The following is a 72,089-nucleotide window of genomic DNA, read 5'->3' as shown; positions in this document are numbered from 1 at the left end:
ATCAATTTCAATATTGGAGTCAGGAATTTATACATACCATGATCTATGTGGCCATGAATCACCACATATTTAAATAAAGTTCAAACGTTTTCCCCTTTAGATTAACAATGCTTCATAAGTATCATTTTTTTTTTTCTGCATTCACGATTGGCTCATCTTCTCTCACTGCAGCCGCCAGTTTCCAAAGTAGAATAACGTTTTTGCAAGTTATTCATGAGCACTAAAGACTATTGTTCTTGGGTAGACATTAAGTGACCCAGGAAGACAGACAAATGTTACAACATAAGAACATAACTTTTCCACAGTGAGCAAGTCACACAGGATGCTCAGAAAAATATATTTTGCAGTGTCAGCATTTGTAAACATTGCCTCTGGAAAATTACTAAAATGTGAGGCCATTTAAAAACAATGCTAAAACATGAAGAATACACATTTTCATAATATTAAAACTATCAATCCTTTTAGTACTATTCATTATCATTTTTCAGTACATTTAATTATGAATAAACAAAATACATTTTCATGAGGCACTTATTTTCATAATAATACACGCTGTTTATGGTGTCCACCATATCAGTTAGACGTTTTTATTTGCTAATACATGATTTTCAAATAACCTTTTATTCTATGTTCTTTCACAATATATTTTAATATCCCAATTTTATTAGTAATGTTTGCACTCCAACAATCCCTTGTCTGAAAACTATATGTGTCATCGCAAAATATAGTTATTAATACTTGTATTAACACTTATGAGTCAGTTCAAAGATTAGTTTGTCTAGAATATCTATTGTTTCATGGCTTTCTCCAATTTTCAGTTTTTCTCAAATCATGAAAGTATCTGCTTCTCATTTTTTTAGTTTAGTTAGTTTAATTTCTTCCCTTCTCTGTCATTTTTCAAGATTGGTCTTTTTATTAGTATGTATAGCTTGTAAAATCCAATTATACAGATGACACATACAACCACAATTAATAATGGTTTCAATATCTTTCCAACAATATACTGACCAAGATTACCCAGCCAATTTTTCACTTTAGTAACACCTTTGCCAATATATTCCATACCCCTGGTTCTTTCAGATCTTTTAAGTCTGAATTTGAATCTATCAGGTTCCTAATAAAAGTTCTCATCCCTTTACTATTGTAGGTATGTATGTACAACAATGTTTTGTTTTGAGCATCCATCAGACTCCGCTTTCCTTTGTTAAAAGTATCTCTAACGCAAGTCTGTTCTGGAGAACCATAGAACGGACCGCAGCCATTTCAGTCTCCATGTATTCTTAAAAAGAAATACATGTCTGCACTCACCCATTCCCACAACCTTAGTATCAGTTCTGGATTGAGGTCTATATATACAAAACGTATCTACATGTTGAAAATCTAAAGCACGCTTCCCCTGTGTTTTAGTTTCACTAAATGGATAGTAATTTCTAAATGTTCTCTTCACTAACACCTTCTCTATTTTCTCCTTTAATGCTTTTCTCTTGTCATCAGTTTTATCTAGAAAATATTTTTCTACTGGCAAAAGCACACATGTTATATTGTCTCTGTGGGTGTAAGTTGTGCCAAATGTTAGTGTAGGCTCAAAAACACCTCCCACAATATCAAAATTTCTCTCTTTAGCTATGTTACTCAAGTGTTAGATAATCGGAACAAAAGAAAACACTAAATCAAAATTTGAGTAGAAATACTGTATGTACTCTTGGTTATAGAGCCTTGTTAGTAAAAGACTGCAACTAATCACATATGTCAATGGCAAGCTATGATAAATAATTCCTTTGTGCACTGGTGAAGGCATTTATGTGCTCACATAACACTCTCTCACATTCATCATCTCAACTAATTCATTCAGTAGGAGAAACATTAGAAGAAAGATCTCCTTCAGAGTTGTCTAAGTGCAAATATTTCTCATCTGTGTTAAACTTTTCTAACTTTGAAAGTGTAGTAGTCGCTAAAGAATGTGTATTATTAGTTCAAGCTTTGCTAGAAATACTCATACTCACAATCAATAAATGACTTACTAGCATGCATTAAATTTTTAAACCAGTACACAAACACTTGCAACATCTATTGTTTTTTATGCGACTGTGATTGTTATCCATGGCCTGCAAAGAATTAGTAAGTGAAAGAAAAGAAAAATATGTGACTATGCAGCCCAAAATGGAGAACAAAAAAATCTTCAGTCTTTTTTGCAGTTATTTACAGCAGCTTTCAGACTTTTCTACAGAACTTTGTAAAAAATCGGTTTAGCAGCTTGTCAAAAATCAATTTTCAAAGCCTCTTTCAGTTGATCATATTCTATTGGACAGTGGTAATCACTTGTAGCATGCAATGTCTCTCTTACTCAGTTGGTAATGTAGGTTCAGATTTAAGTTCAAATGTAATTTCAAATTCCAAAAAATGTAACTGGAAATTCACGATCAAAACAAAATGACAAGAGTTCACGTGGGCACTCATCTGTTGTAAAATATGCCATTCAGGACCTGAATATCTTTGACTTGCGACTCTTTTCCTCTTTGATCTACTATTTGCATTTATTTCTCCTTCACTCAGATCTTCATCTGCATCTGCTCTTGTTGTTGTGTCTGGCTCTTCATTTATAGTTGACAGTACATCTGGAACCCTTTCATTTGTCTGCAGTTTGAGCCACTTTTCTTCTTTCAGAGCTTCCTTTGACAGTGCTGTTTGCAAAACTGGACTTACAACTCTTCTTGATTCTGCAAGGTTTTGACTTTGACTTGTACATGTAACATTAGCTAATTCAAGAGGAGTCAAATCTGCATGACTTTGATTCAACTCAGCTCCCTCCTCACCTGCTTCAGGAAACGTGATTTCTTTCTACTGATTTTCCCAATTGTCTGCTTCTGGGAGAGTCCTCCTTTAACTTGACTCTCCTGCTATGTTTGTTGATGTTTGAGCAATATCAGAAACCTATATTTCATCTCTCAGAGGTGTACCTGGATCTTCACCAGTTTGCACTGTCTCTGTTTCCATCTCCACAGTCTCTCCTCTTGCTCCTTGAGACTGTATAGTAGTTCTTCATCTTCCAAAGGATAAGGCACTTTTCAAATGTGCCCGCCATGGATCCAGTTTGGAATCCCAGCACACTTCACAGCAGTTGTCGTAACAAGTACAACTTGGAAAGGCCTGTTCCACCTGATCTCCAGACAGGTTTTCCGTGCATACATCTTGATGACCACCCAATGACTAGCTCGCAGACTGTGATATTGGTCTTGGGATGGCAGCACGGCTGTAGCTTCCACCTGGTGAGAGAAAGAGCAACCACATCAGCCAGACGTGCAGTAATCCAGCACCATATCATCCGTTATATTCACAAGAGTAATTGCAGGAACAGCTGGCAGTCTCATTGCCCTGCCCATGAGGCTTTCATGGGGAGAAAGTCCAGTCTGTATGTCAGATGTATTTCTCATGTTCAATTAAACCAAAGGTAAAGCATCTGGTAATTTGTGATTTGTGGATGCACACATTATTGCAAGTCGTGCCTTCAGAGTACAATCCATTTACTCTTCTAATCCAGAAGCTTCAGGGCGATAGCTACAGTGCAACTTCTGCTCAATGTTTAAGGCTGAACATATTCATTTTATCACCTCATTATCGAAGTGACTTCCTCTGTCTGATTCTAAAGAGGCCGGGAACTCGAAGTGAGGAATTAACTTCCTAAGTAAAAGCTTTGCCACTGTGTGACTATCATTTCTACGTGTGGGATAAGCTTCAATCCAGTGACTAAAAATATAGACAATCACCAACACATATCTCAGACCACCACACACAGGATTCTCAAAAAAATCAATTTGCATTCTGTTGAATGGACCTCCTGCTCTTCCATTGTGCCTCAAATTGACAATGAAGCTTTTCCCCACATTCATTTTTTGACATGTAACACACATGTGACAAATTGCTTCAGCAACCTGTCTAAACTTTGGATTGAACCAGGACTGTTTAATTGTGTGAATAATTGCATCTCTGCCAATGTGTGCTTGCCATTTGCGTTGTAAAGAGTTTGACAAAACCACCTGCCCTTCATTTGAAACCCATATTTTATCGTTGTCTCTTTGTGAACATTTCAATTTTATCCAACCTTTCTTTTCGTCTTCAGGAACTTTTGATTTCCTCCTACGTATCAATCACAGTCAACGTATAGCTTTGTTTTACTTCATCATCATTTAGTTCTTTCCATTTTTCATGAAAAGAAATGCAATTCAATGCACAAAACCTTGCGACTTGATCAGCATAAGCATTTCCCGTTGAAACAAAATCATTTGACCTCTGATGTGCACTGCATTTAACCACAGCAATCCTCTCACAGAATTGTAGGGCTTGTAACAAATCATGAATTTGGTCACCATTTCTAATTGGTGAGCCAGAAGAGGCCATGAAACCTCTCTGCACCCACAACTGCCCGAAGTCATGGACTACATCAAATCCATATTGACTGTCAGTGAAAATTGTAACTTTAAGCTGTGCAGAAATATAACATGTTCTATTGAGAGCCACCAATTAAGCCACTTGTGCAGAAAATACTCTTTGGAGCCATGAAGCTTTGAGTATACTAGAAACTGTGCACACAACATATCCAGATTTTAATGTTCCCACATTATCTTTTAGACAGAAACCACCAACAAAAATAATTTGATCATTTTTCTTTAACAGGGTATCCTGAAAACCAGGTCTGGGTTTCGTGCACAATTCAGTAACCCCCAGACAGTCATGTTCAACTTCTTTCAGTTTTTTTTATTTCAACATTGTCAACTGGGAGCAAGGTTGCTGGGTTAAGCACTGTGCACCTCTTCAAAGTAACATTTGGAGAGCCTAAAATCAACAGTGCATACCTAGTGAGCCTTGCATTTGTAAAATAATGGGTCTTAGTTCTGGTGAGCAAAATTTCTACAGAGTGAGGGACCAGGACATTTAAAGAATGTCCCATCACAATATTATCCCATTCAGTGAGTGACAAACCAACCTCTGCCACAGTCCGCAAACAGCCAGATAAAGCCGCTGCAGCTGGGTCCAAAGTTGAAGAACAATATGCTACAGGGAGATTCACACCACAATGTACCTGGGGAAGGACTGAAAAAGCACAAAAATCATGCTCATGATAAAACAACACAAATGGGTAGGCATTCTCAAAGCTAGTGTTCTGCACAAACTCTGTCTCAGCTCAGCAAAAGCTTTCATACAAGCTTCATCAAAGGGCACAGGGTCAGAAATATCTTTGTGGGTCAGTCTCTGCAATGGCTTCGAAATACCAGAAAAATTGGGAATCTATTGGCCGCAGTAGCTCCCCCATTCCCAAAAAACATTATGACATCTCTTTGTGTAACTGGAGGATTCCTTTGCAAAATGGCTGTAACTCTTTCTCTGGAAACTTATCTTGCACCTTTTTCTATTTGGTTTCCCAAATATTTCACTTTTTTCTGGCAGTACTGTAATTTCGCTGGAGACACTTTGGGGGTCATTATGTCCCTGGCGGTCTTGCCCTGCCACACAAGCGGTGGCAGACAGACCGCTGACAACGTGGCAGTGCAAGACCACCAAATTATGACAACGGTAGTGAACTGGCTGCATTGTAGCCAGTTCACCAGCTGTACTGCCAGAGGGGTAGGACCGCCTGGCCGAAGGTTGACCACCTTCGACCCGGCGGTTCACCTACCACCGCCCCCAGTATTTTGAGTATCCTTACTGCCAGGGATTCCGTGGCGGCAGGCCCGCCATAAAATCCCTGGCGGTAAGGATACTAGCAATAGGAAAACTCATTCCTGTCACCACTACAGAACTCCCCAACCCTCCCTCCATGTAGGAGCCCCCTGACCCCATCAGAAGCCTCCACATCCCCAAACGATGGCCCCCTCCCCATCCCCGTTCTGTACCCCCACCCCCTCATCCACGCACGCACACACCACACTTGCATACATGCACGCACACACCACACATACATACATACGCGCACACATCCACGCTCACTCATTCACACACACATGCACACATGGCCACGACACTCCCCCCGCATACATGCACACACACTTCCCCCACCCCCACATACACGCATGCACACAGGCACACATACACTTGCACACACATGCACACAAACACATACAATACCCCAAACCACCCCCTCCATTCAAACAACACTCTCCCATTCATGCACACAACACTCAACACCCCCCCTCCCCTGTCAGTCGAGCACCTTACCTGGTGGTCGCGGTGGTTGTCCAGAAGGGAACGGGGGCCATGGAGCTTGTTCCACCGCCAGCGCCCTGCCAATACAGCACCGCTACGCCATCTACAATTTAGTAATATGGCAGGCGGTGTTGTGGTGACATGGTGGTGGCGATGGAGCAAGCTCCACTAAACCGCCGTCCTCCAGTATGGCTGCTGGCGGCTTCCCCGCCAAATAGTGGCAGAGAGCAGCCATAATATGGCGGTCTGAAGAATGCCAACACTGGCAGTCATGTGGGGGCGTGATTTCGGCTGTCGGAGAAAAAGACCGCCGAAGTCATAATGAGGGCGTTTATGTCCATACTTACCCAAATGATTCAATAAGGCAATAGTATCCTGCCTACATGCTTCCTTCGTTTTTGAAGCAACCAGCGGATCATCAATGTACTGAATTAATGCTGATTGGAAAGGCATTCCAATGATTCCAAATTCTTTTTCAACACCTGATTAAATATGGACGGAGACTCTGAAAAGCCCTGTGAGATTCTACACCAGGATTATACACAACTGCAGAAATTGAAACAGAAAAGAAACTGACTATCCTCTAGAAGAGTCACTGAGACAAATGCTTGTGATTGGTCCATCACCGTGAACCATTCTGTGTCACATGACATTGAAATAAAATCACTGTTGGATTTGGTACCACTGGACAACACTTGACCACTGTGCCATTATTTTCCTCAAATCTTGAACAATTCTAAATTTCCCACTTGGTTTTCGCAAACCCATAATAGGAGAATTACACGGGCTACTCAGCACTTCTTTAAGAACTCCCTGTTTCACAAAATCTGCAATTACAGGAATTACTCCTTCAATTATATCTGGTGCTATATGATACTGCAGAGTTTTCAGAAAAACTGCATTAGACTTAGCTATGACTTTAACTGATTCAGCTCCTCTAATCAGACCAATGTCTTTTCCAGAAAGATCCAAAACTTTTAATGTAACTATACCTTGTAAATCAGTTGGCAGAACTTGCACTGTAAATGCAGGATAGAAACTAATCAGTGGAAATTCTTCATTAGCTGAATCACATTCAGATTGCGTAGATGAATTATCATCATCACTATTCGTCTGAATAGCAACTCCATCATTTGTACAGGTAATCACATCATTTCACTTACAGAGTAAAAGAACAACTGAACTGACAACCCTTAATTTTGTTATATTAAAGTCCTAGAAAGCAACTAGCTAAGTTTCTATTGATCAGACTATGGGGTGGCTTAGGTCAGAACCAATTAACGTTACTCCATGTTTCATAAGTATCTTTTCTTCATTTTCTGCCTTCATGATTGGTTCATCTTCTCTCACTGCATTCACCAGTTTCTGTAGTAGAATACAATTGTTGCAGATTATTCATTAGCACTGAAGACTGTTATTGTTGGGTACACATATGTCATCCCAGGAAGACAGACAAATGTTACAACATAAGAACATAACTTTTCCACAGTGAGCAAGTCACACAGGATGCTTGGAGAAACATATTTTGCAGCATTAACATTTTTAAACATTGCCTCTGGAAAATTACTAAAACATGAGGCCTTTTAAAACCAATGCTAATTCATGAAGAATAAAACGTTTCATAATATTTAAACTATTAACCCTTTTAGTACATATTAATATTCATTTTTCAGTACATTTAATTATGAATAAACAAAATATATTTTCATTAGGCAATTATTTTCATAATAATACATGTTGTTTATGGTGTTCACAATATCAGTTACACATTTTTATTTAATACATGAATTTCAAATAACCTTTTATTCTATGTTATTTCACACTAAATTTTAATGTCAAAATGTTATTATAATGTTTCCACTCCAACACCAGTCTCTTTAAGACCACCGCCATCCACACTTGCATTCTAGCATTCCTTGCAAGGTCAGGCTCGTGCCACCACAAGACCAACGTCTCTTTTCCCTGACACAGTGAAGACTTGAAATTAGCAGTCCCATGTGCCAAACTCAGTATTGTCCTCAGAACCATAATCAACTCCTGGTCTGACCCAGTGCCCAGCCTAAATCTGTGGTCACATGACATCAAGTATGAGATGACACTGTTGCCAGTTCGAAGCAGCCTCTCCTTTTAATATCACAAACAACAGAGGTTCACTGTGGGCTTACTTAAATGTGTAATAATGAGTAAAGCAAAATATCGCCACCCGCAGTGGGGGGAGCCTGTGGCTGAAGTGGCTAACAAATTGTCCATGCTGTATCCTATGGAAGTCGTAAACAAAACGTGAATGAGAATAGAGCTGGCCAATGGATGAAGACCACTTTTTGGAAGCCCCTCATGTTATACTGTATATATAATATATAATATTTAACAATAGTCTGGTAAGACAGCTAAAGCTGCCTGAAATACCACATGTAAAAATTGAAAAGGATGGCATACCTGTACAACACCATAATTATTATTATCATTTGACAACAACCATTAAATATCCACCATATCATGAGTTGTGTGGTAAGGCACAAACTGACCCATGTTCGCGAATAAATAGCATCCTATGAAGACGACTTTTTGCACAAGATCGTCGTCCCAGATTGTACATCGTTTTTGGAGAACATCTTGATTATCGTAATGCACCATTTGCTTGGCAATTCAAATGTTCTTTGTATCAAACTCAAGTGGTTAAAAAAGGGATGAGTGAACGGAAAGACTACGATCCTGAGTATCCGTCCCCTTAACTGGCTGCCGATATTACTGTGCAAGGTACTAGAGCACGTCTCGACAGCGTATCTCTCTGTAATAAACTTCACTGACCAGTTGATCCTGGAACAAGGGCCTTAATTGTGCTTAGACTGAAACATGCTCAGAAAGGTGAAAGATTTTTCATCTACCAGACAGGAAGGTCGTGGTACTGTCTGACAGAAAATGTCTGAAAAATGCCAACCTCCTGTCCATCTAGATACAATCCAAAACCTTTTTGTTTTTTTCCTTGTCCATTCTACTTCTATTTACTATGGGCCACCGGCATACCTTTTAATGGTGCAGCAGGTGCAGTGGTACCGGGTCCAGTGGCCGGTGGGGCCCAGTGAAATCTGATTACTGATCCATTTTTCAGGACACCCATTCCCCTTGCTTGCACTAGGGCACATAGCATATTTGCTAAGCCACTGGTGTGCACAGCTTCTGAATGCCATTTTATGGCCATTGGTGCTTAACATATGTTAAAAGTTACTGGCCTTGCTGATAGTCATACTTAAGACGTCCGGAGCGCCACATATTTCAGCTGCAAGCTTCAGGTCACTGCGTCATCATTCTGTCTCAATACCATAAACAGGGCAAGATTTGTACTTTCTTAGGCAAAGTGATATTGTGCTGCCTCCTACCTCAGCTTGAACGCAACTTTTACCTACTAATTACTGGGACCCTATCTACATTTCCTCAAGTGATTTGTGTCCTAAGGCTGCAATAAATTAACTAACAGCAATTACAGCGCACAGCGCCACCGACACAAAATCTGGGGTCATAATACAGAGAAGGGCACCCTGCAAATGTTAATGCCATGTAGTCGAAGCGTGAGTGGGAACCCCTCCTCAAGAGGTGGCAGTTCTTTCACACTGCAGTGGTAGAGCGGTCCCTCTCTGTCGGATCTTTGAACTCGTCGTCACCACCATTTATGTCCAATAACTTGCCGTGCTGCAGTATAGCAGAGAATTTAAAATATTCACAACTTGCTGTCATTAAAAGGTCGGAAACAATGACAATCAGCAACAGAGTTTGGATGGACTGACTACCCCTCATAGCTTACCGTGCATCACAGATATGAACTTATGGGGGCTTCAGAGACAGTCCTGTGGTTCCTTGAGCACATGGACCGGTCTCACAGAGTTTCCGAATTAATTAGGGGCGCCAGCAATTTCAACGTGTCATTTCTGTTCAGCTGAACTTATCTTTGCTGGAAGATGCCAAGTAACAATGATAAAATAGTAGGTAAGGAAATTGCACTGAGTTGATATGGGGTGGGCAAGTACATAAAATGAGTAGACAATTGTATGTAGTCCAATCACAAGGCGGAGCAAGTCACTAGAACACCAAGGCCCTGATTTAAGAAGGCCTAGCGCCTACTTGCGTCACATTCGTGTAGTTTTCTATGACACTAATGTTGTTCATCAAGACTAAATTTGCCGCACCAGACTTACAAACTGGTGCAATGCTTGCATTGCACCACTTTTAACCCCTTGCGCCACATTATGCCTGTGCCAGACATAATGTATACAAAGGGAGCGTTCTCCCATTAGGGGAACCGCAAAAATGGTGCAGTGGAATCTATGACATTCCACTGTGCCATTTTTAGCGGCTATTTTTAACACAGGCATAGCGCAGGTGTGAAAAGGGGGCACACCATTATTCTTAATGAACCCCTATGTACCTTGCAGGATTAGCACCAACATTTTTGGCGCTAATCCTGCAATGTACTACAATAGCATCAAGAATTATGATGCTATTGTCCCTAACCTGCGCCATGGTGCACTGTATGTTTCATACGGCGCACACATTGTGGAGTTAGGTGAGCACTAAGGGGCGCAGGAAAAGTGGCTCTGTATATAATGCAGTGCCACTTTTCTTACATATGGGTCCAAGTCTTTGTGGTGAATTTGAGCAAAGAGAAGGCGCCACGAGAGCAACGTATTTTTTCATGATCGGTAAAAAAACGATAGTCTTGAAAGACTTTCAGCAAAAGGTACCATGATTGGTACCCGTCACTATACGTTATCTTTTGGCTTAATAAACTATACAGTTTTCAATCTCACTTTCACGTTCATTTGTTGCAGAGGCTTCTAGACTTTAGTTCCAGTCTTATTAACAATTGTGAATCGGGAGCAGACCCCTCCCTAATTACGACCCCGGGAGACGGATATAAAACTTGAGACATCACCATATAAACACTAATCTAGTGTATTTTACGATTTGTCACGTCTTTAGTTGCTGACGCAACAGTATTCATTTCGTCAACCTCGGAAAAATGAATTGGTGACTGGACCCAAAAAGATTTAAACAGTGCTGCACAAGTTACCTTACTATGGGTGTATTAGTCAACTGACTGAAAAACCTGTAAATGATACTGCTCGGTGGAGGGGATGAGGCACACGTGGCAATGATTAATACACATACTATTAGCCAAGCAGTCACCATGCTGTCCACCCTGGCAGTCGTAGGAGTCGTATTGTGATGCTTTTAAGTGACCCTCTTATTTAGTGAGTTACTCTTAGCATTCCACAGTAGAATAACGTTCAGCAAGGTCACAATTATCACGGTGGATATATGAGAGGTGTGTGGGACGTGGGTACTTTTTCATGGCCCTGCCTTGCTTTTTATTCATTCTTGCCCCTGCCACTCTATATCCATGGTAACCCCAGGAAGAGGTCTTTATGACAGGAGCATGGTGCCACCCCATTACATCAGATCCGATGCTGATGATAGCAAGTGTCTTGAAAGGAAGAAAGAAATTGAGAATGCCCCTGACAGGAACAAGATATCACTCTACACTCCATCCAAGTCAATCTGACACCCCTCTCAAGCTGGCTGTAACAAGAGCTCCAGCCAACAAAGCCTCCCCTCAACCCCTGCAGGTGCCAGCTATGAAGCTGCAATAAAGGATCACATGGGCAAGCGACACTGGGGCCCATATTTATGAGCTTTTGGCGCAGGGCAGCACAGCAAGTCACCTTGCTGCGCAGCCCTGCATCAAAGGGAAAGGCCAGGAATGCACTGTATCTATGCAATACAGCGCATTCCTGTTCTTTTCCACTATGCTGGCACAGTTTTGGCAGCCTAACTCCAATGCAGGCACCCTTGCACAAAGGTGCAAAAGAGGAACACATGAGGCGAAAGAAAGATATTCCTCCTTGTTGCGCCTCCCTTGGGGAGGCGTAAGGTTTTGGCACATCCCCAAGTTTACGAGGTCATGTAAATCTGGGGATGCATCAAAATTCATGAGTGTTGCATGGGAACACCCAATGCAACACCCAATGAACACCTCCCTAACGCAGAGTAAGGGAACACAGAGATATGAGCTGTCTTGCCTTACTACATATGTATAAGGCCATTCAAATCCATGCAACATGGCTTTGTGTGGACTCATAGATATGATGTCAAGGTTTGTGCCGCCTTTGCGTCACAAGAAGTGAGGCAAAGGTGGTGCAATGGGCTCATAAATATGCTGCTAAGAGAATAATAAATGAACAGATGACTGCCTATGCACCGGCTGCTCCTTATGCACCTGCTGTAGCCAATAAACTAATAAATAGTATAGCCACCTCAAGATGACACAGAGGTAGAAGTATAACTCTCAGATAATGGGGAAGCCTACCTCTAAGATTTAATGTAAATTCACGAGGATTACGGATGTCAATAACCACTGCAATCCTTTCCCCGGATGTGCTACTAACCCAGTACTGCTGGTGTGGTGGCAGTGGTAAGGCACACCTGTATCAGCCAAGGCATTCCTGTCTCTGTAGGTTTAGTGGCTCAGTCATATAATAAGCATTTCATATTCAAATGACTACATCAGTTCAAAGTGATTGTTAGCCTGTAGGACATACATCACACCTTGTTGATCCCTTTCAAAAATAGGTGCATACCACAAAAGGAGACAAAAAATGTCTGATTTTATATATATGCAAATGCTTGCTAAAATTGAAGCAGCAGGATCAGAATTTAGCAAAAATTAAATTAAATTTCTTAACCGGACGAATGACTTAATATGCCAGAATAAGATCGTGTGAGTATTTTCTCTAGGGGTATTTTGCCCTGTGGCATCATGTTACGTATACCAATGAATTGATAATTAAAAAGTAATGTTGTAGTGTGTGCCTATTTAGAAAGTAATCAACAAGTTGTAATGTGTGTTTTCTAGGCTAACAATTCATTTGAATTGATTTAGTCATTTAAATGAGAAACCTTTAGAATATGACTATCATCTTATTCCACTTCTTGCAAAGTTGAGTTTTGGAGGATGGAAGCCTGCATTGTGCATTTCACCTTCATCTATTTAACTTGTGCCATTGTGAATCAGAGCCAGTAGCTGGCATACTACCAGTGCAGTTGGAAAAGATATTCATTAGAAGCAACACAGGAAACTCCTGGAGCCCCGGGTCCTCAATTTTGTCCCCCGTGAAATGCTCTGGTGCTACTCAGTCAGGATCCAGAACAGGAAACTGGTATAAACCTACACTGCTTTGCCTCCTACTTCTACAGCTGGCTGTCACATACAATCATACAACCATACAGCCAAAACCTTATGGTACGATTAACAGACAGTATTTTCTGGTACGTAATGTATTACTGCTTAATTACTACAAAATGCAAATCACTAACCTGCACGTGTAAATCTCCACCTCTGTCTCTCCTATTTTTCTAACAGTAGATGACCAGTCATGTAATTTTACTATGTAGACGTGAATGTGGGAGAGACCAGGGGAGGTGGTGGGAAAATTAGAAATATCAGCTACAAAATGAAAGGGGTTCAGGGAGGAGTAAGGAGGTGTTTAGGGAGGGGTAAGGAGCCATTTAGGAACGGTCCTGATAATACATACGCCAGCCTACAAAAGACTAAGCCCATTGTGATTGGTGAACTGCACTTCTAAAGTTACTACAGCTCAAAAGACCACAAAACAGTTGTAACCATTCTTAAGCCCAGACTTAGCGTAAGTCCAGGACCACTAATGGCCATTCATAGGTACTGCAAAACACTCCCATGAACAATATTGGAGGCAGAGAATTGAAATTGAACTCCCCTTAGAAAATAATGTTTAAACAAAATAATTTATTTTGCCATTATAAAAATATATATTTATTTATTTTAATGTTAAACAATGAATTTAGAAATAAAACTAAATATAATTTGTTATAAAAAATATTGATAGCCTTTATAAATTAAAAATACATGTAACTAATTGTTTAACAACATAATTAAATTATTTTAAATTCATTCTATGTAAATTATTTTAGTAATTTTTTACATAATAAATAAATATACATATTTTACTTTAGATAGAATTTTAAAAATAAAACTTAAAAATATATATTATAATATAATTTCATTAAATATTAACTTTACATTAAATGTTAAAATTTATATATACACATTATATTTAACATAAGCTATGTTTACTGTTTTGTTTTTAAGTTTAATAACCTTTTCAAATGTTCCCTCTACTTTACCATAGGGAGACCTCCACCCAGTGGCGGAGACCCCACCTTTTTGTGAAAAACTAGTAGTAGTAACTTTACAATCTAAAATTTGGCTCCTCTCCTCCAGTTTCAGGGGGTGGAGACATGTAAGTCTACATTTTGGAGTGAATTTACATTTGGAAATGGTGAACAGCCAAAAGTAGTAAAGTTACTCTAGATATTTAATCATGTGTAAATTTATCTTTGTGATTAGGGACAAACTGTTTTGGATGCAAGGAAGACACTAATGGAGCTATTCACAAAGGTAAATTTACACAAGTAAATCTACAGGTATAAATTTACACACATGTAAACTTACTATTGTACTTAGTAGTAAATTTACACTTTATTTGCTACTCACCATTTTCAAGTGTAAAATGTATTACTAGGTGCCAGCCTATATGTCTCCACTGCCTCAGAACAGGTCTCAGAGCCTGCTAGAAGACGATTTATGAATGTAAAGTTCATACATGTAATTTTTCACATCTAGACAGGGGTCTCCACTAGCAGGGCAAAAATTGCCTAATGGTAAAGTATAGGAAAAAATTATCAAGTTTGATACTTATACTTATTGAAAAATTGAAAACATATTTTAAATAATTTAATTTAAAAAAAATGTAAATTAACCTAAAATATTCTAAAAAGTAAATTAACCTAAAATAATTATTATTGACCTAACATAAACACATTAAGTGTAACATCATAATAACTCATCAAATTCAATATTTATTAAATAATTAAAACATTTTAATTGTATTTATAAATATTGCTATTTAAAATACTTTAATAAGAAACCCATCCCCACTCCCAACCCCACAGTGTGCATGGCTAAAGGCTGTGCACAGTGGGTGCTTGGCATCTCAAAGGCATTAGACACAGTACCTCGCCGCAGGGGGATTGTCTGTCTGGGAGGGTTCTGCCCACCCATGCAAGGTTGTGTGCAGCAAGTGCTTAATCCCATGCAGCACTCAACCGAAGGTCATGCACTTCGTGGGTTGGCTGCTCACAAGAGATTGAGTGCAGGCCACGCCATATGACCAACCCCACATTGCCCACGGCTGAAGTAAGTGTGCAACAGGGGGTTGCCCACCAACAGGGGTTGGGCACAGGGCCTGGCTATGCTGTTCATGGCTGAAGGCCATGCACAGTGGGGTGTTTGCAGTACGTGGGAGCTTAAGCACAAAATCTGGGTGTAGGCCAGGCCCTGCGCTCAACACCATGTTGTGCACAGTTGAAAGCTCGCTGAGTGGGGTGGCCATCCATAGGGGTTTGGCTACTCATGGGGGGCTTGGCCGCACAGACCCTGCTGGCAACCTTATGCTGGGTTTGACTGCCCATAGTGGATTAGTCACCTTTGGTTGGTTGGATGCAGGAGGCTGTTTTTTTTCTTTCAATTAGGACATTCTACTCTCATGGGCCTGGATATTCAAATAGTCTTATAGTCTGCCAAAGAAGGTTATACCAGCCATTAAAGGTCGATTTCCTTGTTATAGGCCGTCACCTTTGGCTTGGGCGTTTAGGGCTGGAGCTGGCTTTTAAAGAGCTGGTATACCCTTGTACAACAGGCTATACGGCTAAATAAGGACTTTCTGTCATCACAGAGGAGAATATACTTATAGCTTTATTGTAGCCATTAGAGTTCTTGACACTTCTTATAGACATTCGCCTTTAACATGGGCCTATAACGTTAAAGTGGGCCATTAAAATCTGATAAGATACTAAAATGATAGAGTAACCTTAATAGACTGACATGACAAACAACATAAACTCTTCTTATATCTTTTAAGCAGGAAAGGTGGTTCTAACAAGACCCCTTTTTGAGCATTTTTAGGCAGTTTTTAACTTTTTATGTATTTTTTTGTTTCAATTTGGAGGTAATGAACTAGAGCAAGAAAAAAGAAACATCGAATCTTGGATGGGGCTATTTTTAAAAGGCCAGTTCTTGCAAACCTGCTAGTGTGCATTCAAGAGCTGGTCCTTGGCTTGGCTATTTGTCTCCTCCAGCAGTGACCAATGTACCGTAACTCATACAATACAATATGATACGGTTGTGATGGTGGCTCTGATCATGGTTTAGGGTGGCTGCAGCATCAGGAGGAGCAGTGTCATCAGACTGCATACTGCAGTGGAGCCCTAGATGTTGAAGGTTTTCCATCCTATTGGCGCTTTCTCTTTACAGCATTAAACTGCCTGATGTGCCACTGCATGAGATGTTTTAACATCCCAAATGTACCAAATGCATTTTTTTCCTGTTCCTCTGTAAAAAATCTTTGTCTGACAGAGTTCAGATCACCAGCTTTGCCCAGTCTTTCTTTTCGCCAGGTGGTAGCTTGAAAATGTCTCGGTAATGGACTGAGATGTGGTCCAGGGCTCCTCCGGCGGCTCCTATTCTTCATCGGACTGTTGTTCTGGGTCTTGTTGTCCAGATCCCATTTTTTGTTTTTGCTCGAATCCCCAAATAATTTTGAAAACTGTAAAACAAAACAGGAAGAAACTTCCTGAATTCCATGTGCCATTAATATTCGAGAAAATGAAGTAGAAACAATTGTAACCACATCCATCATGGCTTCTTTCAAAACTAGGGAGAAACACTGTGTGTTATTAAACACCAAGCATAACTTTGAAGATGCTGTTTTCTGCAATGACCTTCTTCCCCCTTCGCCCCCTTCGCCCCCTCCTCCCCCCGACTTGGCCCTTGAGGAATCTTTTGTGTGGCAATTTTTTTTATATTTCCTCCAGATAAAAAATGGCCAAAATGTCACATGCACATTGTGGAATCAAGAATTGAATTGTGGCTTTCCTGGGCATTATCCTATGAGCACTTCCGTAATGTGGAAGCCACAGATCGATGAACCCAAACAAGATTGCCTGGGCTGAGAGACAGATGGAACATGCAGCATGGAAAGAATTTCAAAGAGCACCTGTTCATGTACTAAAATGGCAACAGGAGGAGCAGGACTGCAGTATGTAGTATTTCATTTCATTTTATGTCATTAGGTGGTCATTTCAGTCGAGACTAACAAGAAATGTTTTTGCTGAAGTGATGGACACACATTTATAAAACAGAGCAAAAAATTGTACAAAATCCTAACAAGTGAATCGAAAACAAAAAGTTACATTATGAAGTTAAAAAAGAATGTTTAAATTTTTTTAAAAACTGGCAAAAATGAACAAGGTAGTAGCTTCTGCCTCTCTTCCCACTCCGATCAATGCATCTGCGTTCACCTGCCCTCTCTTGCCTTCCCATTGTGGTCCTTTGTGTTGCCCAGGCCCCACCTTCCTGCCCTATGATGTTAGCTTGTTTTACCTCATTCTCCTATCTGCCTTCCGAGGTGAGCTTGCTGCCTAGTCCCCCTGGCCTGCCCTTTGTGGTGTGTTTGCTGTTCCTGCATCTCCCATCTTACTTTGGTGGTCCATTGTGCTCCCCTACCCCTCTGGCCTACCCTCCAAGGTCAGCTTGCTGCCCATGCCCTTCGATCTGCCTTCCGTGGTCCCTAGTAAGGCTTCTGCCTCTCCTGCCTGCTTTCTATCCATGCAATCCAGCCTGCCCTCTGTGGTTGCTTTTGCTGCCCCAGTGCTTCCTACCTGTCCCCCATAATCTGTATGCTGTCCTTATACCTCCCATTTTGTGGGGTAGGCCTTGGCCAAACCTCCGCTAAACATGGCCAAAGGCCATTTGCAGTGTGGTCAGTTAAATGAATCTCATCAACAAAACCTGGAAATTCCCTAAAAAGAACAAAGGGCCTCATTACAAGTTTGGCGGAGGAGATTACTCCATTACAAACATGACGGTAATCCTGTCTGCTGTATTACAAATTCCATTATATCCCATGGAACTTGTAATACAGCGGACGGGATATCTGTCACATTTGTGATGGAGTTTTCCCCTCCACCAAACTAGCCTTAATAGTGAGGCCTGCCTTCTGCAGAGCCTTCAACACTTTGTAGAGGTGCTTCAGGTGTTTCTCCCAGCTGGAGCTGAAAACTGCGATGTCATCCAGGTAGGCTGCACTGATATCGTCCAACCCAGCCAAAACCTGGTTAACCAACCTCTGGAAGGTGGCAGGGGAATTTTCATCCCAAAGGCCAAAACCTTGAACTTGTAGTGCCCATCTGGAGTTGAAAATGCTGACCTCTCCTTTGCCCACTCATTTAAGGCAATCTGCCAGTACCCAGCCGTTAAATCAAATGTGCTCATAAACTTGGCAGCTCCCAACAGATCAATAAGCTCATAAGCTTTGGGGATGGGTGCACATTAGTCTTCGTGACGGCATTGAGTCCACAGTAGGCCACACAGAATCTCAGTTCTGGGGTGGCACCAGGAGCAGCAACCTTTGGAACCAAGACCACTGGGGTGACCCAAGGACTACTGGAAAATTCAATAACCCCTGATGCTAACATCTTGGACACCTCATCCTTGATGCTAGCCCTGACCTTGTCAGTCACTACAAATCTTGTGTTTTACAGGTGGACTGTCCCCAGTGTCCACATCATGTGTGCACAGATGAGTTACCCCTGAGGTCAAGGAGACCAAAAAAGCAAACTGTCCCAACACCTGGTGACAGTCCCTCTGTTGCTCTGGGGTCAGTGAGGGGAGATGTTCACACCCTCCACAGACCAATCTTTCTCCTGGGCAGACAGGAGGTCAGGAAGAGGCTCACTCTCCTCCACCCCATCATCTGTTGCCAAGAGGATTGTTAAATCAGACCTCTAAAAGTGAGGTTTGAGGTGGTTCACATGCAGGACTCTTAAAGGGTTCCTAGGAGTCCGCAAGCTCACCAAATAGGTGACATCACTCTTGCGCTCCACCATCTCAAACGACCAAGTCCACTTGTCCTGGAGAGCACAAGGCTTCACTGGAGCCATGACCCACACTTTCTAGCCAGGCTGAAACTCAACCAGGGTGGCACTCTGGTCTTACCAGCGTTTCATGTCTTCCTAGCTTGCTTCCAGGTTCTCCTAAGTGAGGTTCCTGAAGCGTGCTATCTGGTTTCAGGAAGCCAGCATGTAGCTAAACACATCCTGGGGGGCTTACTGGAGGCCTTCTCCAAGTCCTCCTTCACCAGACTTTGAGGTCCCCTCACAGGGTGGCCATACTACAACTCAAAGGGGCTAAACCCAAGTCCCTTCTGTGGCATCTCCCTGTAAGCAAACAGAGGCATGGCAAAAGGTGATCCCACTTACGCCTCAGGGCTATGACAGTCCCATAATCATGCCCTTCAGGGTTCGGTTGAATCTCTTAACCAATCAATTTCCTTGGGGGTGGTAAGGAGTGGTGAACTTGTATGTCACCCCATACTCTTTCCACCGAGATTTCATATAGGTAGATATGAAGTTGGTACATTTGTCAAATACCACCTTGTTGGGGAACCCCATGCGGGTAAAGACCCCATCGATGTCGAGCCCACCACAGGGGCCATGATTGATCTCAGAGGGATAGCTTCCGGGTACCGGGTGGCATGGTCCACCAAGACGAGGATAAACCTGTTTCCCATGGCTGTCTTAGGATCCAGAGGTCCCACAATGTCAATACCCACCCTTTCCAAGGGAGTGCTGTCCAAAGGGAAAGGTTGGAGGGGAGCCTTACATTTCCCCCCACTCTTGCCAAATGCTTGACAAATTTGGTAAAACCTACAATATGTATCAGAGTGCCTGCGCATTTGGGGCCAGTAGAAGTGGGTGGCATTCCTTTCAAAGATCTTGTCCTGCCCCAAATGTCCAGCAAAAGGCAAATCATGTGCCAAATCCAGTAGGAAGGCTCTGAAGCACTGGGGTACCACCAGCACACGTGCTGCCCCAGGCTCAGCAACCTTTGGCTCACTATACAAGAGCCCATCCTCCCAATAAATCCAGTGTGATCCAGACTCCTTGCCAGATGCCAGGTCTGCAGCCTGCTGCCGCACAGACCCTCCAGAATAGGGCATGGATTCTGTGCCTCACAGAATTTCTCCCTGGTGCTAACCCCTTCCTGCTGCCAATGGGTCAGCTCAGGCACCTCCCCCAGTTCAGCCATGTGTTCCCCTGTAGGCTCCAGGGCATCCCCCTCAGGTTCAGGCTCCTCCCACACCGTGGAAACTTCTGGGGCAGGATTCCCACGCCCCTTGCCCTTACTCCTTCTGGCAGTCACCTGGGCCACTCTTTCAGGCTCCAGGGACACTTGATCAAATTGACGGGCTGCCATTGACATGTGCTCACCCATCTCCAAGTGTGACCTGTGCTCCCCAGTTTGAAGACCCCTGCTCTAAGGGGAATCCTCCAGGTCATTGCCTAGCAGACTATCAACAGGCATGGTTGGGCTCACAGCTACTCTCAAGGAACCTGAGACCTCCCTCCATCACTCAAAGGAAACCTGCACCACTTTGCACAGGTGCTCTGAGTTTCTACTTCAACTACTTGGTGAAGTGTATGGGGAACCATCTGCTCTTCAGACACCAGTTGACTTCTCACTGTAGTCACACTGGCTCCCGTGTCTCTCAGAACCTCCACCCTCTGTCCATTGATGGTCACCCTCTGCCTGTACTTCTTAGTGTTCTCAGGCATGAGAGTCCTCTGAACCATCTCACTGTCCCCCAATGAGACAAGGGTCATCTCAGCTATCTCCCATCCTTCTCCTGGAACCAACTCCTCCCCAAGTGCTTCACTGGCCAAACTCTGTGACTGAGCACCAGTGGGTGCCTGTCCACTTGGGACATTTGGGATCCCCTCTCATGTGACCCACCTGATCACATGCATAGCTTTTACGGGGACACCTCTCGACAGGTTTCCCTGTAGCGACCCATTGCTTCTTTTCAACTGAGGGCTGGGAATCATTACCCTGGGAACTAGGTTGGGGCCCTTAAGAGAACTCACCCTGTTTACCTTTATCCCCCAACTTCTTCTGATGGGGACCCTGTCTACCCTTGGCAGAGTCTCCCCCATACCTCCTTTGGACACTGGTGCTTTTCCACCAGTGCGCTTCCTGGGTTCAGTCAGCTTGCTGTCAATTAGGTGCTGGCGCAGCTCTGGAAAGCAAAGACTATACAAATACTCCCAAGCAATCACATTTTACAGCTCCTCAAAAGTTGTCACCTTACTGCCCTTTACCCAACCATCTAGTGGCTTGCAAAAAGAGTCTACACACTCCAACCAGGTTTGGGATTCTTCTTCTTATACAAACTAAACTTGTCCTTATACTACTCCCTGCTGTGCTGGCTCCTTTGGTCCAGCTCCCACAATCTTAACTCATGAGCCAAAAACATTGTTTTCTCCTCTGTGGCCAACCTTATCTCTTCCATCCCCATTTTATATTTCTCTAATTCAAATTGGTGTACCCTATCTGCTTATCTGTCCTTCAGCTCCTCAGGAGTCAGACCTCTGGAGCAAACACTACTGCCTGCCCTGGAGACCTTTTCCCCAGGCAGAACAGGATTACCCAACACAACATCATAAATACTCTGCACCTCCTCACCCCCATCCTCCTCCTCCTCTGTGTGCCCCCCAGCCTCCTTAGCTGCCACCTAGGCTCTCAGTACCTTTTGAAGGTCATCCTTCCTAGCAGAGCTCTTGACTGAGCAGGCAAGGTCTTTGCAAAATTGCTTACGTTGAGCCATTGTATATTACTCCACTTTCTCCACTTTCTCCAATGCAAACACACCTTTTGTAGCCACAGCTGGTGCAGCCCCAGATTGAGACATGCTTGTGGGTCAATAAAGATGCACGAGTTCCAGAAAGACAGAGAGTTCCCCCCCAAAAAAAAAAACGGAAGCAGAAACAATCCAAAAAGAGAAAAAGAAAAATCGAGTAGTATATGGTCACGTAATGGTCTGCACTGAAAACAGTAGTGTACACTTAATCACTGTATGTCAAGTACAAATACAAGTTCAACGCTCCAAGCTGCTTCCACCTCCCAGGCAGGTTTCTGAGCAGCTCAAGCCCAGGAAGGAAGAACAAAGGATTTCCTTTGGGAGAGGTGTTTTACACCCTTTTCCTTTGGAAATAGGTGTTACAGGCTTGGGAGGGGTAGCCTCCCCAAGCCACTGGAAATGCTTTGAAGGGCACAATTGGTGCCCTCCTTCCATAAACCAGTCTACACCGGTTAAGGGACCCTGAGTCCCTGCTCTGGTGTGAAACTGGACAAAGGAAAGGGTAGTGACCACTCCCCTGTCCACCACCACCTCAGGGGTGGTGCTCAGAGCTCCTCCAGGGGGTCCCTGGGCTTTGCTATCTTAGATTCAAGGTTGTCACGGACCTCTGGGAGCATTTTAGTGGCCAGTGTCAGAAGGTGATGTCAGGGCCCCCTCCTGATAGGTGGTTGCGCAGCTAAGTGACTAATCCCCTTTTCATGGCTATTAAGGGTCTCTCTTTTGGGTGGTTCCTCAGATTTGGATTGCAAGACTCCAGCAGGAATCCTCTGCAACCTCCACTTCAACTTCTGATTGAAGAAACTGCATCTGGACTCTTCAGGACCCAATAAGCTGCACCAAAGAAGCAAGACACCTCCTGCAACATTGTATTGCCTGCTCCTTCCAGCAACTGCAACATTTCCCTGGTCATGCATCTTCTGAGGACAGCCCATCTTCATCCTGCATCAAAAGGAAGAAAGAATCTCCCTTGTGGTGAAGGAGTCACTCCCCTGCTTCTGCAGGCATCAACTGCGACAACGACCGGCTGCGTGGATCCCCTCTCCTGCTGAGATGCATGGATCCTGCTTCACGAGTGGTGGACTGAGGTGGTCCCGATGCTGCTTTCTTCCAACTATCCAACTTGGGTGGAGGTAAGCCCTTGCCTGCAATGCAGGACAGTATCCCCATGCACCGCGTCCTTTGCAGCTGCTGAGGCTTGTTGGCATCCTTTCTCCGAGATCTTCAGGCATCCTAAAACTCCAACCACCAGCACTCCTTCCTGTGATGCATAGCTCCATGAGTGGTTCTTCAGCGGCGTGGGAGCCTTTCTCGTAGTGCTGCATGGGCCTCTTCTGTGACTCTCCTGTCCCCATGGGACTCCTGTGGGTGCTGCCTGGGCTTCTGTGGGCTTTCAGTGTTTCTGAGGGCCCGTCTGACTCCTCTCCTGGGTAGAGTCCACCTGGTCCTTCCTGGTCCCCGGCAGCTCCACTTTCCGCTAACCACGAGTTTTGTGCGTGTCAAGTCTTTTTGGCAGAACCCGAAGATGCAAACCTGACTGCAATCCTTCTTCCCGCATGGGACTTCGTCTTCTTGGGTGCAGTGCTGACTCTTTTTCTTCACTGGTGTTTCATCTTTTGCACCTTCATCCTGGTGGGTAGGGGCTCCTGCCCTTCCTGGACTCTGATGTGTTTCTTGGACTTGGTCCCCTTTTTCCATAGGTCTTCTTGTCCAGGAATCCACTGTTGGTGTCTTGCAGTCTCTTCTGGGCTTTGCATAGTTCTTCTTCTCTTCTCTGTGTGTGATCAGGGGAATTTACAGTGATTTACTCCTGCTTTCCTAATCTCTGGGGTGGGTTTGGTACTTACCTTTGGGCTTTTCCAGTACTCCCAGCTCCCCTCTACACACTACACTTCCCTAGGTGGACTTTTGTATTCCACTTTCTTAGTATATGGTTTGTGCTCCCACTAGACCTATTTCTAACTATTGTGATTTTCACTAATTGCGCTGTTTTTTAACTGTTTATATGCCTATTTCTTCATACTAGTGTATATAATTTGTGTATTACTTACCTCCTAAAGTACCTTTATTTTTGTAACACTGAGTGTTTTCTTTCATATGTGTAAGTACTAAGTGTGGTATTGCATGAACTTTGCATGACTCCTAGAGAAGCATTGACTGCTCATCCTCCACAGCTACCTCTACAGAGCCTGGCTTCTAGACACTGACTACACTACACTAATAAGGGATACCTGGACCTGGTATAAGGTGTAAGTACAATAGGTACCCACCACACACCAGGCCAGCCTCCTACAGAGAGCAATTGTTTCCTCTGTTTCCCTGCCTTCATGTCAGATCTCACTTGCTGGAACTGGAAAATTTGCTCTGACTTGGCAGGAACAGTCAAAGCTCCTGCCAAGTAAGAGCAAACAGCTATGTCTTAGGGGTGAGCTCCTGCAGACATAGTAGGAGACGGCCCCTCAGGGATGGAGGTCCCCCAGGCCTTCATTGTCATTAAAGCCCTGGGCAGGTGGAGGTCCTCGGGGCTTCAGCAAACCCAGGTGGGTGGCCCCGTGCACCCTCCTCCTTTCTTTTGACATGCCACCAGGACCTGGCACTCCTGAGACCTTCATTAAAAACAACTGCAGGAACCCTGTGCTTGCTATTTAAAAACAATTTGATGAGGTTGTGTGACCCTATTGTGAATTCACTGCAAATGTGTTTTTTTTTTAATGTTTTTTTGCTCTGGGGGTCCCTCTGGGATCCCAGCACCAGAGCTAAGGGGTCAGGGTGCCCCTACCCTGGCCCTTTTTCTTTTTATAATCTTTTTTCCTGGGACTAAGCTGAAGCCAAGTCCCAACATGGCTGCCAACACTTCCTTGTTCAAGCGTTGGCAGCCAATCAGATCTCAGGCCAAGATCAGGAGGGTTCACGGATCTGTCGCATACTTATAGATACAAATTTGTTTTTTCTTTAATTTCTCAAAAACTACTGAACAAATTTACACAAAATACCAAAAAGGTAGCTTTCCGGACCAAGAGCTACCTTTCTGCCAAATTTGGTGTAATTCCGTCTAGTGGTTCGAGCGCTATTCCTGTTCAAAACCCCTATGATAAAATGCATGGGGAAATAGCGTTTTGGGACCCCTCTTTTTTCTGGCCCCCGCTTGATGGTTCACCCCAACACTTTTCAGACAGATGCTGAAGTGAGCATCGTATTTTGGGGGATAATTTTGAAGATTCATTAAATGACACAACAGTTATTAGCAAAACAAAAAACGTTTTTTCTGTAAAAACTACTTCCTAACTATAACTACCTAGTGGCACCCACCACTTGGTTTTATATATACATATCTGTTAGAAATGGGTTTTTTGGTTGGCAGTCAGGTTACCCCCTGTCCAAGCAAGAACCCTCACTCTAGTCAGGGTAAGTCACACACAATCCAAATTATTCTGTGCCCACCCTTTGGTAGCTTGGCACTGAGCAGTCAGGCTTAATTTAGAAGGCAATGTGTAAAGTATTTGTGCAATAAATCATACAATAACACAATATGGCACCACAAAAATACACCACACAGTATTTAGAAAAATATATAACATTTATCTGGGTATTTGCAGGTCAAAACGATAAAAGATGCAATATGAGATTGCAGAGATATCACTGAAAAGTGATATGAAGTGTCTTAAGTCTTTAAAAAGCAAACAAAGGGGGTTATTCTAACTTTGGAGGAGGTGTTAATCCGTCCCAAAAGTGACGGAAAAGTGACGGATTTACCACCAGCCGTATTACGAGTCCATTATATCCTATGGAACTCGTAATACGGCTGGTGGTATATCCGTCACTTTACCGTCACTTTTGGGACGGATTAACACTCCTCCAAAGTTAGAATAACCCCCAAAGTCTCTTTCAAGCACACAGTACCTGGTTTGGAGTTGGAAATCTCTGCAGAGGGCCGCAGAGGAGGAGATGCGTGGAAAAATGGTGTGTGCGTCGGTTTAGCCCCTTTACACACGGACTTGCGTCGTTATTTTCCACACAGGGAGACGTGCGTCGTTCTACAGGGAGAAAAATGGTGTGTGCGTCGGTTTCGCCCCTTCATACACGGACTTGCGTTGTTATTTTTCACTCGGGGAAAACGTATGTCGTTTTCCGGCACGCAGGCCGTCTCCTTCTGTGGATCGCGGGATTACCAGATGTCCCAGGGTCTGTGCGTGGATTCCTCGGTTTGTTATCTGGCTGTGCGTCGTTCCGGGGGGCTGTGCGTGGAATTTTCTTTCTCACGGCAGGCGTCGCGTCAATTTCCTCTCTGGAAGTTGGGCGGCGTTGTCGAGGCGAGGCCGTGTGTCGAAGTTCCGGTCGAACCGCAGGCGTCGCGTCGGGCGCCCTCTTTCCGGATCAGCGTGCAGTGAATTTTTCACAGTGGAGCAAGCTGTGCGTCGAATTTTTCGGCGCACAAGGAGTCCAGTGGAAAAAGAGAAGTCATTTTGGTCCTGAGACTTCAGGGAACAGGAGGCAAGCTCTATCCAAGCCCTTGGAGAGCACTTTTGCAGCCAGACAAGAGTTCAGCAAGGCAGCAGGCCAACAGCAAGGCAGCAGTCCTTTGTAGAAAGCATTCAGGTGAGTCTTTTGAGCAGCCAGGCAGTTCTTCTTGGCAGGATGCAGGTTCTGGTTCAGGTTTCAGGTTTCTTCTCCAGCAAGTGTCTGAGGTGGTAGGGCAGAGGCCCTGTTTTATACTAAAATGTGCCTTTGAAGTGGGGGTGACTTCAAAGAGTGGCTAAGAAGTGCACCAGGTCCCCTTTCAGTTCAATCCTGTCTGCCAGGGTCCCAGTAGGGGTGTGGCAGTCCTTTGTATGAGGGCAGGCCCTCCACCCTCCCAGCCCAGGAAGACCCATTAAAAATGCAGATGTATGCAAGTGAGGCTGAGTACCCTGTGTTTGGGGTGTGTCTGAGTGAATGCTCAAGGAGCTGTCAACTAAACCTACCCAGGTGTGGATTATAAGGCACAGAAAGATTTAAGTGCAGAGAAATTCTCACTTTCTAAAAGTGGCATTTCTAAAATAGTAATATTAAATCCAACTTCACCAGTCAGCAGGATTTTGTATTACTGTTCTGGCCATACAAAATATGACCTTCCTACTCCTTTCAGATCAGCAGCTACCACTTCAACAATGTGTGAGGGCAGCCCCAATGATAGCCTACCAAGGGAGCAGGCCTCACAGTAGTGTAAAAACAAATGTAGGTGTTTTACACTACCAGGACATATAAACTACACAGGTACATGTCCTGCCTTTTACCCACACAGCACCCTGCTCTAGGGGTTACCTAGGGCACACATTAGGGGTGACTTATATGTAGAAAAAGGGGAGTTTTAGGCTTGGCAAGTACTTTTAAATGCCAAGTCGAAGTTGAAGTCGCATGTGAAACTGCACACACAGGCCTTGCAATGGCAGGCCTGAGAGAAGGTTAAGGGGCTACTTAAGTGGGTGGCACAACCTCAATATTCAATATTCCTCAATAAATGTGATACACATTTAAGGATTGAGGAAAATACATGTCTTCTCCCAATATGTGTATACATATATTAAGAAAATATGTGTATATAAAAATGTTAGCCTCTCACAGTAGAATAATGAATCAACAGTATACATATTATTAATGAGGTATAATTTTGATGAATTTTGAAAATGACTGTTAATTGAGCAGTGTGAGGTGCGATTGTGGACTATTGGTGAGGGATAGTATAGTACATTCTAGTGGGTTAAAGATCGTAAATCACAAATATTGAGGAATTGACACTTGAAAAGCAAATGTATATTATTATTATATAGATGAAGTATTTAATTGTTATTTATATGAAACATGTAGCGAATATTTGTAACTAAAACAGTTCTTGCATGAAATATGGTAATTGAGCACATTGTGATTGGAGTATATAAACTGAGCCAAAATGGCGGCTCACAGGTCGAGGAAGGCGGCAACGCCGAAACGCGTCCCTGTAGGTGAATAAATTTGATTGAACTCGTGATGTCCGTGGAGTGCTGCCTTTTTCCTTTAACTACGGAAAAGAAGTGTGTAACATAATACGCGATGGCGCGCGTATGAGGAATAGCACCGTTGACGCTCAGGTGCCGAAAGGGAACACCGCGAGTGGAGTGTTTCATGTAATTACCTTTCCGCCCCCGCTGGAGAGCTAAACGAAGCCGAGCCGGCAGTGCCAGTGAATACGAACCAGGTCATGAAGGGGTCGGAGGACGCCGAAGGTGACGGGGTCCGTGAACCGGTAAGTGCTTGTTGCTCGGCTGTTTACATTCGTGAGAACATTTGCGGAGTCGAACGCCGAAGTGACAAATCTATTATATTTGAAGATACCGGCGCACGCACATAACGAGCAAGTAATCGTGTTTACATTCACAACTGTTAAACGCATAAGACTGAACCCAATGGCTCATAAAATCCAAGACATGTACGAAAACAGGAAAGCGAGAGCTGAATTAGTTTTTCTAAAATCCAACACTAGTGAAACAACGCCTTTGAGTGGTGATAAAACGGAAGGAAGAGCAGATATCTATGGAACTTTTAAAGAGTTAGAAAAAGTTAAGAAAAAAGAGTTGAACAAATGGTGGGAGTGCGAATCTTTAAACAGGTATTTAGAAGCAGAGATCATTCCAAGAGGATTACGCATTTTTATTATGCCCACATATGAAGACCCGCATCCTGATTTGTTAAAAGAATGGGCAGCACATAATGCATTGAGCTCCGCAGGAATGATGAAAATACTAGTTAAATATGCCCAAATTGAAAGAGATAAAACAATTGAGAAAATTGAGGATTTAGAAAAGACAATCGACGGATTCACTGATAAAAAATTAGTAGATTCATTAAAACCAGCCATGGAAGAGAGATTGGCCAAAATTGAGGAGGAAATCATACAGAAAAAAGCACGTAAATTCAACAGAGACACGATTGACTACCAAACTGGGCAGATTTATACGTTTGCAAAGAAATTTGACTACTGGAGAAGACTGAAAGGAAATAAAAGAATTTCTAGAGGAATGGACATAGAAAGCAGGAAATCGTCAGATATTAGTGAAAGCTCTGACACTGATCTTGAAGATAAGGGTCGTCTCAAAACCCATACTTCTTTACAGGATGAATTTGATTTTTTAAGGAAAGATCGCAGGACCAATCACAGACCATGGCGAGGAACAAACAGAACAAAAGGAAGAGGCAGAGGAAGAAAAGATGAGGGGGGAAGAAAAGCAAATGCAGAAGAGGGCGAGAAAAAGACTTGCAGCAACAGGCAGTACTGACCGATGAGAAAACGATAATCAATTTAACAGATGTTACTCTAGAAGAAGAAGATATTAAGAACTTATCCCTGGGTCTTTCTTACTGCCAACCAGATGGGTTTGATTATGAGCAAAGCCGCATTGACTTGTTTCTGTTCATACGTAAATTAAAATTGTTAAAGATACATTCGATTAGCAAAAGAAAGGCAAATAGACCTAGTAAGAGATTAGAATTTGAAGAACAAGATGAAACTGAAAAATGGAAAGATAATCTGCTAATTGAAGATATACATTTAATGAGACAGCTATGGTCATTGGAGGATGACTTGAATGAGGAGCTGGGTGAGGATCAATTAGTTGCAAGACTGGAATCTGAAGAAATAAGATTAGATGAGGAAGGTGCATCAGGTTTTAAATCAAAATCTAGAACTGTTCCAGCCCCATGTGGAGATCTGATTGATCAATTTTCTGAAACCGTAATTAAAGGGCTGAAAGCTCTCAGGCATAAGGTGATGAGCAAAACCAGAAGAAATTGGAATGGTTATTATAAGACCTTGAACAAACTATCAAAGAACCCACGGATTGTAATTAGAAGTTCTGACAAAGGGGGGAACGTTGTGATTTGGTCCATAGAGGACTATATGGAAGAAGCATACAAGCAACTAAATGATGTAATTTGTTACAGAAGGAATGACATGAAATATGTTGAGGATGTTAAGGTTAAGTTTGATCAAAAATTGGAACAATGGAGGAAAGGGGGATTAATTAATGATCATGAACACAGATTTTTGAAGGTTGATTTTCCCAAACTCCCGGTATTCTACCTGATACCCAAGATTCACAAGGACGCTTTGAAGCCACCAGGTAGACCGATAGTATCAATCAGAGGGAGTCTTTTTGAGTTTGTGTCCCAATACATAGATTCCTTTCTACATCCCCTAGTAATAAATTTAGCCTCATATTTGAAGGACAGTACTGATTTTTTTAGAAGGATCTTTGATATTGCATGGGAAAGTGAATTTTTGTTGATAACTCTAGATGTCACATCATTGTATACGAGCATACCACATAACCTAGGGGTAAAGGCTGTAGAACATTTTTTACGTGCGAGACCAACCAAGTTTTACCAGCACAGCAAAATGTTAATTGAAATGATACAATGGTGCCTCAAGTATAACATGTTCTTTTTTAATCAGGAGATTTTTGAACAACAACGAGGTACCGCGATGGGCACATGTTTCGCCCCAAGTTACTCCAACCTATATATGGGGTGGTGGGAAGAACTTGTTCTAAATAATTCCCCCTTGGATGAATGGAATGACAACATAATTTTGTGGTTAAGGTATATAGACGATATATTCATAATCTGGAAAGGCGACATGAGTACTACCACACAGTTTTTCGAAGAGATTAACATAAATGATTGCAATCTAAGATTCACTGGGAAAATCCATAAGCATGAGATTGAGTTTTTAGATGTCAAAGTAATGATTGTTATCAACAAAATAGAAACAACATTATACAGAAAGCCAACAGCGGGCAACAGCATCCTACATGCTACTAGTTATCATCCTCAACCGTTGATAGATAATATTCTGTTTGGGGAGCTGCTAAGGGCCAAAAGAATCTGTAGCACAGAGCAAAATTTCAAAGATGTACAAGGAGAAATGATAGATAGACTATATGATAGGGGATATTCTAAACCCATATTAGAAAGAGCAGTGAGAAAAGTAGAATTATGCACTAGAGATTTGCTTCTATTCTCCGCACATGAAGGAGGAGCATCTAGGACACGTCACAGAACAGGACAGAGATTGAGTAAAGCATCGGGCATAGCGAGGTTCATAACCACGTTTAACACAGCACACTTGGAGATGAGAAAGCTGTTGCAAAAGTATTGGCATATGCTTAAGAGTGACCCTGTGAAAGGGGAACAAATATTGAACAAACCTTTAATAACATACAGAAAAGGAACATCTATGAAAGATATTTTAGTTAAGAGTGATGTGAGAAATGCAACATCCAATACAAACTGGTTCAAACCACAAGATGGCTTCTACAGGTGTTTGAAATGCAAAGCCTGTAAGAATGGAGAGAAAATTAGCTTCATTAAAGAAGGAGAAAAAATTATACACTCTATCAAAGGCAAATACAATTGCAAAAGCGAGTACGTGGTTTATATTTTAAAATTTAGCTGTCCCAAATTGTATGCAGGCAGCACAAAATTGCAAGTACATAGAAGAATTTTGCAGCATTTGAGGGCAATTTTGAATCGAGATGAGTCATATCCAGTAGCTAGACATATACATGAAGTACATGGAGGTAAAGTAGAGGAAATAACATATAGTGTTATAGATGGGGTAAAGAAAGACATTCAGGGAGGAGATAGAGAAAAACATTTAAGAAAATTGGAATCCAAATATATATTGCCATTTGATACTAAAGAAACTAACGGGTTGAATAGTAGTGAAGAGATGTATATTCACTTATATTGAAGAAAAAAGAAAACTATAGCAGACCAATATATTTAAGGATTGAGGAGAATACATGTCTTCTCCCAATATGTGTATACATATATTAAGAAAATATGTGTATATAAAGATGTTAGCCTCTCACAGAAGAATAATGAATCAACAGTATACATATTATTAATGAGGTATAATTTTGATGAATTTTGAAAATGACTGTTAATTGAGCAGTGTGAGGTGCGATTGTGGACTCTTGGTGAGGGATAGTATAGTACATTCTAGTGGGTTAAAGATCGTAAATCACAAATATTGAGGAATTGACACTTGAAAAGCAAATGTATATTATTATTATATAGATGAAGTATTTAATTGTTATTTATATGAAACATGTAGCGAATATTTGTAACTAAAACAGTTCTTGCATGAAATATGGTAATTGAGCACATTGTGATTGGAGTATATAAACTGAGCCAAAATGGCGGCTCACAGGTCGAGGAAGGCGGCAACGCCGAAACGCGTCCCTGTAGGTGAATAAATTTGATTGAACTCGTGATGTCCGTGGAGTGCTGCCTTTTTCCTTTAACTACGGAAGAGAAGTGTGTAACATAATACGCGATGGCGCGCGTATGAGGAATAGCACCGTTGACGCTCAGGTGCTGAAAGGGAACTTCGCGAGTGGAGTGTTTCATATATATATATATATATATATTTATGTGTGTGTATATATATATATATATATATATATATATATGTACAGAGAGAGCGAGATGAAAAGATTTTCTTGTTCTTCCTTTATACTGCCTTCTGAATAACCATTCCCTTAAGTGATACTGACTAAGAATTCCATTATTACAGTCTCTGAGGTTGTGGGTGCATTTCGAAAATGAAAACGGAATGCAGCTTGCTGAAGGGCAATACATGACGACGCCCTGTGAATAAGCCAGCTGGCATTCGGTTCCACATTTATCACTATTGTTGTATTCTGAATGTCAACCGCTGTAACAGCAAATTCACACGCCTTTGCACTCTGCATGAAGCTCCAGCAACAAAATGCATTTGTGGTTTTCCAGATACTGCAGATGTCACCAGGTCAAACGTTAGTGGTACCTGATCGGAACCCAGTTTGTAAAGCACTCCCCCTCCTAAACCTGAGGCCATAACATTGACAATAACCATTTGACAGGACAACAACAACAGCAATGCTCTCTTGGACACTTAAGGACAAAACCAATGTAATATTGTAGCTTTTAGAAAAAGCTATTGCAACGTTTGCAAGTTTTGTGTATTTCCTAGGAGAATTGAAGTTTCTGCTCCACATCGCCTAAAAATGCGGACATCATTATTAGGATGTTGGGGTGTGCTGCACTGTATCATAATGTGCTCATTCACTGTTCAAATGGTCGTTTGCAACAGCGCAACCCATTCCACATCAACCTGCTGCATTCAGGTTCTCAGCACATCTCTCATGGGGAATCGATAAGGACTAATAGAGGTGATGTCCTAAGGCGAGAGTGAATGGGCTGGAGGTTGTGTGTATGTGTGTATGTGTGTGTGTGTGTGTGTGTGCGCGCACACATGCGGGTGTGGGTGTGCGTGCGTGTGTGTGTGTGTATACATTTATGGACATTGTCGTTGTAGTTTAAAATACATTATTTATCCGATTGTATGCATTTAAACTTCAAACAAATATGTTCACCGCTTTGCCTAATAGCAATATCTATTTACAGATAATTCTGACCACAAACGGAGGCCTAAAATACATGATTCAAAGAGTTTAAAAGGGTGTGTATTGTTTTCCTTTTCAAAACCTTGTCAGATTTCCTTCCAAGAATTTGTGATATCCTGGTTTTTTTCATAATTGTGTGAATGAGGCACTGGGGAGCCGGCGGCTGCTTAATTCTTTTTCTACCTCACCCATATACTGGAGGAGAACTGACAAGATGTATGTGTAACAGGAAAGTCAGGAGGAGTGCGCGAGGGGAAGGAAGGGGCTGTTATTAATTCCCCAGACTGATCACCGGCAGGTGAGACGCACCTCCCATCCCTTGGGCAACAGAGGGAAAGGGTGAAGAGGTAGCTTGCTTCTGCTGGCATGAAGATGACATTTGTATAGCATGAATCTAGTTGTGTAGTAACGTCGCCATGTTCATTGCTAAAGACTAAGATATGGTCACTTAGACAAGGTAGTTGAGTACTGAGAGCACAAGTGGACTATTAATGTGTCCTGATGTAGTGTTTTTAAAGAGATGTGTCTTCAGCTCTTCCAAAAGTTGGAGTAGGGTTGGGGTTTTGTTGATGGGAACGGGAAACTATTATCCATAATAAAAAAAGGCCACAGTGGTTTCCTTAAATATTTCCCGACCCTCTGTTAATGCTGAGAAAAGGTGATGCTATTGTTAGACGAGGTAAGCGCATGGCATTGGGCCCAACTGGGGTACAATGCCCTTTCAGAAGATGCAGAGGATAGCAGCACACCATGGCTCTTCCCCAAGGCCAGTCATTAGGGGAGTGAGATTTACCTCACACATTCCTTACTGGCATATTAAGAAGGTGGGTCGCAATGTCATTATTGCACTTCCACTTCGGCCTCTGGACATGGCGGACACATTTTTAAACACTTCTGCTCATGAGCTGGCCAGGCAGGCCAGGGAACCTGATATGAAGCCAATATTTTTAAGAAAAATCTCTACATGGAAGCATGACATGCCATAAAGACTAGTTTAAAAGTGGGTGGACCGTTTGCTCTTCAGAGTACCATAACTGGTGCAAAAGTAAGGATAAACTAGGATTTACTCGGAGCTCTAGCTCATGTAATGGGTATCTGTGTGCTTGTGGAGTGCATGTTGGACTATTTAATATATATTGAGTCATTCACAAAAATATGATTCAGGTTTTTTTTTAAATCCACTCTACAAATATTGTGATCTTTTCTTTACTGACACTTTAGCAACTCTCATTCCAACGTTTAGAGAATGTAAAATAGAAGGGAATGTGGAATGGAAGGCACAGTTGTGTGATCTATGGCTGTCATTTGACGTGAAGTGAAAATGTCATACATGTTGGATGGAGTTGGTTTAAAGCACCGTTAGCACTTGGCATTTCTTCGTGTTAGCGGTGTGTAATGATAAAGATGCACGTATTCCTACAGCAGCCATTTCTTGATCATCAATTGATGTAGCTAACCTGTACAAATTCAGCAGTATTTGACTGAAAAAGATAGGCACACTGTGTCCTTTCTTCTCCACATTTCCAGGAAGGTCAACCAGTGCATACTGCCACTGGTAGCCACCCTGCAGCAGATGAAGGCAATACTGTATACTCTGCAGTCTTTCTGGGTGTGCAGATCACGGCTCTGCTACCAACACACACTAAAGAGCAGCCCTCAGAAAATATTAATCAATCCCACAGAGACATATATCATGGGGCTTGAGAAAAATAGATCTATCGTTCAGTGCCGATACACTTTAATAGTTTAATATTTTCAGGAAAAAAACTTTAATCTCCTGGAATTGAAATTACTGCTACACAATGTATCTCATACATAAAGGGGCAGGAAAGTATGCCTGCTGTGCGTGCACGTGCGCACCAATGTTATGTGTCTTGGTGTGCAGGGAAAAGGGAACGCTAAACGAACTGCCTTGTATGAATCTTGATGCCTATATATTCGATGCCTTCGCATAAAGTGAGCCATTCTTACATGTAATAGGCCCAAAGACACAAGGGACCCGCTGCGAAATTACTTGGGTAACCGGGACATTCCCGACTCCCCAACCGGACAGTGTGCAACTGTCCAGCGACAGGCGCACTAAACAGGCCATCTGAAGTGGAATTATGCTCTTTCTTGTCTCCCGCTGTGGTTCTCCGACAGCCTCTCTGATCCTAGCAGCTAAACATTCAACATTCCAGGTGCCAGTGTCGTAATACCTGCAACATTGTGGATTTTTCTGTTTTGCTGCCTCGTGTTTTCTCGCAATAATAATAAAATAAATAACTACAAATAAGTAAGCCGTTCTTAAAGGAGTTCCTCGGATTTCCTCACTTTAGCACATTTTAATAAAAGATGAATAAGGATTGTTTTAAAACGAATGGCAAATTCCTATCATTGTTTTCAAAACAGTCTTTTATTAATGTAAAAAACGATCACAAATATGCTGTATTAGTCGGATATTAAGAAAATGGCTTTCCAGAAATGTTTGATCATACAATAAATACACGGACACACATACAGCAGCCTTTAAAAGGTATTGGCAAATGCCACATTTAAAGAGGAATTTCAGATGTTACAGCTAGAGATTACATCTATAGTTTTATTCTCCACCGCCAATCACACATCTTAACTCAGAAAAAAAGAATTATAGCCGCTTTGCATTCTTTGCTGAGCTTACATATGTTTCTTCATTCGTAGTTCATGTGTTTGCGTGCTTGTGTTCCGTGTGCAGCGCAAGGTAAGTGTGTTGAAGTATGTGTGTGCGTGTGTGTACACGAACACGAGTGAAATTGCAGGAATTGTTTTCATGCACGTGTAGAAGACTTGTCATGAGCTGGCTCTTTCACCTGCACAACATCAGCTGCGGGTGAGGGTTTTTTCACGAAGAGTAAGACCCACTGTTGGTGAGAGGAACATTCTCCTTGGTTTCACCACTGCTATATAAGCACAAAGTGATGCTTGCCAGTGTGAGATGAAAGGTTTAGATTCCGTTTTTTCACCTTAGTTGATCGTTCTGGAGATTGTTGAAACATACTCAACCACTACCCATTTCACCAGTTCTACAAATTCTGCCGGCTACAACAAGGTAGACTCTACGGCACCTCCGACTGTGACTTTGCTCAATGGCTAGGAGTATGTCTCTTTGTCTGTCTTGGGCCCCATTGAACCCTATTACTGATCGGGCCCCATCTCTTCTGAAAGACACTTCAATTAATTTGCTACATTTACTGTGAAGTAGACTGCTCTCATGCTGATCAGTGGCTTCACCACCAAATGTTTTACTTCATCACCCTTTGAAGACTAACCGAAGTTGAAATATGAGTTCCTCTATAGTACTCATAACCACAGGTGTTTTCGTGTCTCTGTCATATCACCACCCTCTGTCAGATCACAGAATCTACATTATAAATCCCAGTTAGTATGTGGACTACTGAAACCTACAGCCCAGTCGGGTGTAATACAAGCACCGTGTCTTTAATTGGAGACATCTGGTCTTGATTATGATTACCAGGAAAGATTCAACCTTGTCCTAACTAGTATTGGTTAAGAAGGATTTTGGAGAAACGTCTGTGAATATGAAGATCAGACTTAAGGATCTCCAGCAACCGGACATGAAACTTCGGTCACTTTGTCCACTGTGAGAGCCGTACCATTTGATCTGCAGTTGGCCTATCCCTAAGTCTAAGAAAAGAACTCAACACAGAACAATCAACAACATTTTCTAATTTCTCTACAGTTTCAATAATGCCATCAACTGCTTCCCTTGAGAGAACCGTGGCTGCATTGGACTTAAACTTCTTCACTAGATCCTCCTGGCTGAGAGGCTTTCTCCAATGACCATAGAAGGTGTCACAGCGCTCTGTGATTATACGTCCATTCTGCAGTGTGACACTCATTTCACAGTAAAGTTTCTCAAAGTTTGGCTTATTGTCTTTGGGGTGCTCCACCTGCATCTTCTGTAGTAGCTGTTTCAGCTGTGGTCTGTGAATGTTGTTATCACTGAACGATTGCACAGACATGTGCCCATCCAGCAGGGCTGAACATGCATTGAACTGGAATGAATGTCGGGCTTCATGCTCAGAATTCGGGAATGGTCGGTTGACATACCTGGCATCTGGCACCTTCAGAACAATCTTGTGGATGCTATCAATAGGGAGCACTTCGTCAGTTTCTACGATGTGCTTCCTGACAGAGCATGCTGCATCCGCCGCCCAGTGCATCCCGAGGTGAGCGGGAAATCTTTTGATAGCTACATCTTGTTCGCCCAGCAGCCATGTATAGAAGTTCAGAGAAGGCAGCATCTGTGGAGCATAATCTGCATAAAAGGCCCCAAATCCAGACTCCAGATCTAATATCTGCTTGTTTCCTTCCAGGCCTAAGTATGCTAAGCAGGCTGCTTCCAGCCCGTTCTTGGCTGCGTTGCCGATGTGCAGAGGCTTCGTCTGGGTAGCTGCATTAGCCATTGGAGCTCCTGAATATGAAGCAGCAATTGCCAAAGCTTCTCGGCATCGAGTCTGTTCAAGTCCCATAAACTTTGCAGCTGCTGCTGCACTTCCTAATGTACCAACCACTGCTGGAGGATGAAACCTGGTTAAAAAAAACAAAAGAGTGAATATAGAATGCATCAAGTAGACATGAAAAAAAAGCAAGACTCAGAATATTATTTATGGCTGTGACTCACACTTAAGAATTTGAAATAATACCAGTTTACAAGAGTGATTAGAGATATTACAAATCTGGTATCCATGTATGCAGAAGGCACTCTTGAGGGCATCAGTGTACTTCTGTAGTAAAAAGTCCCCCTTTTGCAGTGGCTACCCCCCCCCCCATACACTTGTAACCTGATATCTGAAGCCAACTTGACTGAGTGTGTGCTGGGATACTGCTAACTAGGCCCCAGCACTTGTGTTCTTTCCCTAAACTGTACCATTGCTTCCACAATTGGCACACCCCTGGCACACAGTTAAGTCCCTTGTAAAAGATACCAGTAGTATCAGGGGACCTGTGACCAGGGAAGGTCCCTAAGGGCTGCAGCATGTATTATGGTACCCTAAGGGACCCCTTACCAAACACATGTACACTGCCATTGCAGCTTGTGTGTTCTGGTGGGGAGAAAAAGGTACAGTCGACATGGCATCCCTCTCTGGGTGCCAGGCCCACAAGCCACTGCCTGTGGCATAGGTAAGTCACCCCTCTAGCAGGCCTTACAACCCTAAGGCAGGGTGCACTATAATACAGATGAGGGCATAGCTGCATGAGCAATATGCCCCTATAGTGTCTAAGTCCATTCTTAGCCATTGTAAGTGCAGTGTGGCCATATTGAGTACATGGGCTAGGAGTTTGTCATTTCAAACTCCACATCACCATAATGGCTTCACTGAAGACTGGGAAGTTTGGTCTCAAACTTATCAGCTCAATAAACCCACACTGATGCCAGTGTTGGATTTCTTGACAAATGCACACAGAGAACATCTTAGAGATGCCCCCTGCATTTTACTCACCTATCTAGTGTGTGGCTGACCAGTCTGTGCCAGCCTGCCAATAACAGACAGGTTTCCGACCCCATGGGGTGAGAGCCTTTGTGCTCTCAGGGGTCAGGAACAAAGCCTGCTCTGGGTGAAGGTGCTTCACACCTCCCCCCTGCAGGAACGGCAACACTTAGCAGTGAGCATCAAAGTCTCCTGACTCCTGTTACGCTGCTCCAGGCAAATCCAACTAGTGGAGATGCTTATCCCCTGGACCAAGCCCCACATTTGGCGGCAGGGCCGGCGGGGAAATTAGGGAAAACAAGGAGAAGTGACCACTTTTTCAGGGACTACCTCAAGGGTGTACAGAGCTGAAGTGACCCCCCCTCCTTGCAGAATCCTCCATCTTGCTTTAGAGAAGAGTAACCAATAGGTATAGGGATGTGCCCCCTTCCCCAAAGAGAGTGGGCACAGGAAGGGTGTAGCCACCCTCAGGGACAGTAGTCATTGGCTACTGCCCTCTGACCCCTGTAACAGCCCTAAATCTAGAATTCAGGAACACCCCTGCACCTTGCTCTTCAGATTCCTGGTGAAGAAGAAGAAGGACTGAAGAGCTGACCCCATCCATGAAGACTCCAGATGGCAAGTGACTTGGCCCCAGCCTACTGGCCTGCCAGCAGCTTCAAGACTCCTGCTACAAAAAGGCGATGCATCCTGCAGGACCAGAGACCTCTATAAACCCCCAAAGGACTGCCTGCCCAGCAGAGGACCAAGAACTCCAGAGGACAGCAACCCTGTCCACAAGAAACCTTGCAAAAGGACTCCAGAGCCTCCCCGGATCCTGGAGTCCTACCCACTCTGCGCCTGACGCCCACAGCCTGTGACCAGGTGGTCCACCAGCCCAGAGAAGGTCCCCAGGCAATTCTGACCTTTAGTCCACCCTGGGTTGACCCCTTCTGGCCAACACGACAACACCTGTAGCCTAAATCCGGACAACCCCCCTGACCATGACCAAATCTGACAAAGCTTCCTGACGCCCAAAGGTACCCCTGCATCCACAGCCACCTGCCCTTGGGAATCTGACCGACAGTCCAGCAACATCGAGCGGGCTCCTCTCCTACCTGTCCAGCCTTTGGTTTTCTGCAATCGACTCCCTGGACCTAGCCTGCAGCATCTTTGTGACCCCCGGGGTTCCTCCATTGAAAAGTATTAGGCGCCCATCGCTGTGTTTGCACCCTGCACCCGCTTGCCCCTGTGCCGCTGAGGGTGTGTGTTTGGTGCTAACCTGTGGACGCCCCTGTGCTCATCTAAACCCCCCAGGTTTGTGCCCTGAAGTCATGCGTACTTACCTGCAACCTGTTTCTTTCCAATTGCCCCCAATCTCCAAAGGAGTCCATTAAAAACCCAACACCAACTTCGACCTCTGCACCCAGCTGGCCCTGTGCTGGTGGTGGCGCGCTTTTGGGTTCAACCTGAACTTTGACCTGTGGGCATCCTTAACCTTGAAGACTGGGATTGTAAGTCGAGCACTTACCTGTAAACTGTGGTAACATTTTCCTCCCCTAAGATTGCATTGCTTTCTATGAAAAATGGCACTATCTACTTTTGAAATTAAAAAGTGTTACTTACTTGTAAACTGTTTTATCTGCAAACCCTAAACAAAGTACATTTGATATATAAGATTGAAACAAACTTACAATTGTACTTACCTAGAGCAAAGATCCTTTTGGTTCTAGAAATAAGATAACAAAGTATATGTTTGATATATAAAAACATTGGCCTGGAGTTAGTCATTGAGTGTGTGCCTCATTTCTTGACTGTGTGTGTACAACAAATGCTTTGCACAACCCTCTGATAAGCCTAGCTGCTCAACCACACTACCACAAAAGAGAGCATTAGTATTATCTACTTTAGCCTGTGTTAAGCCTCTAGGTATCCACTGGACTCTGCGCCCACTATACATTACTTTGGCATAGTGTATACAGAGCCAGCTTCCTACAACTGCTACTAAAGAAACTGACCATGTTTGGAGAGGTATCTGGACTGTGCATAAAATGGAACAGGTTCGGGCTATTCCTGTCTGTGGGTTTAAGAAACAAGGATGGCAATGACTATCCTAATGTAGAACTACAGTGGGTAACTACAAATTTTCGATATCGAGATATCTAGATGACACAGTACAAGATAATTCACTAAATGCTCGACATGACCAGGATCATAGAGCTTGGTTGCATTTTGGAACTCACTGCCCTTGTCTGTAATGGAGATAATCTCCTTACCTAAATGATATTCCTAGCAAGATGTCTATATGTGTTGTAGATCTTGACGACCCCTTTGATTAGCAAAATGTTTAAAGAATTAGACCAACTGTTGTTCTCACTGGTTTGGGCAGGTAAGAGGAGCTGAAGAAAAAAAGACCTGTTGTAATTACCAAAGGAACAGGGAGGACTGAGATTATCATATAAATAAAATTACATCACGAATACAACACACAGTGAAATGGCTAGAGAAAGAGAATAACTGGAAACGAAGCAGTTAAAAGGCACACATAGTCAAGAAGCGCTACTAGAACTTATAATGATCAGCAAAAAGGTCTTGGTTATTTAGTCATATATTATGTGACAAGTGGGGCAGGTCTGGGAGAGAATGGTTAAAGGTATACTGAGAGCACCCCTATTTGTGATGGATATGAGATTGTGGAGTATCACAATCTTCGAAAAATCACGCTCAACTCCTTTTTATGTACAGAAACAAAATTTCAAAGCAAGATTTTGTTTCTGAAAATTAAAATAGCCATGACCTCTTCTCCATGGGAGTTTTCTCTCATGGCCTGACGGTCCTTTTACACTTTTCACTGCCCTCTTACAGCCAGGCTTTACCTAGCAGTGATGACAGTGATAACTTGACGTTTGCCCACTGTAAATAGGATGGGTGAACATATGGCCAAACCCCCCAAATGCCCTTTCTCCGTCGGGCTGTCGGAAATGTATGTAGATGGCAGAGATGGAGTAGCCTTCGCCGTCTACATACTGAAGTTCCGCCCAACAGTACATACTGCGGGTGGGACTTCACTTTGGCAGAGAGGGTATTCCGTTGCTTTTGAGATTTGCATTTAGGTCAGCATTAAAATGTCACATTTATTCTGTCCAATATCTGTTCTTGAAAGGTTGTTTACACCAGGCTTACCGTTTGGGAATGTCGCTTGCTTCATTAGAAAAACGCATAAGTCGGCCCTGTACTTCGATGCCCACGTTGAAGGCTAAAAGCAGGTCTAGTCCAGAGTAGTTCTGCTTGGGGGGCATGGCTTCTGCTATGGCAATCAAAGTGGGGAGAACAGCCCCCGATGGGTGTGTGGCTGGGTGCCATGTATCATCAAAATCCATGGAGTGAATCTAAAAGCAAGCACGTAAATGAATACATTTATTGATAAAGCACTGTGCACATATTTAACCACAGTAAGAAGATCTGGCATTGAAGTTCAACACAAAATGAATATAACTGTTTGAAGAATCAGGACTACTTAGAGAGCCCAAGCTTCAACAGTACAATTCTGTCTCTCCTCTGCATCCTTTTAAATGCAAGCAGATAAAAGAGTTCAGCGGATAGGTTCTGTTTCAAAAGGGTTCGCGCCCAGAAAGAAAAGGGCACATTGATATTGTAGTATTTCACCTACGCTCAAAATAATGAAAGAAGGTAACAGGTTCTGCCTCAGTCTTTTAAAATATGGCGCAAAATATGTTAGTTATCTTCCATATTACATAGGCAAAAACAAATATTGCCAAATTGACTGGATCCGTTTTGCCCTATTGCAGGTTTGTATGGTCTTAAGCTCTGTGCTTTTTCATCAAGTTATTTTAGCTCCTAACTGCTATATTTTAGTAACTGAACATGTTTTTGAGTTTGCACTAGCTTACTTCCTTTATAAACAGGTTTTGGCAAAACCAATAGGCCATGCCTTGACAAACTGATCTAACTGGCATCAGAGATGCAGGCTAGATACATATCTGGAATTGAAAGGTAAGAAACAGATAAAAAGCACACTTTCAACCTGTTTTGTCGCTGCCGAGTAAGGAGCTATTTTATAGAGGATGAGAACAATGCGCACAGGATGTGTGCAGTCACATAAAGTGAAAGGAGCCAATGGCTAAAGTAGGCTGACCCATCACCCCTATGTTGTTTGCTGTGGTGTGGGAAAGCCAAATGTAAACAACAATAAAAACAGACCTAAGAAAGTCCACTGCACAAAATCCCTCTAGGCACGTACATTAGGTATTATTTGTTTATACAAACAATATCCTGCGAGACAGATAACTCTTTTTCAAAGGGCAGACATACCAATAGAATATGGTTCATAATGTTTGCCTGATTGATCTTCTGTTTCAGTGATGAGAGCCAGCCCTATGCAGATAGTCGCACCCAGTATGAGCTCTTACTTGCATGGTCCTTGCCATATGCTTCTGTCTCTCGCCATATAGCACACTGAAGAGGCCTGACCCTCAACTAACAAGATTCAAGAGTCAGGGAAGTGGAAAGGGTTATGGAAGATAGGGTAGAGTGTTGTAGAGTGTTGGTAAGCAAGGACTATTAGAAATTAAACTAAGCAGATATCCTAAGGTGGGACACATTTATGCGGACGGGAAGCAGACCCGACTGGAGAAATGGTGGAGCAGGCTGGAAACAGGTGTTAAGAAGATTGCAATATGAGAAATGGTGTAAGAGATCGTACAAACTCGAAGGGTTTGTAAGAACATGCTGAAAGGACCAGAAGGTGAATTAAAAGCAAATCAGATCAGGCATGTTTGGTGGCAGAGACATACCCCGAGGCCCACATTTATGGGCTTTGTGGTACAGGGCAGTGCAGCAAGTCACCTTGCTGAGCTGACCTGCATCACAGTGAAAGGGCTCGAATGCAGCTTATTTAAGCAATTCAGCACATTCCTGCTCTTTCTCCCTGTGTTAGTGCTGTTTTTAGCAGTCTAGCACCAATGCAGGCACACTGGCACCATGGTGCAAATGTGTCTGAATTGCATGCAAGATTGTTTTTCTGCAGGAAGGGGCACCACCCTGCACAAAAACAATCAAAAGAGCCATAATTCCTCATTCTGCAGCAAACAAAGACAGAGGAACTAACAAAGAGAAATATATATTTCTCCTCATTGTACCTCCCTGGGGAGGCATAAGGGTTTGGCACATCCCTAGGTTTTCATGGTCTTGTAAATCTGGGGATGCGTAAAAATCCATGGATGTTGCATGAGAAAAGACCCACCGCAACACCCATGGAACACCTCCCTAGTGCAGAGTAAGGCAACACAGTGATTTGCACTGCCTTGCCTTGCTCCATATTTATGAGGCCATTCAAAGCCACGCAAAAAGGCTTTGCATGACTTCATAATTATGATTTAGTGCTTTGCTCTGCCATTGCATCACAAAAAGTGACAACACCGGCGCAAGGCCGTCTTAAATATGGGCTCCAATGTTTGGGTTGAGGAAGATTTTGAGGTAGAGTTTTTAAAGTTTAAAGTATGTCTGTTTCACTTAAGAAAGAAACATATAACTTTTCCTAAAAACACAGACATTCATATTAGTGTGCTTGGTGTATATCTATTGTGTTGCTTCTTTGTTTTTTCGGCCACTCAACTAAATAGCACACTAAATTTGCCTTCGCCGATTTGGCTCTTTTAGGGAGGCAGAATTGTACTCAAGAAAGGTGCCAGTCTCTGAATAACCGGAAGGCATTCTTCAATACAATATTATGTTATTTTCCTTGAAATTGTTTTTTTTATATCTTTTAGAATCTTTCACTCTTTCCATGGTTGATTGGCGTTGTAGTGCTTCGTAGGCCCACACAAATAAACAGAGAAAGGAATAAAAGCCGTAATATTTCCCTTAATAATAATTTGCTGAATACTTTAACACAAGAGATCTGTAAAGGTTCTTACGGCAACTCCGTTGGTGAAGGAAGCGTAGAGAGGAGGCAGTCTGAGGTTTGATTGGCCCCAGACGGTGCTGGATCTGTCGGAGCTGTAGATCTGGAAAACAACAAATGAAATGCTGAAGCCAGAGAAGTGCATCAGTGAGGCAGGTAACAACAGATAATAGTCAACTACTTCTGAAACAAGCAATGAGGAGCTGTATTTGCAGTTATATAGGGCTGCAGGACCATTTTTTGTGACAGTTGTCTGATTTAAGTAGCAGGAAAAGGCAAATGATGCCCCATATTATGTAGTTATAGGCAAATTATGCAGCACATTCTGTGACAATATTGTGTAGATTATATTATATTAGAGTACACAAGGTTACCAATATAAAAATGATCCTATTTCTTCAGAAAACAAAGAGATTATCTAAGAAAGACTGCGCACTAGACTGGAAACAACTCTTGGAATCAAGGAGCAGCCTTGTAGAACAATATTGTATGTTGCATGTTTCCTCTAGAGGTGGTTCACTAGTTACAGTTTAAGATTCAAGACATCAGAGCTTATAAAGAAAGGCAAAATATTTAGGTTTCTTCTAAATCATGTGTCCTTTTTATGTAACTGATGTTTTATGATCTGTCTAATGTAAAAATGAATTCCCTTACCCTGTGAACGAAATACCACGACAAGGAATCACTGTTTCCACCCAGTCAAAATATATTTTGTTTCATTTTGTAGACAAACCTCTTCCCTCGTGTATTAATTGAGCCATTATGAGTTCGCTCGCTGGTAAAGTTCCCTTTTCTTAATTAAATACAGCAATCAATTTGTGAAAGGTGGCCATTTAGCTTTAATAAAGTGTCGGGAGCTACATTGAATTCTCTGGGCAGCATTATAATTAACATTTGATGCGAAGGACCTGTACAAATATATTTTAAAAACACTCCAAATTATTCTACCAATATTGGATTATATGGCAAGTGTAGCAACTGTGTGAAAACACTACAGTGATGGAATATAATGTCTTTCCAGGGGTTTTGGCTAGCAATTCGCCCTTCCAAGAAAAATCATAATTCATATTCATAATGTGTGAGACATTAATCATGTCAACAGTCAGAGTTATGAGTTATGAGACTCAAACTCAATCGCAAAACAATATTTCACAGCCTACAAGAAATCACTGGGCCATTCTTTACTCACCGGAAATTTGGCGAGAACTTCTCTCATGTTAATGCTGATATGCTGATAAAATGAGTAGATACTGGCCAGTCAAGGCATAATTTAATCACTTGCAAACACAATCGTATCAATTTTATTCCTCATCAATAAGTAAACGGAGGATTTGTGGTATCAATGCTGACTCAAAAATAAAGGTTTGTCTGAGCAGCACTGGAAGTGATGTCCACCATGCAGAGCTCAGTAATGAATAAATATTTAACTTATTTTTAGCGGATAGATATATTTATTTTGATTTTGAACATAGAACACATGCTCCATTAAACAGAAGATGCAATAGATAGTCTTTAAAAAACTCTCTCCTATATCCCGACATTCGAATGGACAATTTAAGAGAAAGAAAAGAAACATACTTTCACAATATACCCTGATTACCAGGGATGCAAAATTCTTACCTTGCTATACTGCAAGACCTTTTGGAAGACCTCGGTGCCGGTACCCAGCAGCCCAACTCCCAAGGTGTCTAGGATCATGCGTTTGCTCCTCTGAAGCACCGGCTCAGTCAGGTGGCCAATTGTCAAGCCATGAACCACGCTAGCCATACTTTCTGTCACAGTCTAGGGGCAAGCAACGTTTGACTCAATCAATTGAAACAGAATCAACAAACACCACCCACTTCCGTTGCTCTTCACACTTTTCTGTTTATGCCAAACCCCAACACTTTTGTGTTTTATATCTCAAGTAGATTTTGCCGATTTTGCCCATTCTTCTTTCCTGGCCATGTCACGGGCAACCAAAAATGCCTATAAGGCTACACTAATGGTATAGTGTGAGCAATCTAAATGCCTATAACATGATATAACATAGAGCTCCATTGTATAAACATTGTTCTGCCTTAGTCTCCAGAAATAATGTAGACTGCGCAGAGTCACATACCAGGGTGATGGGAAAGCAGGACTGCAACTCAAGGCTCTAAATTCTGGCATTCACTGATGATAGTACTATTATTTACAACATATCACAAAGCGATTCAAATCTTGCTATTTTAATAATAGTTTTTATTATTATACGGCTCAAAGTAATATTTTATCACCCTGAGAAAGGTAAAAGGTGGACTCACCTTGATATTTAAACATGTGACCTCCAGACAGACAAGGAAGAAAACATCTCTTCATGTGTGAGGGGAAAGCTACACTTCGGCTGCACAGGATGGACTTGTGTTGTATATGAGGGAAGGTTGCACTACTGCTGTCCGTGTTGTATCTTTGCTGTGGTTGTGTGTTTGTTTTGGGAAAGGTCACCCCTGCTTTGTGCGAGGAAATCTCATACTGTTGCTGTCCATGCAGTACCATATCTTTATGTGTGTGTATAGCGAGTGTGGGAGGTTACAGTACCACTTTCTATGTTGTACATTTGTTCTGCGCACTGCCTGCTACGTATGTGGTTCACTTACATGCATGCTAGGAAGAGTTTGATACTGATGTCTATGCAGGGGCGGCTCTTCCATTAGGGCATAAGAGCGTCGCCCCGACCAGCAGAGCTGCTGCAAACCTTTGAAAGAGAAGGATAATAACTTTGTTTCTTATCCTTTTCTTTTAAAGGGGTGGTGCCACGGTGTGACGAGCAGCGAAGGGGCACTCCCCCTCAGACAGCATGTATGTTTGGCCGGCCGATTCGGGCCGGCCAAACATACATGCACAGTAAACTGTCCCCAGCTCGGCAACTGTACTGGGAGCTTGAGTCTGCAGCAAGACGGGAAAGGAGCGGCGCGGGCATAGTGAGGAACGAGATTAAGGGCCAGATGTAGCAAAGGGTTTTTCCCATTCTGTGTCAATGGGAAAATGTGTTCGTACATATGGCCCTAAGTGCTTTATTTTTTTATGTATTTTAATGTTTATTCTCCCCCGCGCATCGCCCTGCCCCACCCCTTCCAATCCCCGCGAACAGCTCCTGTGTCCATGCTGCACCTGTTCTGTGTGTGTGGGAAAGGTTGTGCACCAAGTACACTTGCTGAATCTGTTCTGTCTGTGAGGGAAGCATGCACTGATGCTGCTGTGCTGTACCTAATATGTGTGTGAAGGGATCTTGGTCTGCAGCTGCTGTTTAGTGTGCAATACTGAATATTGAAAAATCGTTTTCTATGTGGTCACAGAACATATATTTTAAAACATCAGGGACAGGATGGGACATGGAGAAGACCTGCTCTCACCATGTTCTTGTAAAAGTTAGGAGGTGTGAATATCTCGTCTTCTCACTTAAAATGTGTAAACTCAGACAGGTGGCACTCTCAAACCTCCATTTGGTACATTTATATAAAAATGCTGCTATTTACTGATTAGGTACCAGGGGCCAGACTTATCAAAGGCTTTGTGTCACCCCTCCACTACCCAAGGGACACAGGGTGGCGTAAAACCTACAATGAGATTTACCAAGCCAATCATGGCTACCTTGCAGGGCCCTGCATAACTTGGTAAATCTGCAGCAACACAAGGCTGTGCAGGTCGCTGCCTTGTATTACTCTGCTCCAGGGAGGAGTTCCATGGGTGTGATATGGATGTTCCCATGCGTCCATACATGGATTTTGGGGCGTTCCCTTTTTCACCATGGGTGGTAGACCAAGGAATACCTCAATATATTATGCCTTCTCAGGGGAGGCATAACAATAACAAATATCTTTATTTCTTCCTGTTTTTATCTCTTGCTACAAGTGCTACATTCTGCAGTGCACATAGAAAGAGGAAAAAGCTTCAAAGTATTGTTTTTGTGCAAAAAGGTGTCCCTTCCTGCACAAAAAGAATCCAGCCTACAATGCTGGCATCCCTGCATCATGGTGCAAGGGTGCCTGTGTTGGCGCTAGGCAGCCGAAAGTGCGCCAGTGCAAGAAGAGAGTAGGAATGTGACAAATCTTAACCCATTCTCTGCAATGGACTTAACGGTTACGTTCTTGGCTGCAGAGCTGAGGCGCCAAGGATGTAATCGTTACGTCCATGGTCTGGCTCATGAGGGGAGCGCTCGCCCTCACCCCATGAGCCTCCCATGGGCATAGAAGGAACGGGAATCGCTTCCCCATCCACCCCCGTGATGTCTGATGATGTCAGCGCACGATCGAGCGCTGACCTCATCAGAGGCTGCCCCCACTGCTCTGGAAGCATGGCTTCCAATGCAATCGGAGAGAAATGCTTTGCATTTCTCTTCCAGTCCTGGGGCTGGGGGCGGCACAGAGACCTGAAGGGAAAGGCCTTTCCTTTCATGTCTCTTTGAGCATTTCTGCTGCCCGATCGTGAAGCGATCGGGCAGCAGAAATGCCCACTAGACATCAGGGATATTTTGATTATGTTTTTTTTTTTCTTCGATTTATGCATAAGGGGAACGACCCCTTAGGCAAGGGCCACTCCCCAGGGGGACAATATATTATTAGGTCTTTTCTGCCCCCAAGGGGGCAGAAACCACTAGACACCAGGGATTTTATTTTTTTATGTCAGTTTCACGCAAGGTGAGCGACCCCTTAGGCAAGGGTCACTCCCCTGGTGGGCAAAATTATTTTAGGCCACTTCTGCCCCTCTTTGGGGCAGATCGGCCTATTTTAATTAGGCTGATCTGCCCCCAAGGGGAGCAGAAGCCACTAGGCATCAGGGATGTTTTACTTTTTTATTTTTTACAAATTGGGAGCGCCCCCTTAGACAAGGATCGCTCCTCTGTGGGACAAATTTATTTTATGCCATTTCTGCCCTCCTTGAGGGCAGATTGGCCTATTTCTATTAGCCTGATCTGCCCGTGGGGGGGCAGAAACCTCTTAGGCACCAGAGGTTGGTGTGTGTTTGTGTGTGTGTTTTGTTTAAGGGGGCAGCCCCTTGGGCAAAGGTCGCTCCCCATGGGGGCACATTACTGTTGGCCTTTCTGCCCCCCTTGGGGGCAGATCGGCCTATTTTTGTAAGACTCATCTGCCCCGGGGGGGGGCAAAAAGCCAACCAGATACCAGGGAAGATTTTTTTCTTTGGGGACAAAGTTGTTCTGCCCACCATTAGTCAGATGGGGCAATTACCCTCGATCCACTCCCTGGAGCTACCAACCAGTATGGGTATGGTTATGCTCCCACCCCAGCTGAAGGGGGTAAGGGTCTTTCACCTCTACCCTGCACACTAAAACATCTTATCCCACGGCAAGCAAGAGGACATTTGATTATTTTGGGTTTTGGTTTTACATTTGGGCCATGAGAGCTTGTCTAACTCTCAAAATTGTCCCACTTACAATGGTAAGGGCTGCACTTTTTGGACTTTGGGATGCTGCCATCTCGAAAAATCTCAAGACCTAGACACATCGGAAAGCTAAACATCTGGGTGAGTCCAGGGTGGTGTGCTTCACATGCACCCACTCCATTTTCTTACCCACAATACCCTGCAAACCTCCAACTTTGCTGGAAATCACACATTTTACCCACATTTTTGTGATGAAAACACTTTACCTTTTTAAATACTTTCTTTTAATTTGGAGTGACAATTTTTAACGCACATTACATTTAATATTTTAAGGCAGTTTGAATACTCACCTAGTTTTACCCGTTTTTGCTGCTGCAACAGGCGCCTGTCAATTTTTTGTATTAGCGCTTTGCGCAGGGGTTGCGAGGGGCTGTTCTACATCTAATTTTTACTTAATTTTTTAGCCGGGGTCCACCTTGGTTGGTGAACCTTGCAGGAAGTTTTGGCCTGTTAGAGCCCACTTCCTGTCTACCGGCAGGGCCGCTTCCTGCTGGGCAGCGGTCTAGTTGTTTTTCTGGGGGGATTTAATGGGAGCAGCAACACGGCCGCGCCGATTAAGGTGAGCGCGTGTTGTCTATTTTCCTTCTTAAAACACTTTACCTTTTTAAATACTTTCTTTTAATTCAGAGTGACAATTTTTAATGCACATTACATTTAATATTTTAAGGCAGTTTGAATACTCACCTAGTTTTACACGTTTTTGCTGCTGCTATAGGCGCCTGTCAATTTTTTGTATTAGCGCTTTGCGTCAGGGGTTGCGAGGGGCTGTTCTACACCTAATTTTTACTTAATTTTTTAGCCGGGGGTCAACTTGGTTGGTGAACCTTGCAGGAAGTTTGGGCCTGTTAGAGCCCACTTCCTGTCTACCGGCAGGGCCACTTCCTGCTGGGCAGCGGTCTAATTGTTTTTCTGGGGGGATTTAATAGGAGCAGCAACACGGCCGCGCAGCGGACGAGCGCAGCTGGCGCGCCAGAGGCAAGTCCGTCTGCGCCCATCTGCGCCAGGACGGGCCAGAGGGCCAGGAGCCCTTCATCCTCGCCCAAAAAAGGCCTGCTCACCCATCCAGATATTCATAGTTTTGCAGGTACTCCCTGCCCCCACACGTTTATGCGGGGTCAATCTGCCCCCTGGAAATGTGCACGCTGTGCATGGTCCCCGGTGAGGCCTCTAACAGTGGAGGAGCACAGAGGTTTGAGGGCAGTTGGAAGTAAGTTGGATTATGCCAATGATAAGCGTACAAGGGGCCGTAGAGATATGGAGTCTTTTGCTCTTATTAACGCCAGATCCCTTCCCAAGCACAAATTCGAAATAAGGGAACTTATTTCCTCCCTTAACTTGGACTGCCTTTTCATAACGGAAACTTGGGCTAGGCCTGACTCGGACCCTGACTTTATTGAGGCTTCCCCCGCAGGATATTCTTATCATAGGGCAGACAGGACTACGGGCAAAGAAGGTGGATTGGCCATTATCTGTAGGTCCGACCTCACTTGCACTTGGAGTATTAAGAGTACCATTTCAGATGTATGTGAAACGATGGTTTTTAAACTTCTCTAAGGCAATTTCGTAATCTCCGAAGGCCTCTTAATTTACCGTCCTCCTGGTCCCCTCCCTAAGTTCCTTGTGGAATGTACAGATTTACTGGAACCTCTTGTTATGGCCCTGAAAGCAATCATTCTAGGAGATTTCAACATTCATTTAGATGACAGGGGTAATCCGTTGGTCACTGAATTTCTCAATCTCATGGCCTCTTTGGACTGGGCTCTAAAGGAAGGTCCGGCTACTCACATAGCTGGTCATACCTTCGACGGGATCTTTACTCGTCCTGAGGAAGAATTACAGCTTACAACTGCCCCGCTAAATTAGACGGACCATTCACTTTTGATTTTTAAGTTCACTTAGAAACAATCTCCCCTCACACACACACACCCAAATAGACTATTAAGACAATGGAAAACTATCTAGGCCAAATCCTTGGAAACCGCACAAAAACTCAGCTGGAAAGATACTAAACTCTCTGTTTTACTGCCTCTGGCTTGCTTTAACCAGGGAATTACTTTGGCAATTGACTCATTAGCCCCTCTGAAGGTTTATGCACTGCGTGTAGTCAAAAAACCCAGCCAACTTTGGTTTTCTCAGGACCTTAAAGCACTCCAGAGGAAATATAGACAGCAGGAGCGTCGCTAGAGACTCAATTCTGGTGCCAGCGAGAAATTTCATTTAAAATTAGCCTTAAATAACTAGAAGGAGACTTGCTTCAGAGCTAAAGCAGACTACTTCACGCTAAAAATTAAGAAAGCTACCAATTCTCCTAAAGAGTTATTCAGAGTTATTAATGCCCTTACTACCCCCCTCTGTACGACTAAGCTGGAGAACTCTCAGATCTTTGCAACAAAATAGCAAAGTTCTTTCAAAGTAAAATATTAAACATTCACTCTAGCTTTATTTCAGATAAGACTCAGGGGCACCCTCTTCTCACTGACACATCGGTACTGCTCTCCTCCACCTCACCTAGCGCTATGTTGGACAATGGTAGTTTACTCTCTAAATTTAACATGCCATCCCAAAACACAATCTGGAAGCTGCTTCAGGAAGGTAAATCTTGTTCTCTGCTAGATCCCTGCCCTCCGGCTATTTTGCAACTGGTTCCGGAGTTGGTGGCAACTGCGCTGGTCCCCATATTTCAGGAGGTCCTCACCTCCAGTATTTACCCTTCTGCCTGGAAAGAAACTATCATTATTCCCCTAAAGAAGAAGGAAACGGGGAAACAAGACGATTTGACCAAGCTTCGCCCCATAGCCTTGCTCCTTTTTTTGGCCAAAATGTTTGAAAAACACATCAACAGAGAATTGGTCAGCTTTTTGTCAGACTCAGAGGGGTTTGATCTTTCTCAACATGGATTCCGGAAATCTCATAGTAGGGAATCTGCCCTCATCTCCTCCTCAGACCCCATCCGTAGGTTGGTTGATGAGGGTCAAGGTGTTTTCTTGGTCCTCTTGGACCTATCAGCAGCATTTGACACCATTGCTCACCACATTATGCTCGAACGCCTACATCAGGCAGGCATTAGGGATCTAGCCCTGAAGCTTATTGAATCCTTTCTCTCTAACAGGTGGTCCACAGTAAGCTGTGGAGATTTTAGATCCCCGGCTTACCTTTTGCCCTGTGGGGTTCCTCAGGGCTCGTCGCTCAGCCCCACTTTATTTAACATCTATGTGGCTCCTCTGGCAGAACTAATACGCTCTTTTGGCTTCATCCCTACCTAATACGCGGATGATACGCAACTCATCATCTCAATTAACAAAGACGCGGAGGTAGTTGCAGCCCGTTTTAATGCTTGATTGTTGGCGGTAAGCAGCTGGATGAAGGCTAACTGGCTAAAACTGAACTGCGATAAAACCGAGGTTCTTTGCTTTGTGATAAGTAGGGCACAGTGGTCCCCTAACTGGTGGCCTAAAGAATGTGGCACCCTGCCTCTACCTGGTTCCATGTCAAGGGATCTAGGATTTCTTTCTGATGATCATCTGTCTTTTCAAGCTCAGGTTAACCAGACCATAAAATCTTGCATGTGGATTTTGAGGAAATTGAAGAAAATGTTCCCCTACCTTTTAAAAGAATGGAGAATTACTGCCACCCTGGCCCTGGTCCTGTCCAGATTGGATTACGGCAATTCTCTCTTGCTCAATTTGGATAAAGGATCACTAAAAAAACTGCAGCTGATGCAGAACACAGCAGCCAGACTCATATTGAATCTGCCACAATCAGCCTCTGCAACGGAGAGCCTTAGAAACTTACATGGGCTCCCTATAGCCCAACGGATCTCTTATAAGGCACTCTGCATTGTACATAAAGACACTCACGGGATCGGTTCCAAGTACTTGACTACTAATTTACAGTGGCACCGTCCTACACGCCTGCTGCGCTCTGTCAGCACCTTTCAAATTCGAGTCCCCCGTACCAAGAAAGTGAAGTGGGGGGAAAAAGCTTTTAATATCGCCGCGGCCACGATCTGGAATTCTCTTCCGCTGAATCTCAGGAAAGAGCGCAATTATCTTACCTTCAGGAAATGGGTCAAGACCTGGCTGTTTCCTCGATAGCCGGCACCTTTCTCTCTTTAGACAGTGCACTGCCTTACCTTAGTTAGCGCTTCGATGCCCCCGGGCCGGAATGCGCTTTATAAAAACTCCATACATACATACATACATGGAACCTTCCGGAATCAGAAGGAATCCAAAAAATTCCTACCAACCAGCATTGTTGCATATATACTGATAAAAATGTTGCCCCACTTGTCAGCATAAAAATGTTTTTTTTCAAACTGCCTTTTGGATCCTATTTGGTTCCCCCTCATTTTCAACATGTTTTTGGCTCTTCCCTGTCACAGGCACTTGGCCCGCGTACACAAGTGAAGTATAATTTGTACCGGGTGACTGAAGGGAACGTTGGGTGGTAGGAAATTTGTGCCAGTGCAGTGATCCCACACAGAAATGTGGGAAAAGTTTATTTTCTAGCTAGATTTGAGGTTTGCTGAGGATTCTGGGTAAGAAAACACTGGGGGATCCAAGCAAGTCCCACCTCCCGGGACTCCCTCAGGTGTCTAATTTTCAGAAATGTTCAGGTTTGGTAGGTTTCCCTAGATGGCTGCTGAACTGAGGACCAAAAATGCAGGTGCCTCCGCAAAAATAGGTAGTTTTGTATTTTATAATTTTGATGTGTCCACATAGTGTTTTAGGGCATTTCCAGTCACAGGCACTAGGCCTACCCACACAAGTGAGATACCATTTTTATTGGGAGACCTGGGGGAACGCTGGGTAGATGGAAGTTTGTGGGTCACCTCAGATTTCAGAACTTTCTGTCACCGAAATGTGAGGACTTTTTTTTTTTTTGCCAGATTTTGAGGTTTGATAAGGATTCTGGGTAACAGAACCTGGTAAGAGCACCACAAATTATCCCTTTCTGGGTTCCCTAGGTGTCTAGTTTTCAGAAATGTCCAGGTTTTCTAAGTTTCCCTAGGTGCTGGCTGAGCTAGAGGCTAAAATCCATAGCTAGGCACTTTGCAAAAAACAGGTCACTTTTCTTTGGGAAAATGTGATGTGTCCCTGTTGTGTTTTGGGGTGTTAGAAATTGGGTTTTTGGTTGGCAGTCAGGTTACCCTCTGTGCAAGCAAGAACCCTCACTCTAGTCAGAGTAAGTCACACACAATCCAAAATTATCCTGGGCCCACCCTCTGGTAGCTTGGCACGAGCAGTCAGGCTTAATTTAGAAGGCAAAGTGTAAAGTATTTGTGCAATAAATCATACAATAACAAAATTACACCACAAAAATACACCACACAATGTTTAGAAAAATATATAATATTTATCAGGATAATTGTAGGTCAAAACGAATAAAGATGCAATGTGAAATTGTAGAGATATCACTGAAAAAGTGATATAAAGGGGGTCATTCTGACCCTGGCGGTCATGGACCACCAGGGCCAACGACCGCGGAAGCACCGCCAACAGGCTGGCGGTGCTTCCTGGCCAATTCTGACCGCGGCGGTAAAGCCGCAGTCTTTTCCCCTGGCCATAGGAATCCTCCATGGCGGCGCTGCAAGCAGCGCCGCCATGGGGATTCCGACCCCCTTCCCGCCATCCTGTTCCTGGCGGCTCTTACCGCCAGGAACAGGATGGCGGGAACGGGTGTCGTGGGGCCCCCTCACAGGGCCCCATAATGATTTTCAGTGTCTGCTTAGCAGACACTGAAAATCACGATGGGTGCCACTGCACCCGTCGCACCCCAGCAACTCCGCCGGCTCCATTCGGAGCCGGCTTCATCGTTGCTGGGTCTTTCCCTCTGGGCGGGCGGGCAGGCGGCCTTTTGGCAGTCGCCCGCCCACCCAGCGGGAAAGTCAGAATGACCGCGGCGGTCATTTGACCGCGGTGCGGTCTTCTGGCGGGGGAACTTTGGCGGGCGGCCTCCGCCGCCCGCCGAAGTTGGAATGACCCCCAAAGTGTCTTAAGTCTTTAAAAAGCAAAGTCTCTTTCAAGCACAAAGTACCTGGTTTAAAGTGGAAAATCTCCGCAAAGGGCCGCAAAAGAAGAGATACGTGGAAAAAGGGTGGGTGCGTCGATTTCTCCCCTGCACACACGGACTTGCGTCGTTATTTTTCACGCGGGGAAGTCGTGCGTTGTTTTCCGGCCCACGGACAGTCTCTTTCTGTGGGTCACGGTATTACCAGATGTCCAGGGGTCTGGGTGTGGATTCTACTGCCTGTTTTCCGGCTGCACGTCGTTCCGCGGGGCTGTGCGTCTAAGTTTCGCTCTCACGGCAGGCGTTGTGTAGATTTACCCTCTGAAAGTCAGGCGGCGTTGTCCTTGTGAGGCCGTGCGTCGAAGTTCCGGTCGACCCGAAGGCGTCGCGTCGATCAGCGTCGGTGTGCAGCGTTTTTCTCGCTGCGGAGCAAGCTGTGCGTCAAAATTTTCGGCGCACGTAGAGTCCAAATGAAAAAGAGAAGTCTTTTTGGTCCTGAGACTGCAGGGAACAGGAGGCAAGCTCTATCCAAGCCCTTGGAGAGCACTTTTACAGCCAGACAAGAGTTCAGCAAGGCAGCAGGGCAACAGCAAGGCAGCAGTCCTTTGTAGAAAGCAGTCAGGTGAGTCCTTTAGGCAGCCAGGCAGTTCTTCTTGGCAGGATGCAGGTTCTGGTTCAGGTTTCTTCTCCAGCAAGTGTCTGAGTGAATGCACAATGAGCTGTCAACCAAGCCCAGCCAGACGTGGATTGTAAGGCACAGAAAGATTTAAGTGCAAAGAAATGCTCACTTTCTAAAAGTGTCATTTCTAGAATAGTAATATTAAATCCAACTTCACCAGTCAGCAGGATTTGGTATTACCATTCTGGCCATACTAAATATGACCTTCCTTTTCCTTACAGATCAGCAGCTACCACTTCAATACTGTATGAGGGCAGCCCCAATGTTAGCCTATGAAGGGAGCAGGCCTCACAGTAGTGCAAAACGAATTTAGGAGTTTTACACTACCAGGTCATGTAAACTACACAAGTACATGTCCTGCCTTTCACCCACACAGCACTCTGCTCTAGGGGTTACCTAGGGCACACATTAGAGGTGACTTATATGTGGAGAAAGGGGAGGTTTAGGCTTGGCAAGTACTTTTAAATGCCAAGTCGAGGTGACAGTGAAACTGCACACACAGGCCTTGCAATGGCAGGCCTGAGACAAGGTAAAGGGGCTACTTAAGTGGGTGGCACAACCACTGCTGCAGGCCCACTAGTAGCATTTAATCTACAGGCCCTAGGCACATATAGTGCACATTACTAGGGACTTATAAGTAGATTAAATAGTCCAATCAGGTATGATCCAAGGTTACCATGTTTAAAGGGAGAGAGCATATGCACTTTAGCACTGTTTAGCAGTGATAAAGTGTGCAGAGTCTAAAAGCCAGCAAAAAAAGTGTCCAAAAAGTGGAGGGAGGCAGGCAAAAAGTTAGGGGTGACCACCCTAAGGCTGTCAGGTCTAACATGGGGCATTTCCTGTCACGGGCACTAGGCCTACCCACACAAGTGAGTACCATTTTTATCGGGAGACTTGGGAGAATGCAGGGTGGAAGGACATTTATGGCTCCTCTCAGATTTCAGAACTTTCTGTCACTGATATGTGAGGAAAGAGTATTCTTTTGCCAGATTTTGAGGTTTACAAAGGGTTTTGGGTAACAGAACCTGGTCAGAGCCCCACAAGTCACCCCATCGTGGATTCCCCTAGGTGTCTAGTTTTATAAAATGCACAGGTTTTGTAGGTTTCCCTAAGTGCCAGCTGAGCTAGAGGTCAAAATAAACAGCTAGGCACTTTCCAAAAAACAGGTCTGTTTTCTTAGGGAAAATGTGATGTGTTCATGTTGTGTTTTAGGACATTTCCTGTCACGAGGACTAGGTCTACCCACACAAGTGAGGTATCATTTTTATCGGGAGACTTAGGGGAACGCTGGGTGTAAGGAAATTTGTGGCTCCTCTCAGATTCCAGAACTTTCTGTGACTGAAATCTGAGGGGGAAAGTGTTTTTTGCCAAATTTTGAGGTTTGCAAGGGATTCTGGGTAACATAACCTGGTGAGAGCCCCACAAGTCACCCCATCCTCTATTCCCCTATGTGTCTAGTTATCAAAAATGCACAGGTTTGCTAGGTTTCATTAGGCGCTGGCTGAGCTAGAGGCCAAAATCCACACCTAAGCAAGTTCCAAAAACACGTCAGATTTCAAAGTAAAAATGTGATGTGTCCATGTTGCGCTTCATGTCGCGGGCATTAGGCCTACCTATGCAAGTGCAGTACCATTTTTATTTGGGGATTTAGGGGTACACAGAATAGCAGAACAAGTGTTATTGCCTGTGAGAAAGTAGCCTCTTTCTAGCATGGTTACCCTCACTTTTGGCCTGTTTGTGAGTGTGTGTCAGTGTGTTTTTACTGTGTCACTGGGATCCTGCTAGCCAGGACCCCAGTGCTTATAGTGAAAACACTATATGTAAGTGTGTTTTGCTTGTCCCACTGGGATCTTGCTAGCCAGGACCCCAGTGCTCATAGTTTGTGGCCTAATGTGTGTGTTGTCAGTAGTGCTTAACTGTGTCACTGAGGCTCTGCTAACCAGAACCTCAGTGCTTATCTTAGCTCTGCTTCCAAATTAGTCACTATAGATTAGTGACTTCATTTACCAATTCCAATTGGCAAACTGGACCCCCCCTTATAAGTTCCTAGTATATGGTACGTAGGTACCCAGAGCATTGGGGTTCCAGGAGATCCTTATGGGCTGCAGCATTTCTTTTGCCACCCATAAGGAGCTCAGACAAACCCTTTCTCAGGACTGCCACTGCAGCCTGTGTGAAATAGTGCACACACTTTTTCACAGCCATTTTCACTGCATTTAAGTAACGTATAAGTCACCTATATGTCTAACCTTCATTTACTGAAGGCTAGGTGGAAAGTTACTAAGTGTGAGGGCACCCTTGCACTAGCAAAGGTGCCCCAACGCAGCTCAGGGCCAATTTCCCGGACTTGTGAGTGCGGGGACACCATTACACACGTGCACTACATATAGGTCAATACCTATATGTAGCTTCACAATGGTATCCCCGAATATGGCCATGTAAGGTGTCTAAGATCATGGAATTGTCCCCCCCATTCCAAATTTGGTACTGGGGAGCCAACTCCATGCATCCTGGGGGCTCCACCATGGAACCCCAGTACTGCCAAACCAGCTCTCTGAGGCTTGCACTGCAGCTACAGCTGCTGCCACCTCACAGACAGGATTCTGCCCTCCTGGGGTCTGAGCAGCTCAGTCCTAGGAAGGCAGAACAAAGCATTTCCTTTGGGAGGAGGGTGTTATACCCTCTCCCTTTGGAAATAAGTGTTACAGGCTTGAGAGGGGTAGCCTCCCTCAGCCTCTGGAAATGTTTTGAAGGGCACAGATGGTGCTCTCCTTGCATAATCCAGTCTACACCGGTTCAGGAACCCCCATTCCCTGTTCTGGCATGAACCTGGACAAAGGAAAGGGGGGTGACCATCCCCCTGTCTATCACCACCCCAGGGGTGGTGTCCAGAGCTCCTCCAGTGTGTCCCAGACTTCAGCCATCTTGTTTTCCAAGGTGTGGGGACACTCTGGAGGCCTCTGAGTGGCCAGTGCCAGCAGGTGACATCAGAGACCCCTCCTGATAGGTCCATACGCAACAAGGTAGCCAATCCACCTCTAAGGGCTATTTAGGGTCTCTCCTGTGGGTTTCTCTTCAGATTCTACTTGCAAGTTTCCAGCAGGAATACTCTGCAACTACTACTTCATCCTCTGACCTCGGATCGACTGCAGACTGCTCCAGGAACTGCTGTAACAGCAACAAAGTATCCAGAAGGGCTACTTTTCCTCTGCAACTTCAGCTCCAGCCAGCAACTGCAACAGTTACCATGGTGTGCATACTCTGGGGACTCCCTGTCTTCACCTTGCACCAGAAAGACCAAAAAAATCTCCAGTGGAGTGAAGGAGTCACTTCCCTGCTCCAGCAGGCACCTTCTAAGATGACAACCAGTTCTTTGGGACTCCTCTCCGGGCGACGAGCATGCTCCTTGGAACACAGGTGGTGGACCCCTTCGACACAGACTGTCCTGCTGTCCAAATTTGGAGGAGGTATAGAGCTTGCCTTCCCCGTTTGCGACAGTACTCCTGTGCACCACGTCATCTTCACCTCCTGAGGCCTCTGGGCACTATCTGCAAGAATCCTTCATGCACAGCCTGGCCCAGGTCCCCAGCACTCTATCCTGCGAGGCTCAACTCCCTGAGTTGTTCTCCGGCAGCGTGGGACCTTCTTTTGTAGTGCTGCAACAACCGCAATTTGCACCTTCTTTGTCCCCGTGACCTGGGACCTCCGTGGGTGCTGCCTGGTCATCTGTGGGTTCCAACCAGTGTTGGAAGCCCCTCCTGCCTCCTCAGTCCAAATTGAGGCCCCCAGGTCCCTCCTGGGTCTAGGCAGTGCCACTTTGACGCAATCCACGACTTTGCTTGAATCAAGGCTTGTTGGACAAACCCAGCACTGAAACTTGCCAGCATCCAACATCTCCATATGGGACATCAGTCAATCAGGAATTTGGAAAGTGCACTACTCACCCGTGAAGGTCTCAAGGCGCTGAGGAGTGGGGGAAAGGGGGTTGGGAGGTGCTGCTACTGCTCGAACAGCCAGATCTTGAGAAGTTTTCTGAAGGTAAGGAGGTCTTTGGTCTGGCGCAGGTGGGTGGGAAGAGTGTTCCACGTTTTGTCGGCGAGATGCAAGAATGATCTACCGCCGGTTGTAGTCCTGAGGACGTGTGGTACATCCAGTGCATCATGCAGGAACCCGCAGCCATCTTCCCTTGGTGCATTTCAGTGGTCTTCTTCCAACCGAAGACTCCTCTTTGCACCTTCTTCTAGGTTGGCAGGGGCTCCTGTCCTTCCTGGAATCTTCTATGACTTCTGGACTTGGTCTCCTCTCTTTACAGGTCTTCACATCCAGGAATCCTCCATTTGTTGTTTGCAGTCTTCCTTGGTTCTTGCAATAACTCTAATCACGACTTGTAGTGTGTCCTAAGGAAACTTGCAGTACTTTACTCCTACTTTCTTGGGCTCTGGGGGTATTTTACTCACCTTTGTGGTATTCTTACTCTCCCAGCTATTCTCTACACACTACACTTGTCTAGGGGGGAATTTGTGATTCGCATTCCACTTTCTTAGTATATGGTTTGTGTTGCCCCTAGACCTATTTTCTCCTATTGCATTCTATAGCATTTCCTATTGTTTGCACTATCACATGTCTAATTACTTAACTTATTTTAGTGTTTAGTGTACATTTTGTGTATAATACTTACCTCCAGAAAGAGTATTGCCTGTTCGAAATGGGGTCTTTGGTTGACAGTCACGTTACCCCCTGTTCAAGGAAGGACCCTCGCTCTAGTTAGGGTAAAAGAGAATCAGCCTCAGCTAACCCCTGCTTACTCCCTTGGTAGCTCGGCAGAGCAGTAGACTTAACTTCAGAGTGCTAGGTGTAAATTATTTGTACCAACACACACAGTAACTTAATGAAAACACTACAAAATGACACCACACCAGTTTAGAAAAATAGGAAATATTTATCTAAATAAAACAAGACCAAAACGACAAAAATCCACAATACACAAGTCAAGTTATCAATTAAAAATCAAAAAGAGTCTTTAAGTAGTTTTAAACACACACTAACGCTGTCAGCGTGAAAAAGTACCTTGGGCACATCAAAAATAACCCCGCACGGGCGAGTGCGCATCAAAAAGGGCTTGCGAGGCGTTGATTCCACTCATGAGCAGGACCGTGCGTCGTTTCTCCTTTCACCGGGTTGGGGCGTGTTGTTTCTTCTCTCCGCAGGAGAGCGATGCGTCAATCCGGTCAGCACTCTCGGGTCCGGGCACGCCTTGCGTTGTTTTTCCACGCACAGTGGTACTTGAGTCGGGAATCCAGCTGCACGATGATCCAAAAACCTTGCAGCGCGGCTTGTGATCTCCCATCCTCCGTCGGAGACGGTGCGCGTTGTTTCTCCTGCTCCGTGCGTCGATTCTTCGGTCGCGTTTCTTGCGAGCATCGTTTCTCAGCTGCGGAGCCGGCAGCGCGTCGTTTCCTCAGCCGCAAATCGGAGTTACGTCCATCTTTTCCCCGCACGGCGCAATGTGCGTGGATTTCCTAGTCTTTAGGCTGCCAGCTTCTCCTTTCAGGGTCCCAGGAACTGGATGGTCACCATAGGGCAGAGTAGGAGTCTCTCCAGAGACTCCAGGTGCTGGCAGAGAGAAGTGTTTGCTGTCCCTGAGACTGCAAACAACAGGAGGCAAGTTCTAAATCAAGTCCTTGGAGATTTGTTCTCAAGATGGAAGGCACACAAAGTCCAGTCTTTGCCCTCTCACTCTGGCAGAAGCAGCAACTGCAGGATAGCTCCACAAAGCACAGGCAGGGCAGCTCTTATTCCTCAGCTCTTCAGCTCTTCTCCAGGCAGAGGTTCCTCTTGTTTCCAGAAGGGTTTCTAAAGTCTGTGGTTTTGGGTGCCATTCTTATACCCAATTTCTCCTTTGAAGTAGGCCTACTTCAAAGTAAAGTCTCTTTTGAATGTGAAATCATTCCTTGCCCAGGCCAGGCCCCAGACACTCACCAAGGGGTTGGAGACTGCATTGTGTGAGGACAGGCACAGCTTTTTCAGGTGTAAGTGCTGACTCTTCCCCTCCCTCCTAGCATAGCTGGCTCATCAGGAAATGCAGACTACACCCCAGCTCCCTTTGTGTCACTGTCTAGTGTGAGGTGCAACCAGCCCAACTGTCAAACTGACCCAGACAGGGAATCCATAAACAGGCAGAGTCACAGAAATGGTATAAGCAAGAAAATGCTCACTTTCTAAAAGTGGCATTTTCAAACACACAATCTTAAAATCAACTTTACTAAAATATGTATTTTTAAATTGTGAGCTCAGAGACCCCAAACTCCACATGTCCATCCGCTCCCAAAGGGAATCTATACTTTAATCTTATTCAAAGGTAGCCCCCACAATAACCTATGAGTGGGACAGGCCTTGCAACAGTGAAAAACAAATTTAACAATATTTCACTGTTAGGACATATAAAACACATTACTATATGTCCTTCCTTAATCATACACTGCACCCTGCCCTTGGGGCTACCCAGAGGGGTGTCTGACATGTAATAAAAGGCACGGTTTAGGCCTGGCAAGTGGGTACACTTGCCAAGTCGAATATACAGTTAAAACTGCACACAAACACTGCAGTGGCAGGTCTGAGACATGATTACAGAGCTACTTATGTAGGGGCACAACCAGTGCTGCAGGCCCACTAGTAGCATTTGATTTACAGGCCCTGGCACATCTAGTGCACTTTACTAGGGACTTACTAGTAAACCAAATATACCAATCATGAATAAGCCAATTACGGTAAGCTGTCATTGTTTATTTTATCTTTCACTAGAGTGTGCCACTGTAATCACATTAACTTCACATGTGCACTAATTTTGGAATTTTAATCATACATATTGATCATGGTTTATGTTTTATCTACTTAGGGTGACTTTATTGTACGAGTAGAACTAAGTAAGTGACTGCTTATCTTTAGATATTGATGAGTATTTGACTTGAAATCTTGGAGTAGATTTTCTCTTTGGTCCTGAAGAAGCGTCATAGGATCCGGCTGGACCATTTGGACGCGAAACATGTAGACCTGCTATAGAGAGATACCATATAGTGTGTTATCCTCCTTTTTGAGAGTAGGTGACCATCATTTATCACCCGTTACTCTCTGCCTTGTTTTTAATCTTGGTCCTCATCACATAAAACTGATTAAACTATGAGTGATATTTGTTGATGATGAACCAATTTTAATTTTCTATTCACTCCACTTATACTTGGGTACTTCTAATTGGGCACCCGCTCTAAATAATTACTTTGGATGTGCTACTACCTGAGCACCCCGGTTAAGAGCACCCCATCGGGGGGAGCCCGTTAGGCATTGCAGTACCGGCCTAACGAGGAGCTTTCCCAATGATGAAGCCAGTCATCCAATGTGATGCATGAGGGTTCTTGCTCCTGTAGAAATTTCGTTCACTCTAAATGATTACTCTCAATAGGAACAGTGTACTTCTAGATTTATAATAAGCCAATTACATACACATTTTGTAAAGGAGCACTTGTACTTTAGCACTGGTTAGCAGTGGTAAACTGTGTAGAGTAACAAAAACAGTAAAATCAGGGTCCAGCACACATCAACAACCTGGGGAACAGAGGCAAAAAGTTAAGGGAGACCACGCCAAGGATGTAAAGGCTAACATTGCCTGTAAGATATTTTTGGCCTTGTGTCACTAAAATAAACTACCTTTATTTTTGGTAACACTGAGTATTGTCTTTACTTGTGTATAAGTACTGTGTAACTATAGTGGTATTGCAGGAGCTTTGCATGTCTCCTAGTTCAGCCTAAGCTGTTCTGCTGCAGCTACCTCTATCAGCCTAAGCTGCTAGAATACTACTACATTCCACTAATAAGGGATAACTGGACCTGTTATAAGGTGTAAATACCCAAGTATCCACTACAAACCAGGCCAGCATCCTACATTGCCCCTTGTCTTTCTCTACAATTTTTCCTTCCAAATGTAAGACGTGTGTAAAAGTGGCATCTATTGGAGAAATGCCCTGTAATTCACATGCTAGTATGGGCACCCCGGAATTCAGAGGTGTGCCAATAATCACTGCTTATCAACACCTTATATTGTGCCCATTTTGGAAATACAAAGATTTCCTTGATGCCTATTTTTCACTCTTTATATTTCACCAAATAATTTGCTATATACCCAGTATACAATGAAAACCCATTTCAAGGTGCAGCTCCTTTATTGGCTCTGGTTACCTACGGTTCTTGATGAACCTCAAGCCCTATATATCCCCGCAAGCAGAAGAGTCCAGCAGATGTAATGGTATATTACTTTTGAAAATCTGACATCGCAGGAAACAGTTACAGAGTAAAACATGGAGAAAAATTGCTTTTTTTTTAACTCAATTTTTTAATGTTTTTTTTTTGTTTCAGCTGTTATATTCTGTAGAAAAACCTTGTAGGGTCTACACAAATTACCTCTTGCTGAATTCAGAATTGTGCTTACTTTTCAGAAATGTTTAGCTTTCTGGGATCGAGCATTGGTTTCACACCCATTTCTGTCACTAACTGGAAGGAGGCTGAAAGCACAAAAATAGTAAAAATGGGGTTTGTCCCAATAAAATGCCAAAATAGTGAAGAACAAGGTGGTTTTCTGACTCAAGTCTGCCTGTTCCTGAAAGCTGGGAAGTTGTGATTTTCTCCCTGCAAACCCTTTGTTGATGCCATTTTCTCTGAAAAAAACAACAAGCCTTCTTCTGCAGCCCTTTTTTCCCAATTTTTATTTTTGAAACAAAATGTTCGCTATATTTTGACTAATTTCTTGGTCTCCTCCAGGGGAATCCACAAACTCTGGGTACCTCTAGAATCCCTAGGATTTTGGAAAAAAAGGACGCAAATTTTGCATGGGTAGCTTATGTGGACAAAAAGTTATGAGTGCCTAAGCACAAACTGCCCCAAATAGCCAAAAAAGGCCTGGCACCTGAGAGGGAAAAGACCAGGCAGCAAAGGGGTTAACAGATATGGAGCATTCCTGCCCTCACCCTTTCACACAGTGCACTAAGGCTTCTTGCTGCGTTGCATGAAAACATTATAAATACAGCCTTAAATCTACTCGTTTGTAGTCCTGACATAACTGAACTGCTCAACTGTGCATGGGTCAGTCTCACTCATCTACCTGTGGAAAATAGCTCTTAGAGAACATAGGTCCAGATATACAAAGACAAGATGCATTTGCAAAAGGTCTGATTCACAAAAAAAGTCTATCAGCACTCTTGGAGACTCATACATAACATCAAACACTACCAGTCTAGACTAACCTTCCAACACAACCTCGGCAAACCATGCAAAGCACACATGCATGTAAAGCCTGTAATTTTAGACAAGGTAACAAATAGCGCAGTGAGATGAGTCTTTTCACACAAAAGGTAAATCTCTGCAAATAACAATTAAAATAACTATGCAGGCAGCTAGGAAATGGGAAACTAAAACCCATTCAGTTTCAAAACGATACACTCCTTGTGGGCAGAACCGTGTTTGGATTTGTTTCCGCGCGCAAAAGACTGGGAGACAAATACATCACACTATTCCAACCACCTCTGACTTCCGTTTCACATTTTTTTTTACACGTTTTGCATTGTCTACTCTACAAATCCCTGCACAGAGCAAGCACTGTTGTTTGCTTATTAGGGAGTTTAAAATTGCCAAGAAAGGCAACAATTACAAATATTGAAAAGAAACTTCTGTTGTCCCAAGGAATGTAAAATACCTCCACGTTGGAAAAGTAGCTCTCTAATTGGATGGCAATCAATAGTGAACAAAATAACAGTTTCTACACGCATACTCCAAATATTGTTGTTTCTTTCTGAAACAGGTATGATAGATTCTTGAGAGAGCTCGTGGGTACAGAGACAGTTTGGGTGATGGTAAGGCAAGGGGTTAGCTATACAGACAACTGAAAGAAAATGCACTTACCTTAGCAAACATCTTCTCGGGTGTCTCGGTTTGGTGATTCTTACAAACAGAAGCTCAGCTGCTTTCTGTTGTGAAGTTACTCGTTGGCACTGCGTGTATATTTGAGTGTACTCGCTGTGCTTATATATACTGTGGCCAGGACCATTTCCTATACAAAAGCTTCCTCTTTTTAATTATTGCATTCCGCAGATTGTGTCATTTCGAACTTTCCACCTCGTCATCGGCGAGTCTGTGCACGAGCTACAGGGCCCTGTACTTCTTCAAGAAAGAAAATCCCCCCCTCATTGATTATTGATTGAAGTAGCAGAAGAAGAGGCGTGATGCAATTTTATATGTGTTAAAGAATGACGGTTGTGTTTGACTGGTTGGGTGTGTGTGTGTGCTATTTATTCAGTTTAGTGGAATTTTAAATCTGATATACAGTCTGATGAGAGAAATGTGCAAGACAGCAAAATCGAAGCCAAAGCAGAGGTGTGGTTTTGAGCCAAGCCAAGCAAGAATTAATATGCAAATGATGCAGCCGGGGACATTTATAATTATATATCTCTAAATGATTCATATGGCAGAAATTGTGTTTTTAATTTAGTATAGAATTCCAACCTGCATGCTCCTTCAGATGTCCGCTATGTAGTCAATTATTCAATTATTTGATTGAGATATATATATATATATATATATATATATATATATATATATATATATATATATATTTGTTTCAAAGGAAGGATATCCATGAAAAATGAAAATCTAGTGAGGATATGTAAACTTGAAATAGCTCTGGGGGGCGGTACTTGAGGATCAAATGATACACTACATAGATATCAAGGCTTTATTCTTCGTGCAAATGAAATAGAAGGCAACAATTTGTGGGGTGTCTAAACACAATGTCTTGGTGCTATAACTTGGAACACTGAGGTATGGTATGAATTGTAGCAGGTGACTGTAGAAAAAGCATAAATGTTAACTTGACATAATCTGACAATTAGAACCATGAATTATATGGTCAAAAACGCTTTTTTGTTTTGAAAGGGTGAACACGTTTTATGTCAGAAATAAAAGTTTGAAAACACGCTATGGATCAGTAGTAGCTTCAGGTTTGAAAAAGGAGGTTGCATTGGAACAGAGCGAGAGAGAGAGAGAGAAAAATAAAAAAAGACAGGGCTCCTCCAACAATTTGTAGACAAGGAAATCACCACACTCCGTGAACTGGTGTTTCACTCGTCTTTATTTGGTGCACAACAAATATACACCGACACGTATCAACTTTGTGGTCTTTGTTATGGTGCCAAAGACCGCAGAGTTCATGGAGTGTGGTGGTTTCTTTGCTTTGCTATATATATATATATATATATATATATATATATATATATATATATATATATATATATATATGTATTTATAAAAACGATCACCAGTTTTGCTTCTCCCAGAGATCCAGCTGCTGGTGTTTATTGGAGATGGGAAATAAAATGCACGCTGTTACTTTGCACATTCGGGAGCGCGTGTGTTTGTTCCGTGGGAGAAGCAAAACTGGTGAAAGTATAATTGCCACCAGTGGGACTTAGTGACACCTGGGGCCCGAGTGAGGAACAATATATATATATATATATATATATATATATATATATATATATATATATATATATATATATATATATATATATATATATATATATATATATATATATATATATGTGTGTATATATATATATATATACATATACATATAAGTATGTAAATATATATATATATATATATATATATATATATATATGGTATTCATTAAGGAGGTAGGATATTAACTATCTTCTCATTTTAATGGAGTACCTTCGTGTTGGACTGGCAGGGATGCAGGCAAACAGCAACTGCTTGGTGCCTTTCAAACATATACATTCTAAGCCTACATCACAATTTCCCTAACATTCTAATCTCCACCACCCATCTGCCCACACTAATACTAAACTATAACCCAGCACATCTTCCCCTTATACAAAATCTTCAAAACTAAAATACCACATTTATACAATATAGTTGATACAACAAACAGTTCGATAACTGTAAGATATAGTGTGAACACATGGTCACCCCAAACAAGGAAGAGTACACCATTCAGAACTTATACCTCAGATCATAGTCCTTCAACTTGATCGTAACGGTTCTCGTTATGGGCAGTCTTCTCCAGGTATCCACTTGAGGTGACCCATCTTTACCTTCCACCTTCCTTTCATCATTACATCGTAGCTTTATACAAAGCATGACTGACACTCTATCCTTACTCCAGAATTTTGTATCTTCTGATGTCACCACATGCATTCTCACTCTCTTCACCACTATAGGACTGGAAAAAGTATCTTGCCCTTTCCACTTAAGGGTTTTTAGACTCTTACCATATCACCTTCTTCCACACCCACATCACGCAGAATCACTTTGACAAACCTCTCTTCAGCCATTCTCAAAATTAGTTTGTCTGTCACTTCAGCTGCTGTCTGGAAAGCTTTGGGGTGATCTGTTAAGTGAGGGCCAAGAAAAGGGGAAGGTCCCAAAACATGTTTTCACCATGCAATAATTTTAGACTCAACTACAGCCCGAACAGCTGAACGGACTTACACCAAATTTGACAAAAAACTAGATCTAAGTCTAGAAAGAGAGCATTTTGTAACTTGGTGTAAATCTGTTCATTACTTTTGAAGCTGTTAAAGCAAAATATTTATGTCTATCTAGAGATGCAGATCCTCTGTGAATCTACTGTGGTGGATCCATGGGCCAACAGCAATGCCATGATTAAGTGGCCACAACCTGAGCGGAAATTTGTGGCTGCCATTTTGTGCATCAGGATTCAGTTCCTGGAGGGGAAATAAAATGTAAAACTGATAGCAGGGGCCATAGTAGAGGTACCTTGATTCCATCGGACCGATGGAGGGGTCTGTGAGGGACCCCTTATGGGCAAGAAGTTGTCTGTCTAAAAGATGTTTAACATTTTTTAATGTGCAGGAATCAGTGGAACCACCCTGATGATCAGCGCAACCCCCTGTGTGCTCCAAAGATAGATCCATGGATCTAGACTAATTAAAAAACACATACACCCACTTACAAACCCACACACCCACTCAAACACTCGCTCACATACCTACTCACACACCCACACAACCACTCACCACTATTACATCCACTCACTCACCAACCCACAAAACCACTTACATATCCACTCACAAATTCACACAGCCACATATGTATACATATATGTGTGTATGTGTATATATGTGTGTGTATACACACACACATATATATATTTAAATATATATATATATATATATATATATATATCCATGATCGTCTTTGTACAAGAGGTGACACATTTCTACACAAAATCAATCCTCCAATCCTCAGAGGTATTTTCCTCTTTCCGCGTGTGTTGCACAGTGCAGCACACTTAGAAAGACTGAACAACTAGGAGAAAAAATATATTTCCCCTCTGGTGGGGAGGAGCACAGTTTTCACTCGTTCCCAGGTCTACTAGGGTTGGTAAATTTGGGAATGTGTCAGAATGCATGGGTGGATTCATGGGAACACCCATGTTCCACCCATGGCATGCCCTTTGCCACAGAGTAACGAAAGGCAGCAATTTGTGCTGCACTGCATTAGTCCAGATTTATCAAGCCTTGCCGGGTGACCAGGCATGGCTTTTTATAATCTCATTTAGGTTTTGCGTCAAACTCGCGTCCCCTTACGTGTTGCAAGGGAGAAGCAAAACCTTTATAAATATAGGCCCTGGTGTTTGGACAATATATCGAGTTAAAAATAGCATGTGAACCAAATATCATGTCAAGAATATCGAGGACAAAAAAATTGTTTAGGTAAGTTTCTGTGGTTAAGCAACGTTTTACTATGCTTAACTCCAAATAAAAGTACCTTGATAATATTTAGAAATGTTTGACGTAGGCAGATTTAAGAATTAAGAATAGTAAATCTTTACTTACCTATTTGCACTTACCTGTTTCCGCAGCCGGCCCTTTGGTAAACTCAGTAGGGCAGGCGGTGTTCAGGCCACACAGGCGTCCTGATGGCAGGACGAGTTTGGCGGGCGGCGAAGTCAGGGTAAGTCTGATACACTTCCTAAATTAACCTTTGCACACCCTCTGGTAGCTTGGCACACAGCAGTCAGGCTTCACTTTAGAGGCAATGTGTAAAGTATTTGTGCAAAACTTAATACAGTAACACAGAGAAAAACAACACAAAAAGACTTAACTCAGTTTAGAAAGATAGATAGTATTTATCTGCGTAAAACAAGACCAATGCGACAAAAATCCAAAAAGCAGAAGTTGAACTATTAATTTTTAAAGATTGAGGGGCATATTTACAAGAAAGTGGCACATCAGCTCTGAAATGCCACTTTTCTTGTGTCGCCCTGTGCCCCCCTAATATCACTATAGTATCGCTGTAATTACTATACAGTGCGCCATGGCGCACATTAACACAATAGCATCATAATTTATGACGCTATTGTGGTGCTTTGCTGGATTAGTGCCATAAATTATGGCACTAGTCCAGCAAAGCACAGGAAAGCCCATAGGCTATTATGGGAGCATCAGTTTAATGCCTGCCCTGAGCAGGTTTTAAAAAGACGGAAAAAATGGCACAGTGAAATCTTGTAAATTTCACTGGCCCATTTTTTTAGGCCTCCCTGTGTGGGAACTCCTCCCATGCACTACAACATTATACCTGGCGTAGGTATAATTCGGCGCAAGGAATTACAAAGGGATTTGTAAATATGGCACATGGTGAGGGTCTCCTTAATGCCATCTTAGCGTAAACAAAAATGACACTAGCATGATGTAAGGAGGCGTAAGGGGCTTGTAAATGTGCCCCTAAATGTGAAAACAGTGCTTCGAAGTCACTAGCTGTCAAAAGATTACTTGAGGTCACAAGGAAAAAGTACAAATCCAAAATCCAGGCCCATTGTGAAGGAGGGTATGCTGGCTACAGAACCCACACTGGGTCAGCTGAAACAGTGCCTTTGATGGAGCAATCTGTCGAAGACAAAGGCACGATGCATCAATATTCCTGCTGCACTCGGGCTCCCTGGAAGTGTATGCGATGTGTCATTGTCGGGCTGGCAGACCGTCATTGTCAGGTGGCGCAGCCTGTGAATTCGCTGCCGTC

At 43.4% G+C, this 72,089-nt stretch overlaps 1 protein-coding gene across 1 annotated transcript; it reads right to left on the bottom strand.

The window, feature by feature from the left end:
* Positions 1-35,878: 35,878 nt before the first annotated feature.
* Positions 35,879-67,035, bottom strand: ACOD1 (aconitate decarboxylase 1). Its single transcript, XM_069205258.1, has 5 exons — positions 66,930-67,035; positions 46,496-46,657; positions 44,889-44,978; positions 42,136-42,341; positions 35,879-38,071 (listed from the first exon to the last, which is right to left on the bottom strand). The coding sequence occupies exons 1-5, from the start codon at positions 66,939-66,941 to the stop codon at positions 37,108-37,110; spliced, it is 1,434 nt and encodes a 477-aa protein (XP_069061359.1). The 5' UTR covers positions 66,942-67,035; the 3' UTR covers positions 35,879-37,107.
* Between the last annotated feature and the right edge of the window lie 5,054 nt (positions 67,036-72,089).

The sequence above is a fragment of the Pleurodeles waltl genome, chromosome 8 (assembly GCF_031143425.1).
Source record: "Pleurodeles waltl isolate 20211129_DDA chromosome 8, aPleWal1.hap1.20221129, whole genome shotgun sequence".
NCBI classification, from domain to species: Eukaryota; Metazoa; Chordata; class Amphibia; order Caudata; family Salamandridae; genus Pleurodeles; species Pleurodeles waltl.
This window is presented reverse-complemented; position numbering and strand designations above follow the sequence as displayed.

Coding starts and splice junctions, on each gene's coding strand:
- ACOD1 (XM_069205258.1), bottom strand. Junction 44,979..46,495: donor AGGTCTTGCAGTATAGCAAG/GTAAGAATTTTG, acceptor GTTGTTTTCCAG/ATCTACAGCTCCGACAGATC. Junction 38,072..42,135: donor GCAAGCGACATTCCCAAACG/GTAAGCCTGGTG, acceptor TTTTTTAACCAG/GTTTCATCCTCCAGCAGTGG.